Here is a 72,089-nt window from a genome sequence, read left to right as displayed (position 1 = left end):
ACGTACCACCCTGGGCAGAGGGTATGGTTGTCCGCCAAGGATCTTCCGCTTCGATCCTCGGCCAAGAAGCTTAACCCCCGGTTCGTCGGCCCTTTTGAGATCCAGAAGGTGCTCAGTCCCGCGGCGGTGAGTCTTAAGCTTCCTGCGTCCATGCGCATTCACCCCGTTCTCCATGTGTCCCGGGTTAAACCTGTCTCTCTCAGTCCCCTGATGCCTCCTGCTCCAGATCCGCCTCCTCCCGAGATGGTGGACGGACACCCCCAGTGGAAGGTCCGTCAGCTCATGGACGTCCGACGGCGGGAACGGGGGTTCCAGTACCTGGTGGACTGGGAGGGATGCGGTCCGGAGGAACGGAGCTGGGTCTCCCGCCAGCTCATCATGGACCCAGCCCTGGTCACCGACTTCCATCGGTCCCATCCGGGGAAGCCGAGGCCGGGCAGGTCGCCGGGTGGCTCCCGTGGAGGGGGGGGTACTGTGAGGATTGGTCCGATTTCGCACGCTTCAAGGTACCAATTACCTTCGCGCACCTGAAGTGAGTTCTAATCAGCTCGGTGGAGCCCTTATATACTCTGGTGTTCCTAACGTTCTGTGTCGGGTCGTTTTGGATTACCACTGGCTGCTGCTTGTTTCCTCCCGTGTTGTACCTCGTCTGTTTTTCTCCAGGACGTCTATGGAAGCGCCGCTGTTGCTTTTCCCTGCCATCCGTTGGATCTCTGCCTCATAGACCGCTTTGCGCAATTGCGCCTTGGTGAGTTTTGGAACGTAATTTTTTTTGGATACTCTGTTTTTCTCGCATTTTCCTGGACTCGGGACCTTTCTGTTTTTTGTGTGTTTGGGTAACACTGAAGAGGAGCCGCTTGTTGTTGTTACTGACTCAGCTAAACAATACTGGACTGCCTTATTCCATTCGCTCGTCTTGTTGACATTATCTCTCTCTCTGTTTTCCCGAGTGGATCGTCAAGTAGCTGCAGAGCCGCAGAGTCAGAGGCGCAACGCCACAGTGCCGTCTCTGCTCTGAAAATGAGCTGCAGAGCCGCAGACAACTCTGCCAAGAACATTTCTCCCCTTGTGCTTTTTGTTGTTTTCGCTCATTTCTGTTTGTAAATAAATACGCCCTGGTTTTTGGCTAACTCTGAACTACCTGTCTGTGCCGTGCTGTTGGGGTTGTTTACAAACCATAACAAGAAGCACGTCCAGTTGAAATTTTTTATCTCGCGCAGATTGCTATCAAACTGTATTTCATCATCTATATAATGCATTTTGAGCTATAAATCACGTTCTGGAGAAAGCTGCAGAAAACGATAAAAACATACTTATACTTTAGACCGTATTTTAGTATGAATATGTGAATGAAAAAGTATAACGTTGCTACACCCTGAACAATAGATATATGACGTTGAATGGGCCATAGTAATGTCAATTTAGCAATACAATTTAAAAAGTTATAGCCCTGCAAAGAAGGGGAACTTCTCCATGTTAAATAGGGCTGGCGAAGGATGGTAAATTATGAATTTAACCCTGGCGATCAAAGTGTTAATAGTATTCCCCAAGCGGACAAGAGTTACATCCAGAAATGTACAACAGATATGAATTGGGAATGTTCTTGGGGTAATGGGAGCAGGTGCACTCCAGTGCTACTACGGACGGAAGACACAGGTCCGTGTCGAGAGAGTGAGCAGGAACTCCTTGGTAAGCTCCAGGGGGTCCAGACAGGGGCACGCTGGCACGGAGGTCCTGGGCACAAGAGAAGGAATGTTAGAACAGGGAATAATCACACAGGGGTGTCTAGCAGGTCTTCGGACTGAGGCGTCGTACCTAGGTAATGATACTAACACCACGATGACTTTTGGTCAGCGTCGTTCTGTAGAAGTAGGGTCTTCATCATCAGGGGATGAGGTGCAGCTGAGTTGAGTGACAGGGGGTGAAGGGGTGCTGACCATATATGGGCTTGAGGCTTCCGTGGTGGATGGAAGGGAGGATGAAGAGGAGTGAGGAGGGTGTGTGGTGAATGTGAGGGGGGAATGAGGAGGAGTGAAGAACGCTCTTGCTGTGATTATGACACTGATGAGCCGATGTTTGCGCTCAAACCTTCCAACCACTGAGAAACGGCTGCGACCAGAACTTGCCTGTCGCAGTGCAGTTCTAGGCAGACGAGAACTGTGCCAAAAACGACAAAGGCAATACTATGACAGAAATGCCAAACCACAGCCTGCACTGCCAGTAGGAGCCACGGTCCGCTTCCAGCAATCAACAGGGACGTGGAAACCCGCCACAGTCGTCGGATCAGCAGGGACCCAGCGATCCTACAACATCATCACAGATGAGGGCCACATGCTCCGGCGCAATCGGCGTCACCTCCTACAGACCACCGAGGGAGATGCAGGTCACGGAGTTGCAACGGATGGTCAACAGGTCGAGCCTCAGGCCACTGAGACTTTACAGCAGACTGTTGCAAATTCCCCAACTGTGCCACCACAATGCACTACTACCAGGTCAGGCCGCTTAGTTAAGCCGAGAGCCATTCTAGATGTAGACACGTGAATGTGTCTGACTGTCATTCTAACTGTTGTGTAATTATTGTGACCCGTTTTGCTCTGGGACTCAGTCGTTTTGCTCTGGGACTCAGTGAGACCTGTTGGAGGACTATCGCCAGGGGGAGCTGGTGGGCGTTGGTCTGGCAACAGGTAGAGGTGACGAAGAGGCTGGGATCAAGGAGGAGTCTCACAGGCGGAGCTGTCTCTTCGCCGTTTTTCCCAGATGAGAGAGGACGTGTCACCGGAGAGCCATCTACCTGCAGAACACCCGGAATGCCCGTTGTGCATCGGAGCGAGTGAAAGTAGCGTCGTGCGCCGCAAGCTTAGTTCCCAAGTCTAGTGAGTAGGGGCGAAAGACGAAGAGGACGTTCGACAGATGGGCGGGGACGACGACCATCGAAGCGTTGCGTGGTAGAATGTATAGTCGGAGTGTTAGCCTAGCCGCCCCGGCTAGTAGTTAGCTGAAGTATAGGAAATTAGCCTTTAGCTCAGCCCGCCACCTCGCCGCTGCTGCAGCTTTCCCAGACGTCCAAGGCATCACCACCTCTACCTACTCCCCGCCAGACCAGTCCCCTGCCTTTGAGTCCCACAGGTGACGGTATCTCAGGACCTTCACGGCCGAACTATCACCCGTTAAGTTCTATTCATTTCGATTGTGTTATGTGACCAGTGTTTTCCGTATGGGGAGTGTGTGCAGCGGGTGTTTATCTGTACTGTAGCACAGCTGTGCACTGGAACATTACCGTGTCGCCTCAGGGCGAAGGTCTATCCATAATATACAGTGCTCTGCGTGGTGCTGTGGCCTCAGGGCGAAGGTCTATCCATAATATACAGTGCTCTGCGTGGTGCTGTGGCCGGGACGCCTTTAAAGGGAACGCCCACCGTGCAGGTACTTTGGTGACGTGTGTTATTTTCTTGCAGCAAGAAAGAGGCTGTGTATTGTGGAGCAGTATTGTGCTAAAGTGTTTATGTGATCATCCTGTGGCAAATAACAGTAAAAGGAGAGGCGGATAATTGTATTCACTGTGTGTATTATCGTCTAACCTCTTTTGATCCACGGTATACGTTTAATTGGGGAAGGTGCTCCTTACAGGTCTCCAACAGTCAGCACGGTACGGTACTGCTTTGGGGAAGAATTATACCATCCACCACTACTGCCACCGGGTGTGAGGGGGTGTGGGACGTACAAGGGGAAGTGTGGGTGCGCATCGCCCTGGAGGGTGAGAAGGACCAGCACACACCACCTAGGTTAGTAAATCCTAGGCCCCATCCGCCCCATTTGTTAACCTCGAATCTAGTACCCTTACACTGCAGTCGGGGGCCCAGCCGGACTCAGCTCTGCCGCGTTCCCACTACCTGGTGACAGTATAAATTCACCCTCACTAAGTAGGGATATTCCACCCTATTACATAGACATGTGACTGTTATTACACTGATGTTGTTAAAAAAAATATTTTAAAGGAGGAAAAGAAGATTGAGTGACACATTTTTCATTGACATTGATTGATGTTATGGTGTTATAATTGAATGCACTTATTTTGTTGCCTAACCAATATTAGTTCTTCCCCAGTGAGTACACGAGACTGTCTGAAAAGTTGATACGTTTTTGTGCTTTGATTTTCAGCTATGTGTCATGCTTCTCCTTTAAAAGAAGGGGGATGTGGAATAATGGTTTCACCCATATGTTGGTTTAGCCCAGACTCATGTTAATGACGTCCGATACGGTGCCCGCCAGTTGTATGTATGCAACCCAAAGTGTGGACGTAAACAAGAGAACCTTCAGCTATATATTGTCATCGTGTGGACATTCAATTCTTTCTGCTAGACACTAAGAGTGACAGCCAGAACAGAAACATTACAGTGGGGAGGGTGCTGCGTGTGGTGGCACAGGGTTTGAGCATCTGGTCCGGCTCCTCAGTGCTGGCTCCAGGGTATTGCACAGGTCTCGGTAGGTACTCACAGGGGCGTAGCTGGGGGGGGTAGCTTAGGATGATTCCAAGGGCCCAGCTCTCGGGGGGGGGGGGGGGGGGGGGCCAAAAAAAAAAAAAAAAAAATTTTTTTACTAGACATCACTCAGGTGTATTATTGATGCTCTCATTGATACTATGTTTGTTTCTGAAGTGTGTGTGTGTGTGTGTGTGTGTGTGTGTGTGTGTGTGTGTGTGTGTGTGTGTGTGTGTGTGTGTGTGTGTGTGTGTGTGTGTGTGTGTGTGTGTGTGTGTGTGTGTGTGTGTGTGTGTGTGTGTGTGTGTGTGTGAGATATATAGAGAGAGAGGGGGGGCTTTGGTAGACTATTGCATTGGTCCATTCATTGAAGATGAACGCAATGCGACATCCTTTACTAGGCTCACCCACCAACAGTGCAGGTGCTGAACTGCTGATCCGAATGTATAGGTAAAAACCATATTATGCGTTTTCATCAATAAAAAAATGGCCAAAGAAATTTCCGCTGACACGCGCTCGCATTCACTGGGGGCCTACAAATACATTCTTTCATGGGGCCCAGAATCTGGAGCTACACCCCTGCGTGCGTGCGTGCGTGCGTAACCGGTCTTATCTGACATGCCTCGAGTGGGAGTTGAACCCCGGTCTCCCGGTCTCTCACAGACCACTAGACCAAGAGGTGAATTCACTTCTTGTTAACGGGTCTGGACTGGATGCCTCTGGGGAGTGAGTTTACTTGCAGTACCGCTTAACGTCCACAGCCACTTCACTACACACAGTCCATTGTGACTGTGGATAGACACGCGGTACTTCCGTTACACGTGCGTGCGTGCGTGTGTACCGGGAATGCCAGGCGGCTGGATAAGCTGGTCAGGAAGGCTGGCTCAGTGGTGGGGAGGAGACTGGACCCACCGCGGGCCGTGGTGGAGAGCCGCACGCAGAGCAAGCTGCTGGCCATCATGGGCAACCACCCTCTCCACAGAGCAGCAGCCTACCTCTCCACCGCCCCCTGCTGGGGCAGAGCAGCAGCCTCCCTCTCCACAGCCCCCTGCTGGGGCAGAGCAGCAGCCTCCCTCTCCACCGCCCCCTGCTGGGGCAGAGAAGCAGCCTCCCTCTCCACCACACCCTGCTGGGGCAGAGCAGCAGCCACCCTCTCCACCGCCCCCTGCTGGGGCAGAGCAGCAGCCTCCCTCTCCACCACCCCCTGCTGGGGCAGAGCAGCAGCCTCCCTCTCCACCGCCCCCTGCTGGGGCAGCGCAGCAGCCTCCCTCTCCACCGCCCCCTGCTGGGGCAGAGCAGCAGCCTCCCTCTCCACCGCCCCCTGCTGGGGCAGCGCAGCAGCCTCCCTCTCCACCGCCCCCTGCTGGGGCAGCGCAGCAGCCACACACCCTCTCCACCGCCCCCTGCTGGGGCAGAGCAGCAGCCTCCCTCTCCACCGCCCCCTGCTGGGGCAGCGCAGCAGCCACACACCCTCTCCACCGCCCCCTGCTGGGGCAAAGCAGCAGCCACCCTCTCCACCGCCTCCTGCTGGGGCAGAGCAGCAGCCACACTCTCCACCGCCCCCTGCTGGGGCAGAGCAGCAGCCACCCTCTCCACCGCACCCTGCTGGGGCAGAGCAGCAGCCACCCTCTCCACCGCCCCCTGCTGGGGCAGAACAGCAGCCACCCTCTCCACCGCCCCCTGCTGGGGCAGAGCAGCCACCCAGAGTTGCCTCCAGCTGCAGCCTCGGAGATAATCCCCAGATTGGGCAACTTCCGCCCAGCCACAAGATTATTACTCCCGTGACAGGGCAATGCGCTGATTGGCGGAAAGTACGGAAGTATCTCGAAGTACGTCTGACGTATCTCGAATTACGTCTGACGTTTCTCTACGTTAGCGAACGTTAAACGTTGTATTAATAAAATAAGATAAATTCAGCAGCATGGGGAGGGCCGGGGGGAGGGGAGGTACAGGTAGTAGAAGACATAGAGGTACAGGTCACATAATTATAGTACAGTGGAGAAGTAAAAATAGAATAAAAAGGCAGTGTAAACAATATACAATATTATTAACTCTAATAATAACACGCCTCGCGGGCTCATTATAATACGAGAGCCGTGGGTCTGCATTGTATAGAGCGGATCCCCCGGCCGTATTCAAGCGCTTGAGCGCTTTGCGATGGATCAAACTGTATTAATATAGTAGTAATAATAGTAGTTGGCTAGTTGCGCGCTTCTGGCCACCTCCCGCAGTGCGCGCATACACACATACTGTAGCCCAGTGGTTCTCAAATTGTGGTACGCGTACCACTAGTGGTACTTGGTGGTACTGCTGGTGGTACTTGAAAACATTTCCAAAAAAAGCTAAAAAAAAAAAAAAAAAAAAAAAATTTTGCAGTCAGGCCACTGAATTTAGAAGTAGGCCAGGCCAGTGTTTCTGGTTGCGGCAGCGCGATAGTTAGATAATCTAAGTGGGGAACAACCAGGAGATCACTGTGACAGAGAGTAATGCAGTCTAAACAGTCATACATCTTTAATTCAACTTCAGCCCTGATCATAACCATTTATTTTTAGATTTCTTGTAATGTCAGATAAAAAATGAAATACTCCCACTTTTCTGAAAAGACTTGGTGTTAAATCTGACATTACAAAAAATCCATCAAAATATGTGTTGCTGCTAATCATTGACACATGCCTAGCCTGTAATAACCCCCCCCCAGAAAAATGTACTTTGCATTTGATATATTGTAAATATTTTACTTTTTGTGTGTTTTTTTTAACAATAATTTGTGATGCCATCACACAAACTGGCATTTAAAGGGTAAACATTCAAAAATGTACCTTGCGGAAAAAAATCTAATCTACGAATTCCAATCTGGCTTCAGAACATCCCACTCCACTGACACATGCCTTCTCTATTTAAACGACCACATCAAACAAGAGGTGGACGCGGGCAAATACTGCGGCATGGTCATGCTGGACCTACAAAAGGCCTTCGACACTGTCAATCACACCATTCTGATTGACAAGCTAAAAGCAATTGGTTTTGATAGTCTATCAGTGAGCTGGATGCAATCCTACCTGGAGGGGAGAGAGCAGATGGTGGAGGTAAACGGTACCCTATCCCCCCCCCTCACAGTAAACTGTGGTGTTCCACAAGGAAGCATACTAGGTCCGCTACTGTTCCTAATTTATGCAAATGACATGTCGTCAGCTTGTGACTGCAACTTGTTCCTGTTTGCGGACGACTCAGCCCTGCTGGTCTCTGACAAGAACAAATTACAGGTTGAAAAAACCCTCAGCTCAGAACTAAGCAAAATCTGCATATGGCTCGCTGATAACAAACTATCATTACACATGGGCAAAACAGAGTCCATTCTCTTCGGTTCAAATAACAAACTCAGCAAGACCGACGGCTTCTCAGTTACAGTGGGTGACAATATTGTCACAAGGAAAGAAGATATTACCTACCTGGGTTCCATCCTAGAGGCAAATCTTTCCTGTGACAAAATGGCATCCAATGTAATAAAAAAAGTCAACCAACGAACTCGTTTCTTGTACCGGATCTCCTCACTGGTAAACAAGAATACCCTGAAGACTCTAGCAGGAGCACTCATTCAAGGGTACTACGACTATGCTTGCACCTCATGGTACCAAAGCACCTCAAAGGCGCTAAAAACAAAATTACAAACATCTCAAAACAAACTGGTCAGACTACTGCTTGACCTTACTCCTAGAACCCACCTCACCCCTGCCCACTTTGACAACCTAGGATGGCTTAGAGTAGACGACAGAGTACAGCAACTTGCAATGGGCCTGGTCTACAAGATACACTACACGACCAAGGTACCCATGTACATGACTAAATACTTCCCAAAGGTCAGTGAATACCACGATCACAACACCAGAGGGAGCTCCACAAATCATGTTAAACCCAGATTCGGCTCAAACAAGGGACTAAACACGTTTCGCAATTATGCCACATCAATGTGGAACGCCCTACCCAAAGCTGTAAAGGAATGTGAATCACTACCCACTTTCAAAAACACTCTCAAAAAACACCTAAGGGAGACTGCAACTCGAAACTGGCCCCTGTAAATGTCCGAACACAACCCCCGCCAATGTACAGTAAATTACCAAGTATGGTCTTGTCAATAATCCAATGTACAGTGTTGTTTGTACAGTTGTACAGTGTCCCCCACCCACCCCTCCTACCCACCCCCCCCCCCACCCACCCAACCACCTCCAATGTACAGTCCAATGTACAGTCCCATAATCCAATGTACAGTGTTGTTTGTACAGTTATACAGTGTCCCCCACCCACCCCTCCTACCCAACCCCCCCCCCCCCACTCCTACCCAACACCCCCCCCCCCACTCCTACCCCCCCCCCCCCCAACCACCTCCAATGTACAGTCCCACCCCCACCTACCCAATCCAATGTACAGTTTCTACGCCTAATGTATATACTCTTTTCTTTCTGGACTCTTTTTGTATCACAAATACAGTACTGTAATTGCAAATCTGGTATGTCATAAATGTATAGTTGTAGCAGTACTGTCTATCTGTATGTCATGTATGTCATATATGTTACGATGAATTGGAAATGGGGGACCCTGGTGTAAACAAGACGAAAGTCTTTCTCTGGTCTGCATCCCCTTAACAATTGTATGTATTGAGCTGTACTGCACTGTACCCATTCTGCAATCTGTTAATAAAGTTTTCATTCATTCATTCATTCATTCATTCATTCATTCATTCATTCATTCATTCATTCATTCATTCTTTTCTTTTTTACAATAATTTGTGATGCCCATCACAAACACTGGCATTTAAAGGGTACAAATTCAAAAATGCCTGCACCAGAATGCAAGAAATTAAGTTTTTGTAACAAAATAATTGTGTGTGTGTGTGTGTGTGTGTGTGTGTGTGTGTGTGTGTGTGTGTGTGTGTGTGTGTGTGTGTGTGTGTGTGTGTGTGTGTGTGTGTGTGTGTGTGTGTGTGTGTGTGTGTGTGTGTGTGTGTGTGTGTGTGTGAGAGAGAATGACGGACAATTGCTTGCTGTGTGAGAGAGAGAGAGAATGACGGACAATTGCTTGCTGTGTGAGAGAGAGAGAGAGAGAGAGAGAGAGAGAGAGAGAGAGAGAGAGAGAGAGAGAGAGAGAGAGAGAGAGAGAGAGAGAGAGAGAGAGAGAGAGAGAGAGAGAGAGAGAGAGAGAGAGAGAGAGAGAGAGAGAGAGAGAGAGAGAATTAAGTACATTTGCTGAAATACAGTTGTTCTTCATTTTCTCACTTGCTATGTGAGAATGTTAGTTATTATGTTCTCAATGCCCCTTGCATTGTATGAGTTGTGTGGAAGCGTTTGCTAGTTCTAGTGCTATCCCTTTGTACATTGTGGCTGTGTCTGACAAAAGTTAACAATAAATAATGGTATTAGGAATAGATTTGCCTCCTGCATGAACTGTGCATAGCTGAATAGACTGTATTTTAACGCCGGTCATATGGTGGTACTTGGAGAGCCAGCTACGTTCTCAGGTGGTACTTGGTGTAAAAAGTTTGAGAACCACTGCTGTAGCCTATACAGTACGTGCAAAATTAGTTGTCAAGAGCCAATCGCACAGGTTGCCTCATCTCATCTGGCTCTGCAAATAGATCTAGAGTCTGAATATCATATATAGCCTGCTGATGATCTCTCTCGAGTCAAATCCATTCTGAGAACGGAATGCAGTGCCCGCGACGCGGGTCTTGATTGATTGATTGAAAATTGTATTAACAGATCATGCTGGACCGTTAGCGAACGTGTTAATTGAACGTCAAAATCAAAAGCAAGTACGTCTGCGCTGACTAGAGGGGGGGGGGGGCTTGTATTGATCAGGTTAGTAGATATTGTACCGATCAGGTATTACAGATCATATCCGCATGAAATAAACTAAAATGTTAAAACCCATTTAGACTGTTTCTCATTCCTGTACTGTTGTTTATACTCTGCTCCTGTGTTGTAACCCAACCCCTTCCAATGTACAGTAAATTACCAAGTATGGTTTTGTCAATATTCCAATGTACAGTTTTGCTTGTACAGTTGTACAGTGTCCCCCACCCGACCCACCCCTCCTACCCGACCCCCGCCCCAACCACCTCCAATGTACAGTCCCCCCCCCCCCCCACCTACCCAACCTCCTCCAATGTACAGTTTCTACGTCAAATGTATATACTCTCTTTTCTGGACTCTTTTTGTATCACAAACAATACTGTATTTGCAAATCTGGTATGTCATAAATGTATAGATGTAGCAGTACTGTCTATCTGTATGTCGTCCCAGATAGCAAAAGGTGTTAATTCAATGTTGATTTATGGTCAAAATGCTTGATTTTTGGTTAAGGTCGACGATTGATGGTGAATCACCCATTAACCGCTGAAGCAATTGACTAATGTTGAAAACATGTCATTGAATCAATATTGTTTTGTGGTTGCATTTTAATGATTGAAATGCCAATATCTAATAAATGTTGAATCAACGAATGCTGTTCAACGTATGCTGTTTGTCGTCATTGTCTCATCACCCAGACTGCACTGCGCTTGTGCCCCGCCTCCCAGAATGCACATGTGCGGCAGCTTCCTGGCAGCTACGTACCTCATGTCTCTCTCTGCATCGTTAAGACTGGTGAGTACTGCATGGCAATAATGTCGATTATGTTGTATGTATGCTTTCGATTGCAAACGCCAGCGGAGTAGTGGTGTGTTTGTTTTTTCATGGTAGAGAATGTTATATTAACCGCTATGCGTGCCTCTTAGCTGAAGCTAATAGCTAATAGCTAATAGCTATAGCTGTTAGCTATAATGAATATGTCTTGATCTTGGTGTTACTGTTTAGTGATATCCACCTATGACATATATACATTTTATGTAGGCTAACGTCAGTAACGTTTCAAAATGTTGTCAGAAGGCTTATATGCTGTATTCGAATGAGAGCGAAAAATGTATACTTTTAACAGGATACACTGGCACATTCAGTTAGCATAGCATTGCTGCATGGCTGCTACCATGCTTGCTTGCTTTAATGCATGACGCTTCCTGATGACTTGTTGTACAGAACTTGTAAGTCGCTTTGGATAAAAGTGTCAGCTAAATGACTAAATGTAAATGTACTGCTTCCAGTCCTTGTGCTAAGCTAGGTAGGCTAGCTGGTCCCTACTGCTTCCAGCCCTTGTGCTAAGCTAGGCTAGCTGCTTCCTACTGCTTCCAGTCCTTGTGCTAAGCTAGCTGCTCCCTACTGATGTTTTATATATTTACGTGCCGAGTATGTGTCCGGCGTGAATTCTGAGGCCACGTTCATAGTAGTGTGTGGTATACAGTGGACGTCGTTTCAATATATTGTGGCGGAAGAGAGTATTTTAGTATCATATTGAGCACATTGTCATGGAATACACCGCTTAGGAACAACAGGCTGGCTAGGCTAACTAGCTTGCACGGCGATGTTTTATATATTTACGTGCAGAGTATGTGTGCGGGGTGAATTCTGAGGCCACGTTCATAGTAGTGTGTGGTATACAGTGGACGTCATTTCAATATATTGTGGCGGAAGAGAGTATTTTAGTGTCATATTTATTACATTGCCATGAGATATTCCGCTTGTCGGCTAACTTCTAACGTGCGCGGACTGATGACGACATCAACTCGACTCGAGACATTCGCAGCAGCATAATAAAACAGGCTGGCTAGGCTAACTAGCTTGCACGGCGATGTTTTATATATTTACGTGCAGAGTATGTGTGCGGGGTGAATTCTGAGGCCACGTTCATAGTAGTGTGTGGTATACTGTGGACGTCGTTTCAATATATTGTGGCGGAAGAGAGTATTTTAGTGTCATATTTATTACATTGCCATGAGATATTCCGCTTGTCGGCTAACTTCTAACGTGCGCGGACTGATGACGACATCAACTCGACTCGAGACATTCGCAGCAGCATAATAAGTTAATTAAACTTGACATACATTATATCGACGATAATTATCGATATCGAATTATATGAAAATAATTTTATAATTTTATCGCGATAACGTTTTTGGTCATATCGCCCAGCCCTAATGCAGGGCCTGTCTCTCTCCCTCCCTTCCTTATGTGTTCGTGCTTAAAACAGTGAATGATCTTGTCAGAGCATTTTCAGAGCACTGTTAAATGGTCATTTTAAAACTAATATAAGAAATGAATGTATATAGTGGTATATTTATGAGGGGAAAAAATATTTGCAACAACCTTTATACAGGTAGGTTATTGATAACTAATTCTGTTATACAGTGACATTCATACAGTATCCTTTTTAATTTCACATAATTTAATTATTATTTCACAATAAAATACTGCAATCAAAATCCCCTGTAATATCACATCAGATTTTGTAATCTCACAATAACATAGCAATATTTCACATAATTTAATTATTATTTCACAATAAAATACTGTAATCAAAATCAAAAGGTTCATTTGCATATTCTTGGTATCTAGGGACATCTATGGACCTCAGGGAATGTATTCACAGTGTCAGAAATATTGTGTCTATTACTAGGCTTGCTTAAATTGTGATGAAACAAAGGAGAATATGAATTATGATTTTTCTTTGCATCTTTGACAGTGAATAACACCATGCTAATAATGACCAAACATTAAAAACTGCCACTGATCTCGTTCAGTCCCCTCTTGAGATCATGTGTAAAAAAAAAATTCATTTTGAAAGTGAGTTTAGTAGGAGAAAATACAATTTTAAACATCAGTTTGCACGTACCACACTTAAACAGATGTGTCCTTCAGTTATTGGTGTAAAGTTATGGAATTATCTCCATAGCGAGCTTAAGGGATGTAACAGTGTTTATCAATTCAAAAAAATTTATAAAAAAAAAATATTTAGTCAGTATGAAAATCAAAATGTGATCTGAATAGTGAGATTTTTTTTTTTTTTTTTTTTTTTTTTTTTCTCTTTCTTTTCTTCTTTATTCTTTATCATTATTATTATTATTATTTAAATGTTTCTTGTTTAACTATGGATTGTGTTTCTTTTATAATGGTATAAATTATTATTTGTGTAAATAAGGTTATACGCCGACCATTAAGAAAATACATGTTAGTTTAGGAATAAGGGGCAGGTAACTATAAGATTTATTCTTCTTCCTGCTCCTTTTGTCCATGGAATGGCTATTTATGATTTTTTTTAATGAAGAAACTATGATTGTATTATTCCATGTGGCAAATAAAAACTCTGAACTGAACTGAACTGAACTGAAAATCGAAGGAAATTAATAAAGGGAAGATGATTAAACCGAAGGTTCTGTAGATACAGTACTGAATTCTCCCATCCGTACCAATGCAATTTGAAATATTATTATAGAATATGATGCTTATAAATTACCTTATTATAGCTAATTTATAAGCATCATATTCTATAATAATATTTCAAATATTTCATATTTCATATTTCAAATCTTTCAAATGCCTGAGTTCAATTTGGATTTAGTATCACCAGGCATGCATAATAACAGATAATAATCTACTGTAATCTACTGTACTTTTAAATTTTCCCCACAGTGCAACCGTTTTGAAACTAATTTCAGATCTAATTGTTCCTACATGTTAACAATAGTATAGGGAAGAGAAACTATACTGCGTTTTAAAATTTGTCAAACGTTACCTTTTGTGGCTTATTATCCCGAATAATAACAGTTATTGAAATAATTCATACAGAACTCTGAACCTTGAATCCCATTATAATCTTCCAGGAAGTGTAGTTCAGAAAAATTCCCACGGTTCAAAAGTTCCAAAATGGTCGCCCTCTCGGAATATACTTCAGCCAATCGAAAAGTTAAATCTATCTAATGGCACTTTTAACCTATTGCTAAACTAACGTATTGATGATAATATACATTCTACATGCTTTTGTGACATGTTAGTGATGTTAATACTTGAATACGTTTGATATTAAAAACGCAAATTTTATGCAACACTCGGGTGGAACAGGTTAACCTGCTGGTTGTGTGTCCCATTCACAGCTCTGTAAAAGAGAAGTGCTCCATCCATCTCGACTCCCGTGTCCGTTATTCACACAGGACAGAAACACAGTGGTCACATTTGCTTCACTGATTCTAATTTTCTTTTCTTTTCTTTAATAGGTTGAAGGTTCATCATCCTTACACAGCTTGCACAGGGAGAGATCTTATGTCCCATATGTGATGAACAGAAGTAAGCTCAACACTGCAGTGATGAGTGAAATTATTGGTTCTGTGTTTCAGGTTCATGGTAGAGGGGTCTACAGTCAAATTGTGAACTTATCATTTAACAGCATCATACATTTTTTTTGCTGTTTAGTGTTAGTCTCCTTGTATTTAAAGAAGGCTAGACGCCGCAGAGAGGGAAGACGACACACTGGAGTGGCAGGAGAGTCCAGGCTGATGAGAAGTCCTGTCAACCAATACGGGTATGTGTACGGGTGGCAAAACAGCGCCAGTGTCCTCTCCATTCACACTCCATTGGGAGCAATTAGGGGTTACAGGGGCACTGCCATGCTAGACTAACTTAGGTTATTTGGATTGAATGTTTAAATTATGTATCCGATTTGTAAAATATAATTTAATAATAATTTCCCCCAATAGTATTGAGTTAACCTATGATTCCTTCCTATCCCTAGGTGTGTGAGGTGGGGCCCAGCAGACATACCGGACGGGGAGACAGGAAGCCGTGGGGGCTTTGAAAAGGGATCTGCGGAACATCTACTCAGGCATGCAATCTACTTTACTTTTGGTCAATTGACACATGAATAAACATCCCACATTAAGCAAAAAGGCCACCTTAATATTCAGAATGAGTAATGATGAGATAGCATGAAATTAAAGGTTTGCCACTCAATTTCCCAGAGGTGGCGACATCAAATTTAATTGTTGTTACTTGGGTACTCATTACATGTATTTGTATGTCTGTACACAGAGGAAGGGATGGGTGGGGCAGAGAGCAGAACTTCTGATGGAGAGGACCTACGTCATCCTGCAGCGGTACTTGAACAAAATGCCTGCACCAACGATGGTGGAGCTCAAAGAGGAATGGCCTTTTCTCTTCGCTCAGACGGGGCTTTTCTCCCACTTTGGCCTCCTGACAGACACCGATGCCCTTCAAAAGATCCAAGATGCCCTGGGTCAGAGAGGACGGACCATCCTGCAGTTCTGCCAGAAACTGGACAACCCGGAGATCAGGGAAGTTCTGGCCAGATATGATCCAGAGGCTTCGGAGAAGACTCCTTATGGTGTACTTCAAGGAGCCTACGGAGAAACTGCTGATGTAAGTTTTATTTATTTAAATATTAAAATATTTGAAATGCTAAACGAGTGATTACAAACCCTACAAACACTGTGATAGACCCTCTAAACCAGTGTTGCCCAACCAGTCGATTGCGATCGACGGGTAGATCGCGGGCTGATTTCAAGTAGATCTTGATTAATAAAATTTGATTATAATTTCTTTTTTTTTATTTCTTTTTTTTTGCAAAATCAACTCTGCCTCTCCTTGTTAACTACAACAAGCAATGCTGTTTGTTATTTAAGATGAGGTCGGACTCGGCACTGACAGATTTGTATTCATTATGCTGCTTTATAAAGCCTTAAATGACGGCTTACAATATACAATTTTGGCTGGTAGCTCTCGGCTAGGTGGTAAATTAAAAAGTAGATCTTGGTTCAAAAATGGTTGGGCACCCCTGCTCTAAACACTGACAGACCCTCTAAATAGATCTATCACAGTGTTTAGAGGGTCTATCACAGTGTTTAGAGGGTCTATCAGTGTTTAGAGGGTCTATCACAGTGGTTGTAGGGTCTATCACAGTGTTTGTAGGGTCTATCACAGTGTTTAGAGGGTCTATTACAGTGTTTAGAGGGTCTATCACACCCTCTAAACACTGATAGACCCTCTATACACTGTGACAGACCCTCTAAACACTGTGACAGACCCTCTAAACACTGTTATAGACCCTCTAAACACTGTGACAGACCCCCTAAACACTGTGACAGACCCTCTAAACACTGTGATAGACCCGACAAACACTGTGATAGACCCTCTAAACACTGTGATAGACCCGACAAACACTGTGATGGACCCTCTAAACACTGTGATAGACCCTCTAAACACTGTGATAGATCTATCACAGTGTTTAGAGGGTCTATCACAGTGTTTGGAGGGTCTATCACAGTGTTTAGAGGGTCTATCACACCCTCTAAACACTGATAGACCCTCTAAACACTGTGACAGACCCTCTAAACACTGTGACAGACCCTCTAAACACTGACAGACCCTCTAAACACTGTTATAGACCCTCTAAACATTGTGACAGACCCTCTAAACACTGTGACAGACCCTCTAAACACTGACAGACCCTCTAAACACTGTGATAGACCCTCTAAACACTGTGATAGACCCTCTAAACACTGATAGATCTATCACAGTGTTTAGACGGTCTATCACAGTGTTTAGAGGGTCTATCATAGTGTTTAGAGGGTCTATCAGTGTTTAGAGGGTCTATCACAGTGTTTAGAGGGTCTATCACAGTGTTTAGAGGGTCTATCACAGTGTTTAGAGGGTCTATTACAGTGTTTAGAGGGTCTATCACACCCTCTAAACACTGATAGACCCTCTATACACTGTGACAGACACTCTAAACACTGTGACAGACCCTCTAAACACTGACAGACCCTCTAAACACTGTTATAGACCCTCTAAACACTGTGACAGACCCTCTAAACACTGTGACAGACCCTCTAAACACTGACAGACCCTCTAAACACTGTGATAGACCCTCTAAACACTGTGATAGACCCTCTAAACACTGATAGATCTATCACAGTGTTTAGACGGTCTATCACAGTGTTTAGAGGGTCTATCATAGTGTTTAGATGGTCTATCAGTGTTTAGAGGGTCTATCACAGTGTTTAGAGGGTCTATCACAGTGTTTCCTTATGGTGTACTTCAAGGAGCCTACGGAGAAACTGCTGCTCGGAGTTGATGTACGTTTTATTTATTTAAATATTAAAATATTTGAAATGCTAAACGAGTGATTACAAACCCTACAAACACCATACTTCCTGCAATGCAATATTCAACTTCCGTTTCGCGACTATAGCAACTCCAAACTCCCTGCAAACTACTTCATAGGTTAAGTTTAGGTAGTGAGGCATGACTGTCTGCTGGTGATTCAGAATATAATTATGCTGTTGCAAAAACTTTAAAAAAGTGTTATGTTGGAATAAAGTGATGAAAGTGCAACCTATAAGAAATGGACAACGTAATTGGTGAGCTTTAGAGGTGCATGGATACACATTGTATTGCCTAGATGGTGTCAGGCTAGGCGATTGCTTAATTCTCTTTCCTGTCCAGTCTAACTGGATGCTGACTGTAGCTTGTTACTGTAGACCTACAGAGTGAGTAATTGAGTGATTAAAAAAAATCGAACTCGTGTGAAGTGAGGGGTGCTCTTATCATCGTACATCATCTCACCTCTCTTCCTCACTTTTTTATTTTTGTGTCTATCAGCTGCTGCTCGACAGTTTGACCCCAAGCTGACCGACCAGGACTACAGCGAAACTGTCAAGAAGTGGCTTCGTTATGCGCCAGACCGGGAGGGAGGCATCTCAAGGAACCGAACTTAAGTCAAGCGAACCAGAGTCAAACTTAGGGTACCCCAGCACAGCACACACTGTTTCCCTGGTTCATACAGTACAAGGAATTACCCTCATGGACACTGTTCTTCCGTGGACGGCATCTACTTGAATGACTTGCTGCTTCAGCCTGTTCTTGCAACCGAAGTGACCCAAACTTAATTGTCAAGCGAACCAGAGTCAAACTTGGGGTACCCCAGCACACTGTTTCCCTGGTTCATACAGTACAAGGAATTACCCTCATGGACACTGTTCTTCCATGGACGGCATCTACTTGAATGACTTGCTGCTTCAGCCTGTTCTTGCAGTGTTTATTTTTTTAATTTTTAATTTTAACCTTTATTTACCCAGGGTAGGTTCGCTGAGCACGGATGCTCTTTTTCAGCTACGCCCTGCTTCACATTCACAGAGTTCCATTCACACCTGGGAGCTGCCCAGGCCTAACAAAATTAATAGTTGGTTTCAGGTTGCCGACCGACCCTGCCGATTTAGGTGCGACCCAATATATTTTATGAGTTTTTAGAAAAAATTATAAAAAAAAATCATTTTTTTTTTTTTTTTTTTTAATAAAGTTTAATAGAAATCTTAGTCAAACATTTAGTATTATGGATATTAAACATGCTGGCAGAGTATATGCATCCATGTTGTTGTGAACATTTTAATTAAATAAAGAAATTCCCTATCCATAGTCGCCGTGGGAAAGAATAAAATAAAAAAATTAAATAAAATAAATTCCCTACCTACCCATGGCCAAACTGACAACCAACCTGAAACCAACTATTAATTTTGTTAGGCCCCAGTACAACCACAGTCTGACACTGTTGGCCACTGAGCAACTCCACTGGAGCAGTTGGGGGTTTAGTGCCTTGCTCAAGGGCACTTCAGCGGTTGGTGTTAAGGGTATGGGAGAGAGTTATATGGGAGAGAGTTATAGAAACATTAGGGGTGTAACGGTACACAAAATCCACGGTTCGGTACGTACCTCGGTTTTGAAGACACGGTTCGGTATTATTTTCGGTACAGTGGGGGGGGGGGGGGGGGGGGGTGGAATCCAAAAAAAATTGCTTTTCATTTATCTATTTATTTAACTGTATTAAACAATATAAAACGAATTGGCCATAATTGACTGAGCAAACTAATGCTTACTGCTGTAACCTACTAATAACACTTAAGTAAATCTGAAGATTATTATATAGCAGATGCCTTGGAGGATAAGTCGTGGACAACTGTAGATCATCTAAGCTCCACTGTGTTTAAATTCAAATCCTCTGCCATTGTTATTTAACCCTTGTGTCTGAAAACTAAAGTATTATACTCTTATTAGGGGACTAAATTGAAAAACTCCATAAAAAGATTATGTTGAAATAATTTCCCACTTTCTTTTCCATAAATATTTTATTCAACTTCAGCCCTGATCATAACCATTTTTTATATTATTTTTGTAATGAAATACTCCCACTTTTCTGAAAAGAGTTGTTAAATATGACAAAAAAAAGAATATGTGGTGGTTATGATCGGGCTGAAGTGGAATAAACAATTTATGAAGAGTAAAAAAAAAATACAAGATAATTAAAAGATTATGCCACATATTATGTTGGCTACAAACATAATCACTGCAAAGTTATCAAACAAATACGAATCTGATCAGACACAAGGGTTAAGTTGTTGTTCCCTTTCTAATTTCCTCAAAAACATCTAGTCTAGTTAATGTGATCAATATTATTTGACAATTGATGCTTTTTGTTGGACATTTCAGTCAGTGAGCTCATACTTTGAGCTCATAAATTTATAGTTAAAATGATTGAGACAACGCAATCTTGTCTTCGTTGTGCATGAATGCGTGTGCTCACCACACACAATATGTGTGTCACTATTCTGGCAGTGGCTATATATGTATTGTTAATGAAAGCCTGTTATAAGGTCTGTTATTTTTTTTTGTGTAAAAGGTATGGTCACTGGAAGTATGATATGAGACCCTAGAAAAAAATTAATTTTCATATTAAAGCCATGTTGTCATTTTTGTTCACACATTTTTGGAAATATGGTCATATAAGAATTTTATTATTATTTATTTAACAATAGTGTGTTTAACAGCAGGAAAAAAACATGTAATGTTATGATGTATACATATCAGCAGCAATATTTTAATGTAAAATGTACATTAATCAGTATTGATTCCTTAACTTTACAAGTTACAAGTAGATGTACAAGTTACAAATGTACAAGTAGAGTACCATTTAGATTATGGTTGAATAAACATTGATGTCTAACATTGATTCAATATAAAATCAACTAAAATGTGCATGTAGATTACCATTTAGATTATGGTTGAATAAACATTGATGTCTAACATTGATTCAATATAAAATCAACTAAAATGTGCATGTAGATTACCATTTAGATGATGGTTGAATCAACATTGATATAGTATCAGTTATGGTTGACACCTAACGTTGATTCAACATGTAAGTCATAGACAACGATCTGTATAATTTCGATGTCAGGCTTCAACATAGTTTCAATATTTCTGCCGAACCCTATTTCAACGTTGATTCACTCATTTTTTGCTATCTGGGGTGTATGTCATATGTTATGATGAATTGAAAATGGGGGACCCTGATGTAAACAAGACGAAAGTCTTTCTCTGGTCTGCATCCCCTTAACAATTGTGTGTATTGAGCTGTACTGTACTGTACCTGTTACAAAGGGTCAGATTAAACCGAATATATATATTTATTACTTGAGATATATTGTATAGTATTTGTATATCGTCTGATATCCCTTGTATATTATTTGCACATATACACGGAATATCCCTTTACCTAGTACAGGCCAGACCATAATATTCGTTCTCCTATTGGACAGCGACCCCCTAGGCGCCACGGCCATACCCCCCAATGTCTAGTTCAAAGTCACCGCTAAGACATGCCTGAACATGCCCGGCTTTGCGCAGGAATATGAGACAGAAATAAGGCTGGTACTAGATTATTCACCTTACGTATAAATACGGCGCAGGTGGATACAGCAGTAGTCTAATCTTAGTAACAAGTTGGAGCCTTCACCACGATACAACGTGCTGTGAAGTGGGCCCGTTTTGCCCCGAAATAGAGCCTTGAGACCGCGTGCGAATTGATAGCTGAAGTGTCCGAGTTTAACGCTGTATCGTCGAGTTCGACCTATTCTATTATTAAGTAATAGTCTATTATGTATAGTGTATCGTGCGGCTACCGTTCTACAGTGACCAGCATTACCAACGTTTCATCGTACCGAGCTAGTGTGCTTATCCAGGCTGGGCGGCCTAACCTTGTGCCGTCATCCGAGGAGCCCTAGACGAGAACCGTGTGGATATGTACACTGGATAACCTACACCGACGACTACAGAGCCCTTTTCGGCTGGATTATAATGCTTTGGTCCTGTGGCTGTTGGAGCAGAGAATCGTCTACACCCACTACCGTGTGGGATTTACCCTGTGAGGAGCACCGTCGAGCCCGCCTCTAGGACTCTGAGGCTGGCTAGCTTTCCTCCATGCGGCACTGCACACCGGAGAATAGCTGTTGCTTTGTCTACGGATCAAGAGATTATTGCACTGTCTCCTGTACCTGGAGTCTCCTTATTCCTCGTTGATCCAGACTTTGCTACCGACAAATCCTCCCCCCTGCTGGCTTACAACCGGAGGGAACCCCCTTAGGCTATGGTTAGACTAGTGTATTCCTGGCGTTTTTTATACGTTTTTGACGACGTTTGATGTCCTATCTACACAGAAATGCGTTTTTTGGCGTTTTTTTGTGGATACGGCTGAAACGCAAAATTGTGTTTGCGTTTGGAGATACGCAAAAAAAACGCTTCGACAACAGCGTGTAGTCAGCACGGAGCAGTTGTTGCGAAAACGCCCATGCGCAGTAGATACCATCTGCGTGCCCTTCCGGTGACAACAGTGTGTGTGTTTGGGACAGAGCTCCGTGTCCCAAATAGCTTCAGCTACCATGTGTTGTCAAGTTATTGTTATAAGGACCCCAGTCCAAGCTACAACAGTCTGCATTCCCTTAACAATTGTTTGTATTGAGCCGTATTGTATTGTACCCATATGCAATATGTTAAATAAAGTTTACATCCATTCATTCTGCTAGCATTACCGATTGCATGAGCAGCTGGCTAACGTGAGCTATCAGGATTCAGACCCTGTTAGCTCAGAGTTCCTCTTTCAACTTAACAAGCATTAAACAAAATGGCCCAGTCATCTATTCACCTTTGTTTAATACACACAGCGTTGTCTCTAATGTTATCTAACTACTGATAGCTCGCGATATCATCAGTTTTGGTGCTGGAAGTAGCGTGAGGCCGTGAGCTAACGTTAGCTTCTAGCCACAATGCTATATTGTTATAATGGCATACTCCATTGACGTTAGCATGCAGCTAACAATGCTACCGATCGTTTTCTAGACTAAACTATCCGCTCTTGGTGATCACTTGTGTTGATGTTAGTTTTTGTTTCATCAACAAATGACAGGCAGAACACACAGTGAATGTATCCGTTTTGTTTATTGCACTTTTATTAGGCTTTGCTGAAAAATTATTGCTGCATTGAGTAAATAGGCAAGATGGTGGCGCGGCATAGGCGCCTGCCTTATTGACATTTTCTTTGCTGGAGCTTCCACCAGGAAGTGTATTGGCACATTCGTTCTGATTGGTTGAAATTGCCTTCATGTTTGCCACCTACTGCCACCTACTGCTTTGGCAGTGTACTACATCAGTGTGCTCGGCTGACAAAAATGAAAAAAAAACGAAAGTGTGACTCGAGGCGCATGACGTCGCGGCAATACGCGGCGATACGTATAAGAAAACAATACGAAATGATACGAAAGGTGTAACCGCAGCCTTAGTATCTCCAGCTGACCTACTAGTGTACCATATATAATTCTTATGCTACGGGTGGTATTAATTATCCCCTGCGTAATATGCTCATGGACTTACGCTCTTGACCTATTCATGCACATTCTTCGCCTTACAAGCGCAACTCTCAATCTTAATAAATAATGTAAGATAATCTTGGTGCTCTTCTAATAAATATTATTATAAACAGTACTTTCTTGTTAAGCCGTGTTATTGTGTGGGTGTTCATCTCATATACATGTGTACTGTATGGCCAGTAGTAATGTACATAACTCAGTAGTGGTTTAATGATACCATACTTATTCAATACAGTCAGGGAATTGTACCCCTCAGTTACAATTGGTCCTTCGAGCCGGATGGTAATTAGCGTAATATTAATATAATATTAATATTGACATGGCCAACGATGAACACTCCACAAACGGTTCTCCTAAGCTAGATCGCCCGCAGCGCAGACGGCAGCCACCTTCTTACCTAGAGGACTACGCTGCCAGTCTACTACCTAGCTTTATACAGACGTTAAACGCGGAAAAAGCGGATAGTAAAAGTATGTCAAACCCTACCGACCAGGCGACCCTGCCAGTAGAGACCCTAGTGGGTTCTAACGCAACTGACCAAGCTCACGGGGGGGACCAGGAGGGACATGACATGACTTTACCCCCCGCCAACGTCAACGGGATAGTCCCCGGAGAGCTCCAGGATAAAGAAAGCCCTCCAGGGACGGAACCCGACCCACCACCAGAAGAGACGCGCACCCAGGAGATGGACCTCCTCGGAGCGCGACAGGAGAACGGATCTCCAACGAGCACTGCCAGAAGCCGATCACCTCCATCAGTGTCTTCCCCCAGCGAGGCGGACAAGATGCTGGCGCAGGCATTTATCGCCACCCTGGCAGCCTCCACTGAACGCGATCGACTCCAAGCACAGACGCTTAGCGAGCGCGAACATTCTTCCATGGAACAAGAGCGCCTCCGCGCGCAACACCAAAGTGAGCGCGAACACTCTACCATGGAAAGAGACCACCTGCAGGCTCAACAACTAAGTGAGCGGGAACAATCTGCAGACCAAAGAGAACGCTTCCACGCGCAACTCCAAGCGCAAGCCCTTAGTGAACGCGAACACTCTGCGACCGAGCGAGAGCGCTTCCAGGCGCAGCAAAGGAGTGAAGACGACCGCATACGCCTGGAGACCAGACGCCTCCAGACGGAAGAGAATATGGAAAGAGACCGCGCCGAAGCCCAGCGCGCCACCGCCGATGCACAGCGCGAAGCCGCCAATGCACAGCGCGACGCAGCCCAAGCCCAGCGCGAAGCAGAGCGCGACCTTGCTCACATCAAGCGCGAAGCCGAGCGCGACCGATTACAAGCGCAGATAATGGAGCAACTGATTGCCAGGGCAACCCCCCCTCCCTCCGCACGGAGCTCCAGGGCCTCGTCAAGACAAGGGTCTAGGGCACCCTCCCCTACCCGATCAAGCGACCCGGAGCCCGGCCAACAGAAAGAGCCTATACACGTCTCCGAACCCCCTCCCCGACCGGTCCATGCGAGACCCAGCAACAGGGAAGAACCGGCCTACGCCGCTGAGAGACTAAATAGACGATTACAGGATCTAGAAGACCTGGCAGAGGAAGAAGAAGAGGAAGAGGAGGAAAGTCAAGCCCAACAGCAGCATCGTACTCCACAGGACCAGGAGGTCCAGTACAGCCCAGACTTTACCCCCGAGGCCCTGCGTTACAGACCCCCGACTCAACTCACGGGTGAGCTTGACGTACGACCAGCCCCGAGGAACAGCACCTGGGTACCCGGGCCTTGGTACCCACCAGGTACCAGCCCACCACGACACGTAATAGGAGACTCGCCTAGGAGGCCTCTCCCCCAACGCTCACCGATGTGCCAGCCATCCATGGCATCGTACTTTGGCACACCGACGTTCCCGGACTTCACACACGAGAACAGAGCACAGTACACAGAGCTACGAATGTGCTTAGAGACAATGATGTCCGATGTCCCCGATGAGACGTACAAGTATGCTATCCTACTCAAGCACCTGAAGGTGCCCAGAGCGCATAATATAGCGCTGGCATATTCCAACTCAAGTACCCCATACACCGCGGCTCTAGTAGCCCTCGACCAACGTTATGGACGCAGATGGGACTACGTAATACAAGAGATAAGGAATATTGACCGTCTACCCCCAGCCACAGACAATCGCTCATTAGATGACCTCTCTATCAAGGTACAATCCCTGGTAGGGATGCTGGGGGCACAAAAGGAAAAGGGTAGGCACGAACTGTACGCAAACTCTAATGTTGAGAGAATATTAGAGAAGCTTCCGCCCGCCCGACAAGAGCACTTCAGGCGGCAAAAAGACCACCGTGATTCCAACGGTCCCGAGCCATCCCTCCTAGACCTGGCCGACTTCCTGGCGAGAGAAGTCAGCAGCCTACGACTGGATACGTTTGTGCGGAGCGTACCAAGCTCCAGAGAGGGACCTAGGAGATCAAACGATAACCGCAGGCTGGTGACCGTCATGCACCAAGCCGAATCAGTACCGCGCAACAAGAACCACAGCACCCCCTCGACGAAAGAGAAGTGGAAGATTGTATGCCAGTACTGCGAAAAGGAACACTGGCTGTCACACTGTGACACATTCAAGAAGATGACCGCCGAAGAGGTGAGTCAATGGATAAAGTCCAACCGCCGCTGTTACCGCTGTGCGCGCAGTCACATGGCAGCCGAGTGCCGCTTAAAGAAGAGGTGTAGTCGGTGTGACGGAGCCCACTTGGACGTTTTACATGACAGTAACAGAAGAAAGCCCGCACCCTCAAGCAGCACAAAGGCAAGTGTTATGTACATTGACCCCGCCAGCAGCGGGGGCGCCCGGGTGCTCTTGAAGGTGGTCTGCGTAACACTGAGCTACGAGGACAAGGTCATGGACACCTACGCCGTCCTTGACGACGGGTCAGAAAAGACCCTTCTCCTCGCGTCCGCTGCGGCCCAGCTGGGGCTGCGGGGGAGCGAAGAAACGATGACGATTCGGACTATAAGAAGAGACCTGAAGACGATCAAGGGTGAGAACGTCTCCTTCACTATCGCAGCAAGCGGGCAGCCAGAGAGACGGTATAGGATCACTAACGCTTTCACCAGCCAAGACATAGGCCTGTCGCAGTACACCTACCCCATCGCCAAGCTGATGGACAAATACGTGCACCTGCGTCAACTACCTATACCGCTCATAGACGGCGCCACCCCGACCCTGCTGATAGGATCCGACCACGCACACCTCATCGTCCCGATGGACCGGGTCCACACTGGGCCCAGAGGCTGTCCAGCAGCAGTCGAGACCCGCCTAGGATGGACACTACAAGGCCCCCTCTCCAGGTCTCCCAACCGAACAGCAGCCACTCGCTGCCTCCACTCCAGAGTGACAGAAGAAGACACCGCCCTCTTACAGCACGTCGAGAGGCTATGGACACTAGAGACAATGCCCTTTAAGAACGAAAAGAAACACATTCGTTCCAAGGAAGACATTTATGCCATAGCCCTCCTCGAGCAGGGGACAAAGAGAGTCAAAGTCAACGGAGTAATGAGATACGCAACTCCACTCCTGAGGCGAGAGGGTATGCCTACCTTCCACGCCCCAAAAGAAGCGACGGAGCGGTATCTATCGAACACAGAGCGGCACCTAGCCAGAGACCCCGCTCAAGCTACTGTGTACCGCGCTGAGATTGACAAGCTAATCACAGCGGGACACATAAAGAGAATTGACATTAAAGAGGCCGATCAGACGACCGAATCATGGTACGTGCCGCACCACAAAGTCCACCACAACGGCAAGGATCGTATTGTGTTTAACTGCAGCTACCAGATCGGATCACAAAATCTGAATAAAGAGCTCTTGCCCGGCCCAACACTCGGCCCCTCTCTACTAGGCGTGTTGCTACGTTTCCGCCAGAACAAGGTGGCCATCAGCAGCGACATCAAAGGGATGTTCCTGCAGGTGCGACTAGTGGAAGAGGACAAGCCCCTGCTGCGGTTCTTATGGAGAGAGAGGATCAGGGATGAGCAACCATCCATCTATCAATGGGAAGTCCTCCCTTTCGGAACCACATGCAGCCTATGCTGTGCTACGTTCGCACTGCAAAAACACGTCACAGAGGACCCAACAGCTGATAAAGAGGTCCGACAAAGTGTAGGAAATAGTTTCTACGTGGACAACTGTCTGCAAAGCGTCTCGACGCCAGAAGAAGCCGAGGCCCTCCTACTCAAGCTCTGCGCCTCTCTGATCAAAGGCGGCTTTGATCTCCGGCAGTGGGCCAGCAGCGACCCTCAAGTATTACGCAGCCTCTCCCCAGAGGACAAGGCAGCAAGCAGCGAGACCTGGATGGCGACCATCCCAGGAGAAGCCCAAGAAATGACATTAGGACTAGTCTGGCGCTTCAAAACAGACTCGCTCCATTATAGACACACACCCCTGATCAAGGAGCAGGGAAGGTCGATTTCACTACCGACCACAAGACGGAGTGTATACAGAACACTCGCTAGACAATATGACCCGTTGGGATGTATTCTACCTTACACCACCAGGGCAAAGATGATTGTACGAGCGCTATGGGACAAGGACCAGGGCTGGGACGATCCCATACCCGACCACCTTGCTTCCACATGGAGAGAGTGGGAGACAGAACTCAGCTCGCTCCCAGGTGTCAACATACGCCGCAGCTACTTCCCACCCACAGTGAGGCCGGAGACGTGTCAGATGGACCTGCACGTCTTCAGCGACGCCTCCGAAGTAGCCTACGGTTCGGTGGCCTACTTGCGGGCCCGAGAGGAGGGAGGAGAAATACATACTGCCTTCATCCTGGCTCGCTCAAGAATAGCCCCCCGCAAGCAACAATCTATCCCGCGTCTAGAGCTCTGCGCAGCCCTAGTAGGAGCGCAACTCGCCACGTTAATCCAACGTGAACTCACCATCCCGGTGCAAAGAACAATCCTGTGGTCAGACTCCATGACCGTACTCACATGGATCCAGTCCGATTCGTGTAGATACAAGGTATTCGTGGGAGTCAGAATCACAGAGATCCAAGATTTAACAGAAGCAGCATGCTGGAGGTATGTGGACACAAAGCAGAACCCAGCCGACGTCATCACACAGGGAATGTCCCTGGATGACCTCACACGTCACAATCTCTATAGTGACGGTCCTGAGTTCCTCAAGCTCCCGGAAGAAGAGTGGCCTACACCCACCCCACGGGAGGCTAGTAAAGAGGAGGCAGAGATGAAGAAATCTATGTTCTGTGGGTTGACACACACACCAGTCCCCACATATCCCAACATAGACGACTGCCCCACCCTTGAGAGTGCGCAGTTAAAGACATTCCTGTGGCACCACCCTGAGGTTCCCTCCACTACTGACATTAATGCAGCTAACTACGAAGAAGCAGAACTCCTTCTGCTACAGCGAGCCCAAAGAGACTCGTTCCCCGATGAGCTAGACTGTCTGCAGGGATCAAAGCCAGTCCCGTCAGACAGCAGACTGCTCCACTTGGCCCCTGAGAGCGACGCCCATAATCTCATCAGAGTGGGTGGTCGTCTGAGGAGGGCCCCAGACTTAACGGATGACGTCAAGTTCCCGTCAAGTCTTAAACAGCCGACACAAGGTCACAGAGCTCATCATAAAGAAATACGACGAGGACGTGCACCACGCCGGGGCAGAGAGAGTCTTCGCTGAGATCAGACGTCGCTATTGGATACTGCAAGGAAGAGAAGCAGTACGACGCTTCCAGCGAACCTGTCTAGACTGTCGCAAGTGGCGAGCACAGCCCAGTATACCCCGGATGGCTGACCTACCCCCCTGTCGCCTCCGACTCGGCGACAAGCCCTTTCACTCCACCGGTATGGACTGTTTCGGCCCGCTGTATGTAAAGAAAGGAAGAGGGACGGAGAAACGGTGGGGTATTGTATTCAAATGCATGACCACCCGAGCGATACACATAGAACTCCTTCCAACCATGAGTACGGACTCATTCCTTATGGCCTTCCGGAGATTCACATCGCGGAAAGGAAAACCGTCTATATTATTGTCTGATCACGGGACAAACTTCAAAGGCGGAGAAAGAGAGCTGAGAGAGAGCTTCCAAGCTATGGGCCCAGAACTTAAGACCCACCTCGCTCCCTCTCAGATTGATTTCCAGTTTAACCCCCCGAATGCACCTCACTTCGGTGGAACTTGGGAACGAGAAGTACGTTCAATAAAGACAGCCCTGTACACCGTGCTTGGGGCCCAGACCGTGGCAGAAGAAGTCCTCACGACAGTCCTCACTCGAGGGAGTATTGAACTCAAAGCCCCTCGGTTACGTCTCAAGTGATGTAGCAGATGTCGACCCACCCCCAACACTCTCTTGATGGAGCGGCAGTGTACAGACCTGAAGAAGCGAACGGCCGAAGAATGTGGAGGTACAGTCAAGTATTGGCTGACAAGTTTTGGAACAGTTTCCTCCTCCACTATCTACCGTCTCTACAGACCCGCCAGAAGTGGGTAAAAGAAAGAGACAATTTGACGGAAGGCACAGTCGTCATGATTATCGACCAGTCACTACCCCGAGCTATGTGGCCGGCCGGCCGCGTAAGCAAAGTGATCACTGGTACCGACGGAAAGGTCAGAGCGGCAGAAGTGCTCGTCCAAGGGCGGACATACACCCGACCCGTGGCGAGGCTGATAGAGTTGCCAAGGCTCCCCGACTCTCTTAATGACGACCATGACCCCCTGACATTGTGAATTGCTCTACTCCTCACAACGGACATTGAGTAGTGGACAGTGCGGTTAATCTGTCTATGCTTATCTAATTAGGTGCGGACTAATTAGGAGGCGGCTGTTACAAAGGGTCAGATTAAACCGAATATATATATTTATTACTTGAGATATATTGTATAGTATTTGTATATCGTCTGATATCCCTTGTATATTCTTTGCACATATACACGGAATATCCCTTTACCTAGTACAGGCCAGACCATAATATTCGTTCTCCTATTGGACAGCGACCCCCTAGGCGCCACGGCCATACCCCCCAATGTCTAGTTCAAAGTCACCGCTAAGACATGCCTGAACATGCCCGGCTTTGCGCAGGAATATGAGACAGAAATAAGGCTGGTACTAGATTATTCACCTTACGTATAAATACGGCGCAGGTGGATACAGCAGTAGTCTAATCTTAGTAACAAGTTGGAGCCTTCACCACGATACAACGTGCTGTGAAGTGGGCCCGTTTTGCCCCGAAATAGAGCCTTGAGACCGCGTGCGAATTGATAGCTGAAGTGTCCGAGTTTAACGCTGTATCGTCGAGTTCGACCTATTCTATTATTAAGTAATAGTCTATTATGTATAGTGTATCGTGCGGCTACCGTTCTACAGTGACCAGCATTACCAACGTTTCATCGTACCTAGAGCTAGTGTGCTTATCCAGGCTGGGCGGCCTAACCTTGTGCCGTCATCCGAGGAGCCCTAGACGAGAACCGTGTGGATATGTACACTGGATAACCTACACCGACGACTACAGAGCCCTTTTCGGCTGGATTATAATGCTTTGGTCCTGTGGCTGTTGGAGCAGAGAATCGTCTACACCCACTACCGTGTGGGATTTACCCTGTGAGGAGCACCGTCGAGCCCGCCTCTAGGACTCTGAGGCTGGCTAGCTTTCCTCCATGCGGCACTGCACACCGGAGAATAGCTGTTGCTTTGTCTACGGATCAAGAGATTATTGCACTGTCTCCTGTACCTGGAGTCTCCTTATTCCTCGTTGATCCAGACTTTGCTACCGACAAATCCTCCCCCCTGCTGGCTTACAACCGGAGGGAACCCCCTTAGTATCTCCAGCTGACCTACTAGTGTACCATATATAATTCTTATGCTACGGGTGGTATTAATTATCCCCTGCGTAATATGCTCATGGACTTACGCTCTTGACCTATTCATGCACATTCTTCGCCTTACAAGCGCAACTCTCAATCTTAATAAATAATGTAAGATAATCTTGGTGCTCTTCTAATAAATATTATTATAAACAGTACTTTCTTGTTAAGCCGTGTTATTGTGTGGGTGTTCATCTCATATACATGTGTACTGTATGGCCAGTAGTAATGTACATAACTCAGTAGTGGTTTAATGATACCATACTTATTCAATACAGTCAGGGAATTGTACCCCTCAGTTACAGTACCCATTCTGCAATCTGTTAATAAAATGTTCAATCAAGAATGGAGTGATTGACAGTGTCAAAGGCCAATTTTCAATCAATCAATCAATCAATCAATCAACCACCCCTGATACCAATACCCAAACTAAAGTCCAATGGCAGCGAGACATGGGTATATCCATATCTGAAACACAATGGGAAGCAGCACTTAGGAATAGTACAAAAATATCAAAATGTGTTAGATATAAAATTATACAATTAAAGATACTACACAGGGCCTATATAACACCCTGTACATTGAATAAAATGAATCACACCCTACCCAAATTGGCAAATCGCACTGCGGGAGGTGGCCAGAAGCGCGCAACTAGCCAACTACTATTATTACTACTATATTAATACAGTTTGATCCATCGCAAAGCGCTCCAGCGCTTGAATACGGCCGGGGGATCCGCTCTATACAATGCAGACCCACGGCTCTCGTATTATAATGAGCCCGCGAGGCGTGTTATTATTAGAGTTAATAATATTGTATATTGTTTACACTGCCTTTTTATTCTATTTTTACTTCTCCACTGTACTATAATTATGTGACCTGTACCTCTATGTCTTCTACTACCTGTACCTCCCCTCCCCCCGGCCCTCCCCATGCTGCTGAATTTATCTTATTTTATTAATACAACGTTTAACGTTCGCTAACGTAGAGATACGTCAGACGTACTTCGAGATACTTCCGTACTTTCCGCCAATCAGCGCATTGCCCTGTCACGGGAGTAATAATCTTGTGGCAGGGAGGAAGTTGCCCAATCTGGACCGAGGCTCCGAGGCTGCAGCTGGACCCTATTGGCCACCCACCCTCTCCACCGCCCCCTGCTGGGGCAGAGCAGCAGCCTCCCTCTCCACCACACCCTGCTGGGGCAGAGCAGCGGCCACCCTCTCCACCGCCCCCTGCTGGGGCAGAGCAGCAGCCACCCTCTCCACCGCCCCCTGCTGGGGCAGAGCAGCAGCCACCCTCTCCACCGCCCCCTGCTGGGGCAGAGCAGCAGCCACCCTCTCCACCGCCCCCTGCTGGGGCAGAGCAGCCACACACCCTCTCCACCGCCCCCTGCTGGTGCAGAGCAGCAGCCTCCCTCTCCACCGCCCCCTGCTGGGGCAGAGCAGCAGCCTCCCTCTCCACCGCCTCCTGCTGGGGCAGAGCAGCAGCCACCCACCCTCTCCACCGCCCCCTGCTGGGGCAGAGCAGCAGCCTCCCTCTCCACCGCCCCCTGCTGGGGCAGAGCAGCAGTCGCAGCAGGACGGCTCGTCTCCCTGCGCTCACGTCACGGACTGAGCGGCACGGGAGGTCCTTTGTCCCCACAGCCATCAGACTGTTTAACAGCTCAGTCTAGTGCGGGGGGGGGACCTTGACCTTTGACCTGTGGCTGTTGGTTGCTTGTTTCCTGTTCCCCACACCTGTTTTTATACACCTGTTTTTATTTTATCACATTTTTATTATTAATACTGGTAGATGTGATGTACTTGAATTTTTATCATGCGCTTACTTTATTTTTTATTTTTTTTATGATACGGACATACACAATTGTGAATGGCTGAGAAACGGTCATTGTCTGTATATGTCTATTGTGTGAGCTATGAGGTGCCCTGAATTTCCCCAAGGGGGTGAATAAAGTATCTATCTATCTATCCATCTATCCATCTATCTATCTATCTATCTATCTATCTATCTATCTATCTATCTATCTATCTATCTATCTATCTATCTATCTATCTATCTATCTATCTATCTATCTATCTATCTATCTATCTATCGATCTATCTCTCTCTCTCTCTCTATCTCTCTATCTCTGTCTCTCTCTCTCTCTCTCTATCTATCTATCTATCTAGAGTGGCGGCTCGTCGGCCCAATTAGACTCACCTGGGCTGTGAGAGCTGCCTGTATAGATGTGTCCCTGGTTAACCTTCTCTGTCTGCTTCTCCATCTCCTCTGAGCAGGTTCTCCACCACCCATGGAACTATAATCGTTGTGACGGATACGTCTGTGCACCGCACCCGCACATGTTAACCATATTGTTTGTACACGTTTACATTCACATACACAATTTCTATTTCACATAATGACACACGAGACATAGACTTGCGTACTGATATCATATCCATTCTTTATTATTTGACTTACATGGTTAAGTGCATGCATGTTGTTCATTGTTTGTTTTCTCCAACTCTGCAGCCAGCCATCCCCACTCTGGGCAAACAGAGCAGCTGTGACTTATCGGTCCTAAATGGCCGGATGGGGGGGGTGGACCAAACCATGTTGCGGGAGATGCCGGGGGGGGTTTATTGTATTGTAATTTAGTTTCCTTATATGTATTTCCTTATTAATTAAGATTATTAGTTGTGCAGTTTGGTAGTTGTGTTGTGTGTTGTGTGTTTATTGTTTGTTAGATTAATTAGAAGTGTAAGATATTATTTAGTAAAATATTAATTATCAATTAGCCCACTTAGATTAGATGTATCTGGCCAGGGCCTATATATAGTTTTGAGTTCTTAGTTGTCATGGTCTTCCGTTCTGTTCAGGTCTGGTTTTGTCCTGCTGTATTATTTGGACCATTTATGTTATATTTAAATTATGTTTTTGCATGGGTAAATAAAACCCTTATTCTTTGGCTGTTTTTGAAATGGGTAAAATAAAACCCTTATTTTTTGGCAAAACCACTGTGTCCTCCTTGTCTGGCTGCTTGGTCCCTTACAAATGGTGACAGCGGTGGGATCAGCACCGCTTTGGAATTACTATTTTTATTTTTTTCTCCCTTGCTTCTCTGAAGAAAATGCCACGAGGAAGGGGAAGGGGGAACCCCGGGCAGCAGTCGGCTGTACCAGAAGTACCAGAAGACTATGTGGAAAACGACGATGGGGAAGAACCTGGAGCAACTGGAGGGGCCGGTGAGCCACCTGGAGGTGTCAGTGGAGAACCCACCCTAACAGACCTATCCAACATCCTCCGAGCCTTTATGGGCCAGCAACAGGTCAGGGAGACCCGAATGGAGGAAGAAGCGGCAAGGCAAGGGCAGTGGGTTAAAGACATCCAGCACCAGTTCTCTCTACTTCAGTTGGAAGTCACAGCACGTACCTTCCCAGCCACGTTACCACCCCCAGAGGACTCACCTACAGGCGTGGAACCACAGCGTGACTCCTCACAGGCAGAGTTACTGTTTGGAGCCAGCCAACACACGGGCAGCCTCTCTGGTCAGTATCGAGTTCCCCAGGAACCCAGACTGGAAAAATTGACTGATTCAGATGATATTGAAAATTTTCTAGTAACTTTAGAGCGCATTGCAGGTGCCTGTAGGTGGCATAAAGCAGATTGGACCTTTCGACTGGTTCCTCTACTCACTGGTAAGGCCAGGAGTGCCTATGTAAACATGGATGCTGATGACTCACTTGATTATGACCAAGTCAAAACAGCCATTCTCCAGAAGTATGATATTAACCCAGAAACATACAGACAGAGGTTTCGATCATGGGAGGTGCAGTCCAACGAGACCCCTAAAGAGCTTTATGTAAGGCTAAAAGAACTGTATGACAAATGGGTCCAGCCTAAAGGCAAGACTGTGAAGGACATTGGAGAAACCATGATATTGGAACAGTTTCTGAGAATGTTGTCCCCTGAGCTACAGGTGTGGATCCGGGAACATGACCCTGGCACGGCAGCAGAAGCAGCTCGTCTGGCTGACATATTTGTGGCCGCCAGACGGAATAACCAACCGTGGACCAATGCTGCATGGAAGGTAGCCAAGGAGCCGTGGCGACCGGGTTCATTCCCGCAGGCCACTCGCCAAGCATCCACCGATGTGGGTAAGTTTCCCCAAAGGGGAAACCCGCCAATGACTGTCAGATACTCCAGCCCAAAAGTGCCTGTTTGTTATCTGTGTGGGCAGGAGGGGCATACCAAGCCCATGTGCCCTAAAAACCCTGTCAAGCTGACCCAGTTATGCTATGCTCCACGACACAGGACTGAGCCCGAGTGGAAGTATGAGCAGCCCACAAGGGAGATCACAGTGGAAATCAATGGCCAGGAGCTCAGGGCATTGATTGACACGGGTAGTGCACAAACTCTGGTTCATCACCAGTATGTACCACTCCATCAAGTGCGCACCTCAGAAACAGTTCCCATATGTTGTGTGCACAGGGATGAAAAGGCATACCCCACTGCTGATCTGTATATTAAGGTACAGGGACAAGCTTACCTGCTCACTGTTGGCATTTCCAATCCTGTCATATTAGGAAACGACTTGCCGGTGCTGTTTGATTTGCTGCAGTCCCGTCAGACCTGCAATGCTGCCCTCACCCGAGCTCAGGCTAAGCAGACGACCGAACCTGATCAGACACTTGCTGTGCTGCCATTCTATGATGTAGAGGTGGGGGCAGAACCAGGTAAACCACGGAAACCCCACAAGCAAAGGAGAGGAGAGAAGTTTCAAGGTACTGTTGTCCATCCCCAAGGTGAACCAAACCCAGAGCTTCCCCTAGGCTTTAGAATACCGACCAACATTATTGACATGCAACAAGCAGACCCCAGCCTAGTTGGCTGTTTATCCAAGGCTAAAGGGAGAGGGAAAGTTGAGGCTGGACTTGAGAGTGGCCCTGATAACTACTTTTTACAGCGATGTATCGTTTATCGCCAGACTAAGTCCACTGAGCAGATGGTGGTTCCAAAAGCGACCCGGGAAGTAATACTTGATCTGGGACATTCCATTCCCTGGGCTGGCCACCTAGGAAAGCATAGAACCACTGCCCGCATACAGAGACATTTTTTTTGGCCTAGCCTACGTAGAGATGTCGCTGCCTACTGTCGGAGCTGCCCTCAATGCCAGTTGACCGCAAAGCGGGACTATGCCAAAGCACCTCTCCAGCCATTACCAGTTATAGGCACTCCATTCGAACGACTAGGTATGGATGTGGTCGGTCCACTAGAAAAGAGCAAGTCTGGTAACCGGTTTCTGCTAGTCATTACAGATTATGCCACAAAATATCCTGAAGTGTTCCCCCTCAAGTCAGTCAAAGCCAAGACTGTTGCATTCTGTCTGGTGCAGTTCTTCTCCAGGGTAGGGTTCCCCCGTGAAATACTTACGGACCAGGGCACAAATTTCATGTCCAAGCTCCTGAAGGATGTATACCAGCTGTTGGGCATCAGAGGCTTAAGAACAACACCATATCATCCACAGACCGATGGTCTAACCGAGCGTTTCAATCAGACCTTAAAACAGATGCTCCACAAGTTTGTCAGTGACTCTGGTTCTGATTGGGACCAGTGGCTCCCATATCTGATGTTTGCTTACAGATAAGTACCACAGGCCTCTACCAGCTATTCACCTTTTGAGTTGATGTATGGACATGAGGGACCAGGAGGTAAACGAACCCTGTGATGTTGTCTCTTATGTGATTCAGATGCGGGAGAAGCTGACAAGGATGTCTGCTCTAGCCCAGGAGAGTATGGTGGTGGCCCAGCGATGGCAAAATACCTTGTATGATCGGTCTGCCGGGGAGAGGAGCTTTGAAACAGGCCAGGAAGTGCTGGTCATGCTACCTACTGAGGAAAGCAAGCTGCTGGCAAAATGGCAAGGGCCCTTCAAGGTAATCAAGAAACTTGGTTCCACCACTTACCAAATCTCCACCCCAGGTCGTGGCCGTTCTACCAAGAACCTACATGTCAACCTACTGAGAGAGTGGGTCCCCCGACCAAAGCCACCAGACAGTCTACCAGTGCTGCTGATCCGGAGGGTAGAGGAGGATGATGCTGGAGAGCAGTACTTACCGGAGCCTACCTCGCCTGTCCTGGATCTACACCATCTGTCGCCAGAACGACAGGCTCAGGTACAAGCTGTATGTGATCCAGCGGTGGTCCAGGAGAACCCTGGCCGTACACAGGTAGTAGAACATGAGATTGTGCTGAAGGACAATGCTGCTGTTAAACGCATGAGTTATCGCATTCCTGAACGCTTGCTAGAGTCCCTCAAGAAGGAGATTGACCTCATGCTGTCCCTTGGCATCATCGAGCAGTCCCGAAGTGAGTGGTGCAATCCCATTGTTCTTGTTCCAAAGAAGGATGCATCGATCAGGTTCTGTATTGACTTTCGTTATTTGAATTCAGTGTCAAAATTTGATTCCTACCCAACACCCCGTATCGATGACCTGATTGACCGTCTGGGTCAAGCCAAATATTTGACTACCATTGATCTATGTAAAGGATATTGGCAGGTTCCCCTTTCCCACAAGTCCCGTGAGCTTACTGCTTTCCGGACACAGTGGGGTCTGTTCCACTTTACAGTGATGCCCTTTGGATTGCATGGTGCGCCGGCCACCTTCCAGCGGCTCATGGATGGGGTCATCAGTGGATTGTCAGAGTTTGCCTCAGCCTATCTGGATGACATTGTTGTTTATAGCAACACCTGGACAGATCACATGGGACACCTGAAGAGGGTCTTTCAGTGTCTCAAGGAGGCTGGCCTCACCATCAACCCCTCCAAATGTGCATTCGCCAGAGTCGAGACCGAGTACCTGGGATATGTCATCGGGAACGGGGTCTGCCGGCCTCAGGTCCACAAGGTCCAAGCCATTCAGCAGTGTCCCCTGCCACAAACCAGGAAGCAGTTGAGGTCGTTTTTGGGCATGTCAGGTTGGTACCATAGATTTGTGCCCAACTACTCTGCCAGGGCTGCCCTTCTCACTGACATGCTCAGCCAGAACTGTCCCAACCCGTTGAGGTGGACAGAAGAGGCTGTTTTGGCCTTTAAAGACCTTCAGCAAGCTCTAAGGAGTGACCCTGTGTTGTGTTGCCCAGATTTCACTAAGACTTTCTTTCTACAGACTGATGCCTCAGATCGGGGTGTAGGGGCCGTCCTTCTGCAGGGCCCGCCTGATGACCGACACCCCATGGTTTTCATCAGTAGGAAGCTGTTTCCTTGAGAGACGAGGTAATCCACCATCGAGAAGGAGTGTCTGGCAGTCAAATGGGCCATTTCCTCTCTGAAGTACTATCTTCTGGGATGCGAGTTCATTCTGGAGACTGACCACAAGGCGCTGACATGGATGGAGAGGATGAGAGATTCCAACAGCCAGATCACTCGCTGGTATCTCGACCTGCAGCCCTACAGATTCCGTGTCCTCCACATCCCGGGCAAGGACAATGTGACTGCTGACTACCTGTCCCGCTGTGCCAGCGGGCTTCCAGAGGAGGGGGAGTATGTGACGGATACGTCTGTGCACCGCACCCGCACATGTTAACCGTATTGTTTGTACACGTTTACATTCATGATACACATACACAATTTCTATTTCACATAATGACACACGACACATAGACTTGCGTACTGATATCATATCCATTCTTTATTATTTGACTTACATGGTTAAGTGCATGCATGTTGTTCATTGTTTGTTTTCTCCAACTCTGCAGCCAGCCATCCCCACTCTGGGCAAACAGAGCAGCTGTGACTGATCGGTCCTAAATGGCCGGATGGGGGGGGTGGACCAAACCATGTTGCGGGAGATGCCGGGGGGGGGGGGGGTTTATTGTATTGTAATTTAGTTTCCTTATATGTATTTCCTTATTAATTAAGATTATTAGTTGTGCAGTTTGGTAGTTGTGTTGTGTGTTGTGTTTATTGTTTGTTAGATTAATTAGAAGTGTAAGATATTATTTAGTAAAATATTAATGATCAATTAGCCCACTTAGATTAGATGTATCTGGCCAGGGCCTATATATAGTTTTGAGTTCTTAGTTGTCATGGTCTTCTGTTCTGTTCAGGTCTGGTTTTGTCCTGCTGTATTATTTGGACCATTTATGTTATATTTAAATTATGTTTTTGCATGGGTAAATAAAACCCTTATTCTTTGGCTGTTTTTGAAATGGGTAAAATAAAACCCTTATTTTTTGGCAAAACCACTGTGTCCTCCTTGTCTGGCTGCTTGGTCCCTTACAATCGTCCTACTTACACCGCACCACACTTCACTTTTCACTCATCCACACACTGCATTCATCACTGATTCTGTCACATACATATTCATTGTTTATGCAAATTATTGTTTGTTATATAGGTTTAAATCAATTATATTGTTACATTTCTTTCACAGGTGGACTCCCTTTTTGTCACAATTGACCCGTTTGGTAAATATATAGCCTACATGAAATTAATTAGATGTGCTGAGATGTGCAGAATGTAGATGTGTCCATTCTATTCCACTATAGCAATTTATTATAGCTAGTTTGTGTAGTGCTTTTAATGTATTTTTGGGCATCACAATACCTCATTGAGTCATGACTATGAATGTAAAACCTAATTGTTAATGATACAAATTGTCGAATTTATTATAATTATAATAATTTTAATTCGAGGATGTCTGTAGAATCGACGTGAACGCAATCACCAATGTTTTCTCCTAATGAAGCCCTTAACTCTTTCTCGGCCATACCCGAGATTTCAACGCTGGCGCCATTTAGTAAAGATGGCGATAGCTTATGGCAGTCAATGAGATAAGAACAGGGCGCACAGCAGTCTGTCCTATCTACGACTGTTTTTCTGTGCTCGTAAATCCTGCTCTTAGCTAAGAAGTCTTTATAAGAAGTCTTTATTTGTCATGCAGATTAACACACATGTGAGATGGGCGACACACAGGAACACACACACACATGCACTGAGTCGCCGATGAAATGTCTCTCTGCACTATACCCATCCCGTCGTCCTTCCCCCCACCAAGGACGTGGGCCGCGCCCGGGGACTAATCTAAGTGCTCGTGTCCATCTTCATCAGTTCCGCATGTTCTTCCATTGGGTTTCTCTTATCAGGAGGGGAAACCCTTGCGAGCACGGGGAGAGAACATGCAAACTCCACAGAGAAAGGCCCGGGAGATACCCCACCCGGGTACCTGGCAACCTGGTCCCCAAGCGGGAATCTAACCCAGGACCTTCTAGCTGTGAGGCGACAGTGTTAACCACTACACCACCGTGCCACTAGGGGGAGACAGTGTTAACCACTACACCACCGTGATGTGAGGAGACAGTGTTAACCACTACACCACCGTGCTGTGAGGAGACAGTGTTAACCACTACACCACCCTGCTGTGAGGAGACAGTGTTAACCACTACACCACCGTGCTGTGAGGAGACGGTGTTAACCACTACACCACCGCACTGTGAGGAGACAGTGTTAACCACTACACCACCGTGCTGTGAGGAGACAGTGTTAACCACTACACCACCGTGCTGTGAGGAGACGGTGTTAACCACTACACCACCGTGCTGTGAGGAGACAGTGTTAACCACTACACCACCGTGCTGTGAGGAGACAGTGTTAACCACTACACCACCGTGCTGTGTGGAGACAGTGTTAACCACTACACCACCGTGCTGTGAGGAGACAGTGTTAACCACTACACCACCGTGCTGTGAGGAGACAGTGTTAACCACTACACCACTGTGCTGTGAGGAGACAGTGTTAACCACTACACCACCGTGCTGTGAGGAGACAGTGTTAACCACTACACCACCGTGCTGTGTGGAGACAGTGTTAACCACTACACCACCGTGCTGTGATGAGACAGTGTTAACCACTACACCACTGTGCTGTGAGGAGACAGTGTTAACCACTACACCACCGTGCTGTGTGGAGACAGTGTTAACCACTACACCACCGTGCTGTGAGGAGACAGTGTTAACCACTACACCACCGTGCTGTGAGGCGACAGTGTTAACCACTACACCACCCCACTGTGAGGAGACAGTGTTAACCACTACACCACCGTGCTGTGAGGAGACAGTGTTAACCACTACACCACCATGCTGTGAGGAGACAGTGTTAACCACTACACCATCGTGCCGTGAGGAGACAGTGTTAACCACTACACCACCGTGCTGTGAGGAGACAGTGTTAACCACTACACCACCGTGCTGTGAGGAGACAGTGTTAACCACTACACCACTGTGCTGTGAGGAGACAGTGTTAACCACTACACCATCGTGCCGTGAGGAGACAGTGTTAACCACTACACCACCGTGCTGTGAGGAGACAGTGTTAACCACTACACCACGTGCTGTGAGGAGACAGTGTTAACCACTACACCACCATGCTGTGAGGAGACAGTGTTAACCACTACACCACGTGCTGTGAGGAGACAGTGTTAACCACTACACCACCATGCTGTGAGGAGACAGTGTTAACCACTACACCACCGTGCTGTGAGGAGACAGTGTTAACCACTACACCACTGTGCTGTGAGGAGACAGTGTTAACCACTACACCATCGTGCCGTGAGGAGACAGTGTTAACCACTACACCACCGTACTGTGAGGAGACAATGTTAACCACTACACCACCGTGCTGTGAGGAGACAGTGTTAACCACTACACCACCGTGCTTTGATGAGACAGTGTTAACCACTACACCACTGTGCTGTGAGGAGACAGTGTTAACCACTACACCACCGTGCTGTGATGAGACAGTGTTAACCACTACACCACTGTGCTGTGAGGGGACAGTGTTAACCACTACACCACCGTGCTGTGAGGAGACAGTGTTAACCACTACACCACCGTGCTGTGAGGAGACAGTGTTAACCACTACACCACCGTGCTGTGAGGAGACAGTGTTAACCACTACACCACCGTGCTGTGAGGAGACAGTGTTAACCACTACACCACCGTGATGTGAGGATACAGTGTTAACCACTACACCACCGTGCTGTGAGGAGACAGTGTTAACCACTACACCACCGTGCTGTGAGGAGACAGTGTTAACCACTACACCACCGTGCTGTGAGGAGACAGTGTTAACCACTACACCACCGTGCTGTGAGGCGACAGTGTTAACCACTACACTACCGTGCTGTGAGGAGACAGTGTTAACCACTACACCACCGTGCTGTGAGGCGACAGTGTTAACCACTACACCACCCCACTGTGAGGAGACAGTGTTAACCACTACACCACCGTGCTGTGAGGAGACAGTGTTAACCACTACACCACCGTGCTGTGAGGAGACAGTGTTAACCACTACACCACCGTACTGTGAGGAGACAGTGTTAACCACTACACCACCGTGCTGTGAGGAGACAGTGTTAACCACTACACCACCGTGCTGTGAGGAGACAGTGTTAACCACTACACCACCGTGCTGTGAGGAGACAGTGTTAACCACTACACCACCGTGCTGTGAGGAGACAGTGTTAACCACTACACCACCGTGCTGTGAGGAGACAGTGTTAACCACTACACCACCGTGCTGTGAGGAGACAGTGTTAACCACTACACCACCGTGCTGTGAGACAGTGTTAACCACTACACCACCGTGCTGTGAGACAGTGTTAACCACTACACCACCATGCTGTGAGGAGACAGTGTTAACCACTACACCACCGTGCTGTGAGGAGACAGTGTTAACCACTACACCACCGTGCTGTGAGGAGACAGTGTTAACCACTACACCACCGTGCTGTGAGGAGACAGTGTTAACCACTACACCACCGTGCTGTGAGGAGACAGTGTTAACCACTACACCACCGTGCTGTGAGGAGACAGTGTTAACCACTACACCACCGTGCTGTGAGGAGACAGTGTTAACCACTACACCACCGTGCTGTGAGGAGACAGTGTTAACCACTACACCACCGTGCTGTGAGGAGAAAGTGTTAACCACTACACCACCGTGCTGTGAGGAGACAGTGTTAACCACTACACCACCGTGCTGTGAGGAGACAGTGTTAACCACTACACCACCGTGCTGTGAGGAGACAGTGTTAACCACTACACCACCGTGCTGTGAGGAGACAGTGTTAACCACTACACCACCGTGCTGTGAGGAGACAGTGTTAACCACTACACCACCATGCTGTGAGGAGACAGTGTTAACCACTACACCACCGTGCTGTGAGACAGTGTTAACCACTACACCACCGTGCTGTGAGGAGACAGTTGTAACCACTACACCACCGTGCTGTGAGGAGACAGTGTTAACCACTACACCACTGTGCTGTGAGGAGACTGTTGTGGAAAATGTGTATGGGGTGGACTAGTTTAATATAGGTCAACTAGTAGTGCTGAAAGACGGTCTGGCTGACGTTCTTAAAACAACTTGGACAGATGGACATTTCAGTACGGCACGTTGTGTGCTTGTAATCTCGTACATCGTATCGCTTTCATATCTTGTTCTTTTCTCTCTTTCATACATACACAGCACACACACACAGACACAGCACACACACACAGACACACGGACACACACATACACAGCACACACACACAGACACAGCACACACACACAGACACACGGACACACACATACATAGCACACACACACAGACACAGCACACACACACAGACACACAGACACACACAGTCACACAGACACACACACACACACACACAGACACACACAGTCGCACAGACATACACACCGACACACACACACACACACACATTCCCTGTGACACAATACACACATACAATACACATACGTCTGTACGCAGACGCACACACACACAGACACACACACACATACACACACACACACACACACACATCTCACTCTCTCTTCAATGTTCTTAATGTTTTACATCATATCGTGTGTGTACATCATATCTTGTTTATCTCTCTTCATGTTCTTAATGTTCTTATCTCTCTCCGATGTTAAATCTACGTATCATCTTAATGTACGTCATGTCAGATCTGACATGATATGATACGTCATCATATCTGTCATGGGGGGGCAGGACTGAGAGGGGATTTAGGGGACAAGCAGAGGGATTGAGAGTTAGAGTGTTTTTTGTTCAAGCTGTGGTGATCCTCTGCTCGATCCATAGCTTTTGCTGTTAAGAACTTCTTTTTCCTAAATAAATTACCTACTTGTTACAATTGGAAATATCGTCTCCTGCTGTGTTAAACAACCTTCAGCCACAACAAGACAGTGTTAACCACTACACCACCATGCTGTGAGGAGACAGTGTTAACCACTACACCACCGTGCTGTGAGGAGACAGTGTTAACCACTACACCACCGTGCTGTGAGGCGACAGTGTTAACCACTACACCACCGTGCTGTGAGGAGACAGTGTTAACCACTACACCACCGTGCTGTGAGGAGACAGTGTTAACCACTACACCACCGTGCTGTGAGGAGACAGTGTTAACCACTACACCACCGTGCTGTGAGGAGACAGTGTTAACCACTACACCACCGTGATGTGAGGAGACAGTGTTAACCACTACACCACCGTGCTGTGAGGAGACAGTGTTAACCACTACACCACTGTGCTGTGAGGAGACAGTGTTAACCACTACACCACCGTGCTGTGAGGAGACAGTGTTAACCACTACACCACCATGCCACCCTACTCAGAGTGAATCCCCGAAAAGGAACAGTTCGTAAGTGGAGTTACGATGAAATTTGCTCGTAACCTTTCTCGCAAGTCCGTTCGACAATGAGAACCAGTGAGTCCATGTTTTAGTAATTATGTCATGTGGAGACACATACTGTAGGTAGGTTCAGTGTGTGTGTGTGTGTGTGTGTGTGTGTGTGTGTGTGTGTGTGTGTGTGTGTGTGTGTGTGTGTGTGTGTGTGTGTGTGTGTGTGTGTGTGTGTGTGTGTGTGTGTGCGTGTGTGCGTGTGTGTGCGTGTGTGTGTGTGTGTGTGTGTGTTAAAATGTAACTGTCATGGCCAGAATGAGCACTTGGATCACTAAAGAACAGGAGAGGAGAGGAGAGGAGAGGAGAGGAGAGGAGAGGAGAGGAGAGGAGAGGAGAGGAGAGGAGGGGAGGGGAGAGGAGAGGAGAGGAGAAGAGGAGATGAGATGAGAGGAGAGGAGAGAGGAGAGGAGAGGAGAGGAGGAGCGGAGAGGAGAGGAGAGGAGAGGAGAGGAGAGGAGAGGAGAGGAGAGGAGAGGAGAGGAGAGGAGAGGAGAAGAGGAGAGGAGAAGAGGGGAGAGGAGATGAGAGGAGGAGAGGAGGTGAGAAGAGGAGAGGAGAGGAGAGAGGAAACAGAAGAACTAAGGAGAGGGGGAGAATAACAATGGAGAGGGGGAGAGGAGAAGACAGTGGGAGATGAGAGGAGAGAGGAGATAAGAACAAAGGAGAGGGGAGAGGAGAGGAGAGGAGAGAGGAAAGAGAAGAACAAATGAGAGGGGGAGAACAACAAAATGGAGAGGGGGAGAGGAGAAGAGAGTAGGTGATGAGAGGAGAGAGGAGAGAAGAACACAGGAGAGCGGAGAGGAGAGGAGAGAGGGAGAGAAGAACAATGGAGAGGGGGAGAGGAGAGTAGGAGAGGAGAGAGGAGAGAAGAATAAAGGAGAGGGGGAGAGGAGAGGAGAGTAGGAGGAGAGAGGAGAGAAGAACAAAGGAGAGGGGGAGAGGAGAAGATGGGAGGAGAGGGGAAGAGATGAGAGGAGATGAGATGAGAAGGAGGGGAGCAGAGGATGAGTCAGACAGGGGGGGGAGGAGGGTCTGAAAGTCTTCTGGGATGTGGGCGTGTTCCATCACACACTGCTCAGCCCTGATGCATGAGATGACTTCCCAGCAGGCCCTTCACCTAACAGCAACTGTGCAGCGGAGAGAGAGAAAGATGCACACACACACACACACACACACACACACACACACACACACACACACACACACACACTCACATATACACAAACACACATACACACACACTGTTACGACCCTGGCTCAAAGGCACGCAACCTATGTGCAAAACCGACACCAAAACCCGTGTTTAACCCAAAAAGACTACTTTAACAATGAAATACTGATACAAACTAAAGAACCAAGAATAGAAGAACGTGATAACTCTCTGTTAACCCACACTCCTCTAACCATAGACCCTGCATGTGTGACTCAAGGGCTGGTTTTAAGCTGCCAGCAGGTAACCAATCAGCAGCAATTAGCTAATTAGCAGCCCTCACCTGTATGCCCAGTGACACAGGAGTGATCAGGCTCATGGTACATAACACCTCCCCCACCAAACTGGTTGCCCAAGAGGCAACCACTACACATCAACCCATAAACAAAAAACAAAAAACAACTGTGACCCATTAGTTGTCAGGGCCACTACTACAACAGCGATAACGGGCACCACAATCACCGGTACTATGACCGTGAGTGGGCGTCTGCCAGCACGTTGTCCCTCCCACGAATGTGGCGAATATCCAAGTTATACGCTTGGAGGAACAAACTCCATCGCATCAAACGATGGTTCGAGTTCACCATGCTGCGAAGAAAAACCAAAGGATTATGGTCTGTATACACAACAAGGGGTAAACTGGACGATCCAACGTAAACATCAAAATGGTTCAAGGCAAGAACCAAAGCGAGCGCCTCCTTCTCTATAGTAGAGTAGTGCAGTTGATGCCTGTCAAACTTTTTAGAAAAGTAGCACACTGGGTGCTCCACCTCTAATGCATCCTCCTGCAGGAGGACGGCTCCAGCACCGAGGTCACTAGCATCCACTGCCAACTTGAATGGCAGTTGAAAATCAGGAGCTGACAGAACGGGAGCACTAATCAGAATACCCCTGATGCGCTCAAAAGACTGTTGACAAGTCTCAGTCCACACGAAAGGTACCTTAGGACTGAGCAGATTAGTCAGAGGGGCAGCAACAGAAGCAAAGTTCCTACAGAAACTCCTATAGTACCCTGCCATACCTAGGAAGCGCTTCAACTCCCGCCTGGTGACGGGAGCAGGGAAGCCCACTATAGCCTCCACCTTAGCTGCAATGGGGCACACATGCCCACGTCCAACCACCTTACCCAGGTAGGTAACCGTGGCCTGTCCAAATTCACATTTTGCAAGGTTAACTGTCAAGTTAGCATCACCCAACCGCTTGAACACTTCCGCCAGATGCTCCACATGTTGTGACCAAGAGGAACTGTGGATAACCAGGTCATCCAGATATGCCTCACAGAACGCTACCCCGGCAAGGACCTTGTTCACTAGCCGCTGAAACGTCGCTGGGGCATTTCGCATGCCAAAGGCCATCACTGTATACTGGCAGAAACTCTCTGGTGTGACAAAAGCGGATATCTCACGTGCTCGCGGAGTAAGCGGAACCTGCCAGTATCCCTTTAGCAAATCCAATTTACTTACAAAGGCTGCTGAACCCACCCGATCGATACAGTCATCCATCCGAGGAAGAGGGTACGAGTCCGGCTTGGTTACTGCATCAACTTTACGGAAGTCAGTACAGAACCGATGAGTGCAGTCTGGCTTATCAACAAGCAGGCAGGGGGAGCTCCATGCACTAGAACTGGGCTCCGCAATGCCATGTCTCACCATATAGTCTACTTCCTTACTCAAGATCCGTCGTTTTTCCGGATTCACCCTGTAGGCATGTTGCTTAATTGGCCCTGCACTACCAACATCAATGTCATGCTCGAGTACATTAGTACGACTAGGGACATCACAAACGTATATGCTGTCTAAGTAGGCGCACAACATCCGTACGCTCAGGAAGTGGCAAGTACGACAGGTGTGAGTCCAAGTCACCTAGTATCTGGGTGTTTGGCAACCTGCCCTGAGAAATCTCCTTCGACACAGAACAGTCGGCTACAATAGGAGATGCAGAAATCATTAGAACAGCCACAGGCTTGACCTCTGACTGGTCAATCTGAGCCCTATCATTGTATGCCTTCAACATATTGACGTGACATAATATACTCATGCGCCTGCGGTCGGGAGTCTTAATCAAGTAGTCGACCTCACCAACTTTGCGCTCAATGGAGTATGGCCCACTGTATTTAGCCTATAATGCAGAACCAAGAATAGGCGAGAGAACCAACACCTTGTCTCCCGGTGAGAACACCCTATGTCGGGCCCGCTTATCATACCACACCTTCATTTTTCCTTGGGCTACCTTTAGGTTCTCTTTCGCTAGTTCACATGCTCTACTAAGCTTAAGCCTGAAATTACACACATAGTCCAGCAAATTAGTAGAGGAAGGAGTCTGGTCAGCCAACCACTTTTCCTTCAGCAGTTTCAAAGGACCCCTCACTGTGTGGCCGAACACCAGCTCAGCCGGGCTGAATCCAAGAGACTCCTGGGTTACCTCCCTAGCAGCAAACAGAAGCAAAGGGATCCCATCATCCCAGTCTTTTTCAAACTCCGTACAATATGCCCGCAGCATTGTTTTGATAGTCTGGTGGAATCTCTCCAGCGCCCCCTGGGACTCTGGATGGTAGGCAGAGGAAGGGCAATGCTGGATAGACAACTGTTGGAGGACCTGAGCAAAGAGACGGGACATGAAATTAGACCCTTGATCTGACTGAATAACTTTTGGTAGGCCAAAAGTCGAAAAAAAACCTAACCAGAGCTTTGGATATAGCTGGGGCGGTGATCTGGCGTAGAGGAATGGCTTCAGGGAAACGGGTCGCTGCACACATAATAGTCAGAAGGTACTGGTTCCCTGTCTTAGTTCTAGGGAGGGGACCAACACAGTCAATGAGGATCCGCTCAAAAGGTTCCCCAACAGCAGGAATAGGCTGCAGAGGAGCCTGAGGATTCTTCTGGTTCGGTTTACCAACAACCTGACACACATGGCACGAGCGGCAATATTGTGCCACATCTGACTTTAAACCAGGCCAACAAAAATGTCTTAGCACACGATCATAAGTCTTCCTGACTCCCATGTGACCAGCAAGATCATGATCATGTGCTAGATACAGTATATCAGGATGATACACGGCTGGAACAACAATCTGAAACACACTGCCCCAGTCATCCAGACTGGACAGGTTAGGTGGTGTCCACTTTCTCATGAGCACGTCATTGCTAACAAAGTATCCTTGAGACGTATCCATCATTGCATCCTCTAAAACCGCCTCTTCAAAGAGGGACGACAAGGAGACATCCTTGTTTTGCTCTAGTACCAACTGCTCATGAGATGGTATCACCTTACCAAAACCCTCATCAGGGCCACTTTTTTAGGCCAACTCAACAAAGAACGTGTCACTAAGTGTCATATCACAATCTGAGTTAACAACATCATGGTTGTCACGTTTGACCTTTGACATTGCGCGTGTTACAGCACACACAGGAAACACTCCTGGATGTTTCTGTGCCAGCTCATCAGGAACCTCAGAAACTACAGGGATGGGAATTACAACTGGAGTAGCCAGCACTTTGCCACCGGCCAAATCGTTCCCTAGAATGAAGGACACACCCTTTATGGGGATGTGAGAACACACTCCTACAACAACATTGCCCGATACTAAGGGAGAGTTTAGCGAGACCTCATGCAAAGGGGTATTCACAAAGCCTCCTCCAAAGCCCTGAACAATGGCACCGGAATGCAATGAAGAATCTTCCGAAAATGGCAAAATCCCATCCAGAATGAGAGACTGAAAAGCTCCTGTATCTCTCCATATTGTAATAGCCTGCTTTGACCCTAATGCACCAACCAGGGAAACAAATCCATCCATCATAAACGTTGAGAAGCCCTCTAGCTCCCTGTCTGCACCTTTGATACTACGCACCCCACCCTCTAATGTCGGCATAGGTGTCCTGCCCATGATTTCTACCAGAGCCACAGTTTTTACATTCTTCTGCTTAAGCACAGGGCACCCAGCAACGATATGACCAGGCTCCTTACAGTAAAAACAGATAACCCCCTCTGGGAATGCACTAGCAGAGCCACCTTGCCTAGGAGTCGAAGTAAACCGACCAGCAGACACGGGTGCCGGGAACCGGCTCCCCTGAAAAGGACGCCTACCCCTCGACTCAACACGGCCCTCCTCTACAAAGACAGATTTGTGTGTCAACACAAACTCATCAGCCAAGACAGCAGCGTCGCCTATCTGCAATACCTTACGCTCATTTAGATGTGTGGAAACGGTATCAGGAACACATCTTTTAAATTCCTCTAGGAGGATCAACTGTCTAAGCTGCTCTCTTGACTCTGCTCTCTGAGAGGTGCACCACCTGTCAAACAGGTTTTCCTTCTCTTTTCCGAATTCAACATACGACTGTCCTTCCGACCTGCGATAGGCTCTAAAACGCTGACGATAGGCCTCGGGGACCAACTCATAAGCCCTCAATATGGAAGCTTTAACAAGCTCATAGTCAGCACTTTGTTCAAGGGACAGAGCAGTATAGGCTTCTTGCGCCTTACAAACAAGAACACACTGCAGCAGCAGCGTCCAGGCCGTATCAGGCCACTCCAACGTGGTTGCCACCCGTTCAAAAAGGGGAAAATACTTTTCCACATCCCTCTCAACGAAAGGAGGCACCATCCTAATATTTTTGCTGACATCAAAACCGGAACGCGACTCTGAATGCAGAGCACCCGCCTGCAAGACAGCGTGCTTATAATCAAGCTCCTTCTGCGCACGTTCGTGCTCGAAGTCCTTCAAGTAACGCTCTTGTTGTAGCTGCCTCTCCTTAAGCTCACGCTCCTCTCTCCTCTCTCTCTCCTTAAGCTCACGCTCCTCTCTCCTCTCCTTACGCTCTTGCTGTAGCTGTCTTTCCTTAAATTCTAACTCTCTAAGCCTCCACTCACCCTCCGCCACCGCAGATAGCAGAGGAGACACGTCAGACAAAGGAGGCTCCTCCACCCCCGCCGCAAGCACCTGCTCCCTAACGAGCAAAGCCCTCAAAGCAGTCAAGGCAGTCGGTTTCAAACGCTTCTCACCGGCAGTAAACTCCACCTTGTAGTGCACAGCAAGCTCCAGAAGCTGTTCCTTGGAAAACCTTTCCAACAACTCATCAGAAGGGTGATCAACAAAATCCTTCACGGAAGCCATCTTTACTGCACCAGTGCCACAACCTGCTCACTTTAGAGTCACCAAAAAGCTGCCAAAAGCACCCTAGCATACACACAATCTACCTAAAGAACCACTAAAGAACCACTAAAGAGCCACTAAAGAAACACTAAAGAACCACTGAAGAACCACTGAAGAACCACGAAGAACCACTGAAGAACCACTAAAGAGCCACTAAAAAACCACTGAAGACACACTACAGAACCACTGAAGAACCATAAAGAATGCTAATGCCAATACTAATAACCACAAGGAGACGCGGTGGAAATGTGTGCTCTACTGAGCGCACCTTTCTAATTTGCAAAAATAAATTAAAAAAACAACCACCCTGAAATAAATAGATGTGCCATACGTGCAGGAGGTCAGGTGCTAACAGGTAGGCTATCCAAACACTCAAAACAAACAAAATAAATACAACAAACAAATTCAAACAGGTGCCCCTTCTAACCTGATATGACTACTTACGCTTCTACATCTAAACTGCAGTCAAAACGGCCCACCACATGTCTACCCTAAAAAACACTAAATCAGGCCCTACCACACTACCTGTGTTTTCTGGCCCCCTATCCTACCTACCCTTAAACTAATGCCCTGTAGACCTAACCCTCTTCAACCACACCTGCTACCAGCCAGAGATTATATTTGACCATCCACCCATCAAGTACATGGTATGGTACAAGACAAGTAGATGGTACTAATCACTTCTCTGACTGCCCCAGGAGTATGTGGTGCACAGGAAGCTAACCAACAACCAGAAAATAATGTCCCTATCTACATGTGGTGTGCACTAAACTATATATTTTAACAGCATTAAGTAGTCACATCAAATCACAAACAAATAAGGGCATACTCACCTGTTTGATGAACGGCTCCAGCCCCCACGTTACACAATATGTAACGAACACCACCCACACCATAGCACCATGACACACCATGCAAAACAAAAACAAAAAAACCACCAAACAATTTCTAGGGGTAAATATCCTGGACGAGCGCCCAACTGTTACGACCCTGGCTCAAAGGCACGCAACCTATGTGCAAAACCGACACCAAAACCCACGTTTAACCCAAAAAGACTACTTTAACAATGAAATACTGATACAAACTAAAGAACCAATAATAGAAGAACGTGATAACTCTGTTAACCCACACTCCTCTAACCACAGACCCTGCATGTGTGACTCAAGGGCTGGTTTTAAGCTGCCAGCAGGTAACCAATCAGCAGCAATTAGCTAATTAGCAGCCCTCACCTGTATGCCCAGTGACACAGGAGTGATTAGGCTCATGGTACATAACACACACACACACATACACAGACTCACATATACACATACACACACACACACACACATACACACACATACACATACACACATGCACATACACACACACACACACATACACACACTCACATATACACAGACACACATACATACACACACACACACACATATATTGAGATGTATATAGACACACACACACATACACACACATACACATACACACATGCACATACACACACACACACACACATACACACACTCACATATACACAGACACACATACATACACACACACACACACACACATATATTGAGATGTATATAGACACACACACACACACACACACAGACACATAAACATAGAACAAAAAGTTAGAACATTTGTGTTTGGTAGATTATTTCTCTGTTGTAACAACGCTTCTTGGCAATACATTTCATACCGTTGGAACGCCTGTTTATTTACCCTTTAAATATTGCCCCATTTGTAAGGAACATGCATCTGTGGGATGAGCAGCACAGCTCAGCATGTGGGTTGTGTCCCTGAAAAATTTGCCAAATCTTATTCAAACAGCTTAATCTGCAGTTGCTATTGACTCTTGCTTTGTACTGTGCAATGACAATGAAGTGAATCTAATGTCATCTAATCTAGTAACTAAGTACTGTACAATTTCAAGCTACTTGTACTTTACGTGAGTATTTTCATTTTAGGGAACTTTGTACTTCTACTCCATTACATTTCAAATTAAATATTGTACTTTTTACTCCCCTACATTTATCTGAACCCATCAGTTGCTATTTACTTTGAAGAAAAATATTTTGCATAGAAAACATGAACGTGATCAGAGCAGCATAACTGGACCACATACCACTTTAACATCACCTTTAATCAGAGCAGCATAACTGGATATGCTCTGCCCTATAGTAGTAGTAAGTCATACTGTAGAACATGACATCTTAGCGCAACGTCTTATTTAGTAATATCAATACGGAACGACTCTCAAGGCCACCTCCACTTCCTTATGACCACCTGCTATCAGAAGGTCTCGTTGAGTCATGGTGTCTCTACTCAAACAACCCTGCTATCAGAAGGTCTCGTTGAGTCATGGTGTCTCTACTCAAACAACCCTGCTATCAGAAGGTCTCGTTGGGTCATGGTGTCTCTACTCAAACAACCCTGCTATCAGAAGGTCTCGTTGGGTCATGGTGTCTCTACTCAATCAACCCTGCTATCAGAAGGTCTCGTTGAGTCATGGTGTCCTACTCAATCAACCCTGCTACTCCGGTAGCGCTTGCCTGAGTTCAAAGAGGCAGTTGTTTGGGAGACTAGAGTCTTTGGTTATTCTCTTAGCCTTGGCTCTGCAACGCCTGGTGTAAATGTCCTGGAGAGTGGGAAGCTCACGTCCAATAGACCTGTCGCTAAACCACGCCCCAAATAGAATTTGTCCAATCATATCACAGCGAAAATCCCAGCTGGCAGAAAACTCGGACATCACCAGAAAAGCCATTTGTGGGGCGCATCAAACCAAACGTCTGTGATCGAAACCACTGTGAAGAGTTCAGTTTATATGTTATTATCTCCCTAATATCTGATGGTGAAACGCTGTGCGTGGGGTACCTGTAATTCGGACACCAGGTACCCTGAAAGACTGGATGGAGGAGTATATTTTGTACCTTTTCCGAAGCCCAAAAGAAAACTCGAGAAATGCAAGCGGTGGATTCTGCTGTGTCGTCGACCACATACACAACTGAATGTGAAGACCATTACCAAGGACACTTATGTTTGCTCAAAGGTAAGGTCAATTCATAAAGACATAATATTTGACGGCATGTATTAGAAACGTAGACCAAACTATTAGTTTGCTAACGTTTGACTTTGACTGCCAACTAGCTAGCGTATATCCAGCCCAGCTAGCTAACGTTAGCTGCCAGTCAGCCAGGTGCATAACAGTGGAAATGATGACCAACAAGGACAGTTTTAGTTATAGATTTAATGTAGTGACCACCATTGATAGTATAAAGAACTGGCTAACAGACAACAGGTTGTCACTGCATCTAGGCAACAAGACAGAATCCATATTAATGGGTTCAAAAATAAGGCTAAGCAGGGAGGACACACTTGTTATAACCACCGGAGGAACCTCTGGTGAACGATGAGTAATGTCTCTATGCAATTTGTTGATGAAAATAATTGTTTTTAATGCAACAATGAGCATGAATGATGCTTTTTTTATAATAAAAAAAAACGGAAACATGAATACTACTACATGCACTTTAGATTATGCACTAAGAATGCTCGATGCACTTCAGATGCCATAGTGCCACTTGAAACCAGTAACAACAGGGACAACGATGAAAATAAGTCCTGGGCCCTCATTTATCAACAGTTCTTAGAAAGTCTTCTACTTTCGTTCGTAAGCACAGAATTTAGAATGTGTGCACGCACAAAAAAATACGGGATTTATCACACGTGCGTACACAGGTCCTACGCACACCTGTCTTGATAAATATCTATTTGATCCTACGCTGGAGCTCGTGCACGCTTTTAAGTATTTGCATACCAGAACCGCCCTGATTATCCATATATGGTAATGAAACACCCCCATGGGATGTGAAATAATGGACTGACCCGAGGGAATCGTGTTATGGAGAAATACGAGACAGGCTGACAGACATGTACACGTACAGTGATGTCGGATATGATATGATACCATATTAACTTTTAAAGACAGTGCTGGAATATGACTGCTTTTTTCCGTTTTGTTCGATTAATACCCAGTGTTAGATCCTGATCAAACTGGCCAGTATCACGTCTTCGTCTGTTTGGCTCTCCATCCAATTCCTCTGCGTTGTGTAATTTTAATGGTCCTGACGTCTCCGATACCGGTTGATTAAATCCTTATCTCACCCCGTTAGTACAATCCGCAAACCATAATAATTCTCCACCTCCGTAAGAATTCGACACTTCGACAACGTGAAATACCTTATGAGGAAAAGCGTTGTTTATTGCTATAAACAGGAACCTCAGCTCAGATGTTAACAGATTGTATTGTCCTTGCAAAGTCTATTCTAATGACCTTTCGGTGTGTTCAGTCTATCTAATGATCTTTCAGTCCAGTCTATTGTCCCTCTGTCTCTCAGTCCAACAGTGCTCAGGCCTGTTCGTTAGCCAAGACCATCCTCGTGGTAGCCGAAGCTAATGATGATGTGGCATTCTCCCCCCCCCCCCCCTCTGTGATAAGAGGAGAGAGTCTCTTGGTCCCTTCCCTCCTGTGGGATTAATTTCTTTGGTCTGCCTCTCACCCGCTCCCAATAATTCTATCCTGTTGTTTTACTGTTTTCCCTCTTATCTACCTTCTATATATATATCCTTCTATACATATATCTTCTATATGAATCCTCCATTTATATCTCATACTCCTAATCAATGAACACAGGACTTCTCGCTGTTGTCTCGTCTCTCGATCTCCTGATTGACTCTGAAAGGAAGTCCCTGCTTGTCCATGATTCACCGCCCATGCTCTGTTGTTTCAAAACGCTCTCTAAACAGCGTCTCCGCAGGGAAGCCCCCTCCGATGTCCGCCTCGTTCTCCCCTGGGCAACACCGCCTGCGACCGTTGGACTCCGCACCGTCGGCCGTCTCCGCCCCGTTGGCCGTCTCCGCCCCGTCGGCCGTCTCCGCCCCATCGGTCATCTTGGTTGAGGCTCATCTCCACCGCCGTCGGCCCTCTCCAGACTCTGAAAGCAGAAACACCATGCCAGCAGTTTTTCTGTACACTCGACCCGGTGCTTTCTATTAGTCTACCGTGGCTTTGGGCCTGCAGCTCGTTCCATGGAGTTATCTCCAGTTCTCTATATATTTTTTCCTCTGCAAGCCCCTGCCATGGCCACGCCCTTTCAGACTGTTGGACGGTGTGAGTGTCCTACAGCCCATGGCGCTATTTGTTCTCTATTAGTCCCCCACCTTCTCAACACCCATATCTAATCCTACAGGGCTGTTCCCTGTTTTGTTGTCTTCCGGCGTGACACCAGCAGCTAAACGATACCCACTCCGCGCTCTATCTGTTCGTCCCACGGGTGACCCCCAGCGCGCGCCAGTTATTTCTGGTGACGTGTCTTCAAGACTCTGCCTATTTATTAGGTGTGAGAAGGCCCCACTGGAGATCGAACTCCCTCTTATTTCATAATTAAACTTATTTAATTAAACCGCATTTCATCTCTCTGTGCAATTCTTATTTAACCCATTCAATAATTAAACTATTTAATTAACCTGTATATCGATATTATTATTATGATAATAACATACAACAGAGCATCGCTCTAACATACAACAGAGCAGGTTGGTTCCCTGCCCCTAACTCACATACACGTACTCGTACTATTATCTAACATACAACAGAGCTGTCCGTTGCTCTACCCTAAACGGGGCTGTCTCCGTCGCCCTGGAGCTGTACGTTGCTCTATACCCTACGGGGCTGTTTCCGTCGCCCTGGAGCTGTCACGTCGCTCTATATACCCTACGGGGCTGTTTCCGTCGCCCTGGAGCTGTCACGTCGCTCTATACCCTACGGGGCTGTTTCCGTCGCCCTGGAGCTGTCACGTCGCTCTATACCCTACGGGGCTGTTTCCGTCGCCCTGGAGCTGTCACGTCGCTCTATACCCTACGGGGCTGTTTCCGTCGCCCTGGAGCTGTCACGTCGCTCTATACCCTACGGGGCTGTTTCCGTCACCCTGGAGCTGTCACGTCACTCTATACCACACACAGGGCTGTCTACGTCGCCCTGGAGCTGTCCCGTCGCTCTATACCACACACGGGGCTGTCTACGTCGCCCTGGAGCTGTCCCGTCGCTCTATACCACACGGGGCTGTCTACGTCGCCCTGGAGCTGTCCCGTCGCTCTATTCTACACGGAGCAGTCCGTTGCTCTGGAGCGGTCCGTTGCTCTGGAGCGGTCCGTTGCTCTATTCTACACTTTGAGTTCCTTTACAAAGTTCTCACATACACCACCGTGTATACACACAAGCAGTTGGTAATTTGAACAAATTAAACTCCTTAATTAAATTAAACTCTAAATATTCCCCTATGGGTAATGGAAACTCCCCAGCACTACCCCCCCTCCGCAATTAAACTCCTTAATTAAATTAAACTCTAAATATTCCCCTATGGGTAATGGAAACTCCCCAGCACTACCCCCCCCTCCGCCACTAGGTGGCGACCTACTCCTCCTCCATTTGCCTGTATTATCCCACTGGCCCCCCTAGATGGCGGCCAAACTCAGTCTAGAGGATTGTAGCTGACGTGTCACTTCCCGGTTCTAATCTCCTCGTGGCTCTGCGGCCAATTTTTTTCCTTTTTTTTCACCGTCCCTTTAATGTCTCAAACATTCTCTCGCTACCGACCACACCCGTAACGTTTGTTCACTGCTCCCTTCACGTCACAGTCCCGCTTCCCGCTTTCTGCGTTTTGAACAGTAATCAAACTAAATACGATGTTGCCCCTTTAATTGAATGAAACATCTCCCCTTTGCCTCCCTTCCCATCTCCTATACAGTGGCTTCTGTGCTCTGTAGATAAGACTCGATTTTCAAAACAAAAACCGGTGCCGCTCTGCTGTTATTCAAACACACTATTACAGCTGGCATTCTCTCTGTGTCAAACTAATTACGTTTACGTTTACGGATACACTATTGTTCGTTTTCTTATTGGCTTGTGAAGTTGTTGAGACTCACTTTATCTTTTCACCGTCAGTTGTTCTGGTCCATGGCGCTGTTTATCTCTCCGGCCTTGCTCGGCTCGCTCGCTGGGTCCATGGCGCTGGCCTTGCTTGGCTCGCTCGCTGGCTTGGCTCGCGTCCATGGCTACCCCTTCACGCCTCGGCACTGTACATAGTCTCTTCCTTTCAAGCAACTTCAAAACAAGCAATAATCCGGGTCCAAACGGCAACAACTGTTAGATCCTGATCAAACTGGCCAGTATCACGTCTTCGTCTGTTTGGCTCTCCATCCAATTCCTCTGCGTTGTGTAATTTTAATGGTCCTGACGTCTCCGATACCGGTTGATTAAATCCTTATCTCACCTCGTTAGTACAATCCGCAAACCATAATAATTCTCCACCTCCGTAAGAATTCGACAACGTGAAATACATTATGAGGAAAAGCGTTGTTTATTGCTATAAACAGGAACCTCAGCTCAGATGTTAACAGATTGTATTGTCCTTGCAAAGTCTATTCTAATGACCTTTCGGTGTGTTCAGTCTATCTAATGATCTTTCAGTCCAGTCTATTGTCCCTCTGTCTCTCAGTCCAACAGTGCTCAGGCCTGTTCGTTAGCCAAGACCATCCTCGTGGTAGCCGAAGCTAATGATGATGTGGCATTCTCCCCCCCCCCCCCCCGTCTGTGATAAGAGGAGAGAGTCTCTTGGTCCCTTCCCTCCTGTGGGATTCGTTTCTTTGGTCTGCCTCACACCCGGAAACACTGTTCGACTTATAGATCTTCGTCGTAGCAACGACGGCCCACCCCTTTCTGGTTGTCATGTGCCGCGCTGTCATGACAACTGCTAAATAACCTTTACACACATCAAAACGCAGTTACTGTCAAAACCTCCATCGCGCTCTGCCTCTGCGGCCCCTTATCTTTGTTTTGTCTTCCAATCGGAATTCAAAACAAACACCCTCGCTGGCAGTGTGCTTGTGAAACCTCTTCTTCTCCACCGTCAATATCATCCCGTGATGATAATGATATTACCCTCTTAAAGCGTCTCTTTATATCAGTTTTATAAACCAAATATACATTGAAAAAACCACCATTTTCTCTCACCAGGGATTAAAGTTCTCCTCAATTTTATTCCAAATCGTGACGGATTTTCCGTAAAATGTTCTACCTGCTGCATATGATTTCTAGAGGCATACAATCTATTTTGATGTCAGTATTGGGTAGCCTATATAAACAATAATACGAGAGCATATACAAGAACAATGAATCTCACTGCCATGTATGATGTGTAGCCTATACGCCATGTGTAGCCTGCCTATGTGATCAATACAAACAAGAACTTGAATCCCATCATTATATTTACATAGTCTGTCCACTATGTTTATTACTTTGTTATTTCCCTCTCCTATCTATGTAAAGCGACCTTGCATGGGTCTCTTGAAAGGCGCTATATAAAATGAAGCTATTATTATTATTGTTATTATTATTATTATTATCACGTCTGTGCGCGGAGCTCACAAAAAAAATACTGTCTTTTACTGTTAGTCTCAGTGAAGTTTCAACGGAGCGAGGTAATCTATTCTAACCAACAAATTGAAGTAGAAAGCATTTAGTTGTGGCCAATCTTATTTGGAAACATGACACAAAATAATAGTATGTCGCTTTTTATTTGAAACAATATTTATTTGCTGCAAAGGGACATTTCACCTCAAGCAAGGCTGTTTGACCATTGTCACATATTATTGCATCTGGTGTTGCCCCAAGAAAGGGGAGATCTCGTTGCAGGAGGAGGCCAGAGCTATGAACATGCCTATCTGGAAATGTCTCCTGGTACAGCTGCTTGGCCTTTGACTCATTGGCAGAGCCATAGGTTGTTGCAGTAGCCGTGAAGGGCTTGGGGTAATACTGTATGTGGACTGTATGAAGGCATCTGAAATTGTCTTTCTCTTTAGTATCTTGCCAAATTCTGATGCAGTCAGCCTGCCCTCTCGCTCCGTGTGCCACAGTGGACATGCAGCCTGTCCCGTGGTTTGCAGTTGTAGTTGTCTTGCTTCCTCCAGATCAAAGCTCTGGATGTGCTGTGGTGTTGGTATGGCTATGTATGGAGAGAGGGCAGGGGTGTCCATTTGGTATGGCAAGGTATGGCATACCTTGGCAAATAAAAATGTAAAAAAAAAATTATTTATTTTTATTTTTTTAAATTTTGTTATGTTGATTTAGAATTCGAATGTCAACATTATGAACGAAGCTTCGAACTATTCGGTACAGCCCTAGCATGTTTTGATATTGTCAATTATCTCACTTTTACTAGGTGACTTTTACTGTGACTAACTGAAATATGCCCAAAAAAAAGGAAAATGGACATAGGGACGTTTTTTAATCAAAGGGCAGCAGAGACAAGTGATACAAGGACACAGGTAAGGTCTGGCTTAGTGATTATAACAGTGCAGTTCAGCATTCAGTAACCCATACTTTTTGTGAATGTGTTTTTGATACTACATTCTGTTGAACACACACCTCAAAACCGTACATAAGGAAAATTGGCTCAATTGCAAGAAAAGTAATAGACAGATATGTCTAATTCGTATGCAAAATATTGTGGTTCCCTGCTTTAGTCTGTTGACACATTTCTATACTAAAAATGCTTGTGTAGTCCTGTGTCATACCTAAATGTCATATAACTGAATTGTATAGAAACAACTCACCAAAAGTGACTTGCACAACTGATTTGACAAAAAAAATCCACCTCCTCGCCATACCTTGCCTTTTAGTGAAAGGACGCCACTGAGAGAGGGGCATGGGGATGGTCTTGGTACAGTGAGAGGATACAGGCAGGGATGTTGCTGGGTTGGTCTGTGGTCGCTGCAACAGTGGGAGCTGCAGCGAGAGAAAAAATTAGAAACATCAAGGAGTAATTTGTCTCCTCTTATCCCTCTCTCCTCTCATTTCTTTCTCCCCTCATTCACCTCTCCCCCTCATCCCTCTCTCCTCATTCACCTCTCCCCCTCATCCCTCTCCCCTTATCCATCACCCCTTTCTCCTCCCCTTTCTCCTCCCCTCTTACTCCTCTCTCTTCTCTAAGAAGGTCAGGGTGTGGAGGAGCCTCCAGATGAGGAGCGCCGGCCTGTGGAGCAGCCTCCCCCAATGGAAGGTGGACCAGAGGAGCGAGATGAAAGATTGAGAAATCAACAAGCACAAATCGAATCACTGACGAGTATAAATACTGTTCTGAGACAGAATCAAGTACCAAATAGATTAACACCAGAGGTCTTGCAGCACAGCCGTGTACCAGCCTATTTCAAATATGCCACTGGATTCACTTATGATCAATTCAACAATCTATGTACTGTGTTTAGTATACCTAGCAGTGAAACAGCACTGCAAACTTCAGTCCCGTTGACATGTAGCAGAAGTGATTGGCAAATTAACACAATGCCCCTGCGTGTGCAGCTCTTGCTTGTTCTTATGAAAATCATGATTTAAAAGATTTGGCATTTAGATTTATGATTGATGAACGTAGTGTTGGTACTTTGTTCAACGCATGGATGGACTACATGTTCACAGTTCTAGGGGAACTACCCGCATGGCCTCATAGAGACATAATAATGGCACAAATGCCAGGAAAGTACAGAGAGGAATTTCCTACAACGATGGCAATATTAGACTGTACAGAGTTAAAAATTCAAACCCCAACTTCACTTGTATTGCAGAGTCAAAGTTACTCAACCTACAAGTCTGCAAACACATTGAAATCCCTCATAGCATGTGATCCATGAGGTTCTGTAATATTTTGTACAACTCTTTTCACTGGATCTATGTCTGACAAAGAAATAGTTAGGCAGAGCAACTTTATTAAGCTAATGAAAAATCTGCTTAAACAGGAAGGGGATGGGCTTATGGTAGATAAAGGATTTTTAATTGAAAATGACCTACAAGAAATTGGACTTGAAATAAACATCCCACCCTTCGTCAGAGGAAAAAGGCAGATGCCCTCTACAGCAGTGGTTCTCGAACTGTGGTACGCATACCACTAGTGGTACTTGGTGGTATTGCTGGTGGTACTTGAAAACATTCTATAAAAAAAATAATAATAATTAAAAAAAATTATTTTATTTAAATGTTTTTGTGCAGTCAGGCCACTGAACTTAGAAGCAGGCCAGGCCAGTGTTTCTAGTTGTGGTGGCGCGATAGTTAGATAACCTAAGTGAGGAACAACCAGGAGATCAATGTGACAGAGAGTAATGCAGTCTAAACAGTCATACATCTTTTATTCAACTTCAGCCCTGATCATAACCATTTAAATGTTTAGATTTTTTTGTAATGTCAGATAAAAAATGAAATACTCCCACTTTTCTGAAAAGAGTTGTTGTTAAATCTGTCATTACAAAAAATCCATCAAAATCTGTGTTGTGTAATCATTGACACATGCCTAGCCTGTAATAATCCCCCCCAGAAAAATTTACTTTGCATTTGATATATTGAAAATATTTAACATTTTGTTGTTTTTTTGTTTTTTTTTTACAATAATTTGTGATGCCATCACACAAACTGGCATTTAAATGGTTACAATTCGAAAATGTATTGAATGTGTTTTTTATTATTATTAATTTCTTTTTTTAAATTAAGTCTTTGTAACAAAATAATTCCTGGTGGGGGACCCCCCACTTAGAAAGTGGCCTGACTGGGGCTATATTTCACACTATATTTCCCAGCCTGAATTATTTCCCCAGTCCGGCCCTGCTTATGTGAGTGTGAGAGAATGAAGGACAATTGCTTGCTGTGTGTGAGAGAGAGAGAATTAAGTACATTTGCTGAAATACAGTTGTTCAACTCATACAATGCCCCTTGCATTGTATGAGTTGTGTGGAAGAGTTTGCTAGTTCTAGTGCTACCCCTTTGTACATTGTGGCTGTGTCTGACAAAAGTTAACAATAAATAATGGTATTAGGAATACATTTGCCTCCTGCGTGAACTGTGCATAGCTGAATAGACTGTATTTTAACGTCGGCCATATGGTGGTACTTGGAGAGCCAGCTACGTTCTCAGGTGGTACTTGGTGTAAAACGTTTGAGAACCACTGCTCTACAGATGTCTGCCTGACAAAAAAAAGTGGCTGCACACAGGATACATGTTGAACATGCTATCAAAGATAAAGCAATTGTGTCAGAGAGGGTCCCTAACATAAGGTTGACAAACATCAACCAGATCTGGTATGTTGTGACTGTGAGCATGCTGTTTAACTTCCAGCCAAGAATACCATTACCTGATAGCTCAAGCCACAACCAATGGGGTAGTCCTTTCCACCTACTGCTACCTATAGGGGTCTGGTTAACGATGTAGCTTATAGGTGTGCCTCTCATTCCTCTGTGTCTTATATATTTCCTCACTGATTCCTGACTCTTTCCTAAAGGCAGAAAGATACATGTTACGGTTAACTGTGTTATGCATAGTATTAACTATTCACTGTAGAAATGTATCGGATGTTGTGCCTAGGCTATTATTCTTTCACATCAAACTGCATGACGGTGCAAACATTTTCTTTCAATAAACTGTGAGTGAGCACCATTTTGCCTTTATTACCAAATGTATCTGTGTTTTTATTGTGCTTTGAAACTACCTGTTAGGAGTGTAGGTGGGGATCACTGGTCTCCGTTTGTGGTTCAGTTTGGCTTTTGCCACCACTGCAGAGGCTGGCCTGCTACCTTCTTCCCTCTGGGTTTATGCCACTGCTGTGGCCGACTTGTACAGGAGGCAGTGTCTTCATTTTATGCACGAGAAATATCTAAACTGTACATGAGCCCAATGATGTGTGCACAGTACCCTGGTGCCCTATGGTTTCAACAGAAATGAGAAGGGGAGAAAAGACATAGGCTACTGTTTGAGAACACTGCTCGTCCTAGCTGCTACTTGAATATAGCTCCCCTCTCCACCCAAATGTATCAGCAATAGTAGTAGTTGTTTACACTTGTTTAAGTACTTGACTTTCTATTTTATACTTATTATACTTTTTATAATTATCTATTTTTACCTAGCACACTCTCAGGAGCAAAACAGAAAGAAGCATATCATACAAAAGTATCCTGTATTTCTTTATGACAACTAATAAAGAAACTTGAAACTTGATTAACAAAAACAACGATAGGTTATAACTATAACCTAGTTCTGTGAGTAATGGTGACGCTCGGCGTCACTCCTGCACTATGCCTTGCTCGTGCACGCGCACTGAATAAAAAGTTCCACAATGTACCTTTATATCCCAACATTCGTCTGACCACACCCCTATCAGCTTACCTTCATAAGCAGGTGTGTGGCCACCTACTCGCCTCCTTCCCAAGCTTTCACCACAAGGTGAGATCAAGGGCAGCAGCGGCGTCTGACGCCGAGCGTCACCATTACTCACAGAACTAGGTTATAGTTATAACTAGGGATGTCCGATATTATCGGCCGACCGATATTATCGGCCGATATCGGCAGTAAAATGTGATATCGGAAAATATCGGTATCGGTTTAAAAAAAGAAAAAAACAATAACAATATTTGTTATATATATATCCAGTGAAATGATTAGTTACCTGAAATTATTCCGTTTTTTGGGGTGGGAAACCCTGCATATATCGGTATCGGTTGATATCGGTTGATATCGGTATCGGAAATTAAGAGTTGGACAATATCGGAATATCGGTATCGGTAAAAAAGCCAATATCGAGCATCCCTAGTTATAACCTATCGTTCTGTATCGTATGGCTCTCGCTCGGCGTCACTCCTGCACAAGGGAGGCCGAGCGAGAGCCATCGGCCGACAAATGTACCCCGCTGAGGCCCCCCACAACCATCAGACCAGGGCGGACCGAGCCCCCCTGACCCCCCCTAATGGAGGGCACCCCCCCTATTGGAGGATCACGGGAGGGCGACGGATCCAACCGTGCGAAGAGGCACTCAAGCAACTCAACGCACAGGGTGAGCAGACCGTGGCCTGACCCCACGACTACACACACGCACAACCCGCATGCCACCCGGGAACGAATGGAAGGAACAACCTCGTTACTGCCCCCAGAAATCACGGGGCCAAGAGCAAACCCAACCCCGTGGCAAGGCCGTAGCAGCGGAGCGCGAAGGAAGACCCAGACCCACTGAAGGGACTGGATCCCCTGGAAAACGGGGGCCCGGAGAGGTCAATGACGCCAGGCATCAAGACCCCACCAGGTGGTCACTTAGTGACACCGCCCCCCACATCGCCAGCGTATTCGGATAAGGCCCCTCTCAAGAGCGGGCCCTTACCCCCCAATAGCACACCGCCTGGCACACTGACCCTGCAGAACAGGCAATCAGCATGGCCGTAAGCACACAAAAAAGGTTAACCAACAGAAGCAGGCAGCGCACCGGGGAAACCAGGCAACAGGCTGTAACCCGAGCCTGGAGCATTGCGGACGAGACAGGCGCCAAAGGAGTCAGCTGAAAACAGCCCCCCCGGCGGAAGGGGTGTATGCTGGCGTTGTTGATCACCATGACAAAGCCTCCATTAAAAAAAACCCACCCAGAGGGGTTGAGGCAGAGAAGGCTGACATGATTGGTGGTTGTTCCTATAACCCCTCATGAAAAAACTCCAAAACACACCTGCGGGTACACACTGGCTATACCGCAGTACAAGTGTTTCAGTTTTCAAAAAAAGGTTATTCCAGGCCTACGGGTCGACGAACATTACTACGGACCGGGCCCGGCGGCACGGGAAGCACAGGGTTACCAGAGGAGGTCCAAGACCACCCCAACAGGCCCCTCTTCGCCACGCGTAAGAGACGAGCGAAATAATGGAGAACCAGCCCTAAGCACACCGCACTTGGTATTCCCAGGCGGTCTCCCAACCAAGTACTAACCAGGACCGAACCTGCGTAGCGGCCGAGATCTGTATAGACATATGTACAATGTTCTGAGTTACCATATAATATACAATACTATGCAGTGTACTAATGTACAGTACTATATAGTGCAAAGCAGAAATGGGATGAGGTACAATTTAGGTACAATTTACAGTAAGGTGTACGAGTTGTAGTGCAATCCTTCATCAATAAATATAAAGTGTGGGGAGTGGGTGCTACAGTGTGTTTGTTTAAAGTGGGTGTGTGCTATAAAGTGTGTGGAGTGGGTGCTACAGTGTGTTTGTTTAAAGTGAGTGTGTGCGTGTGGATGTGTTTGCTATGTGCGTTTGGTGGTTGTTGTTGTGTAGTGTTCATTGTTCGTTTAGCAGCCTGATGGCCTGGGGATAGAAGCTTCTTCTGAGTCTTTCTGTGCTCGCCTTGAGACTCCGGTATCGCTTGCCTGACCGCAGCAGTTCAAAGAGGCAGTTGTTCGGGTGACTGGAGTCTTTAATGATTCTCTTAGCCTTGCCCTTGCAACGCTTGTTGTAAATGTTCTGGAGGGTGGGGAGCCCCCCTCCAATTGTGCGTTCGGCTGAACGTGTCACTCTTTGTAGTCTGCTTCGGTCTTGTGCAGTGCTATTCCCAAACCAGGAGGTGATGTTGCCGGTCAAGATGCTCTCTATTGTACATGAGTAGAAGTTCTTAAGGATCTTCTGACTGACTTGGAACTTCCTTAGGCGCCTGAGGAAGTAGAGGCGTTGTCGTGCCTTCTTCACAACACTGTCAATGTGTGTGGTCCATGTCAAGTCCTCGGATATGTAGGCTCCGAGGTACTTAAAGCTGTTGACTCTCTCAACCGGTGCCCCGTCGATGCTGAGGGGGCTGTAGTCCTTGACCCCCGACCACCTGAAGTCCACAATCATCTCCTTTGTTTTGCTGACGTTCAGGGAGAGGCTGTTTTCCTGGCACCATCCCGCCAGGACCTTGACCTCTTCCAGGTAGGCCCTCTCGTCGTTGGCAGAGATCAGGCCCACCACCACTGTGTCGTCAGCAAATTTGATGATTGTATTGCTACTCCGCTGAGCCACACAGTCGTGTGTGTACAGGGAGTAGAGGAGGGAACTCAGAACACAGCCCTGGGGGGCCCCTATGTTGAGGGTGATGGATGAGGAGGTGCAGTTGCCTGCTCTCACCACCTGGGGTCTGCCAGTCAGGAAGTCCAAGACCCACTGGCAGAGGTCATAGTTCAAGCCCAGGTCCCTGAGCTTGGCTATGAGTATGGAGGGGACTATGGTATTGAATGCCGAGCTGTAGTCGATGAATAGCATTCTCACATAGTTCCCCTGCCTCTTGTCCAGGTGTGATGCTGCTGTGTGCAGCACATGGGCTATGGCGTCCTCCGTGGACCTGTTGGGGCGGTATGCAAATTGCAGGGGGTCCATGTTGATGGGGAGGGAGGAGCAGATGTAGCCCTTTACTAGCTTCTCAAAGCACTTCATGGCTATGGAGGTGAGAGCTACAGGGCGGTAGTCGTTGAGGCAAGCAGGCTTGGATTTTTTGGGTACAGGGATAATAGTGGACTTCTTCAGGCAGGTGGGGATGACAGCCTGTTCTAAGGACAGGTTAAATATGTCAGTGAATACTGGGGCCATTGGTCGGCACAGACTTTTAGGACGCGGCCGGGGATGCCGTCCGGACCTGCTGCCTTCCTGATATTCACTTTTTTAAAGGTCCGCCTCACCTCATGCTCTGTTACCCTGAACACTGCGCCTCCATCAGCAGCCGCCCCCCCCCCCCCCCCCCCATTGCCGTGGCTTGTGAGCTGGTGTTGTTATTACCATCATCAAACCTCGCATAGAAGGTATTGAGGTCATTTGCTAAGGAGATGTCACTGTTCAGTTTGAGGGAGGCGCCTTTGTAGTCTGTCATCGTTTTGAGCCCCTGCCACATAGCTCTAGAGTCAGCTTGTTCAAACTGGAGTTAAATTTTATCCCTGTAGCGCCGTTTGGCCTCTGACACTGTCCTCCTTACGTTGTATCGCGCCACCTTGTGGTCATTCATGTTGCCTGCCACTAGGCCGTCGTTGTATGCTTTGGTGCGCTCTCTCAGAGCTTCACGGACGGATTTGTCTACCCAGGGTTTTTGATTTGGGTAAACTCTCATTTTGGTAGTGGGGATTGTTTCTTCCACCAAAGTACAAACATAGTCCAGCACTGTCTCCGTGTAGACATGAATGTTATCTGTGTCGCGGAACACATTCCAGTCTGTGCAGTCAAACGCAGACTGGAGCGTCTCCTCTGACGTCAAATCCCATTTCTGCACCTCTCGCGAGACTACAGGAGTACTTTTGATTCTCTGTTTGTACTTTGGTGAAAGAAAAATGGACGCGTGATCTGATTTACCAAAGCCACTATCAGAATGAGCCTTGTAGCCACCTTTAAATTGCGTGTAACAGTGATCTAGGATGTTACCGCCTCTGGTGTTGCAAGTCACATGCTGATAGAAGTCAGGTAATACCTTTCTCAGATTGGCGCTATTGAAATCACCCAGCACTAAAATGGCGGCGTTAACGTTCGCCGCTTGTTTTCTATTTACCTCGTTGTGGAGTCTGGAGAGCGCAACGTTGTTACTGGCTTGCGGTGGAATATACACTCCGACCAGGATGATCGCCGTTAACTCCCTCGGGAGGAAGAAAGGACGACACTTGATGGTTATATATTCCAGGTCTGGGCAGCAGTGGTTGGATAATTCCTTCACGTTAGTTGGATCGCTCCAATTGTTGTTAAACATGAAGGCAATACCTCCTCCACGTTGTTTACCGGACTCTGCTGTACGATCCTTGCGGTGGATAAAGAAGTGTTCGGCCGGTTGGATAGCGTGGTCTGGAACGTCCGGCGCCAGCCACGTCTCGGTGAAGCAGAGAACGTTGCAGTCTCTGACGTCTCTTTGGTATTGAATCCTTGCTCGGATATCATCCAGTTTATTGTCAATTGATTGTACATTGGCTAGCAATATACTGGGTAATGGCGTTCGGTGGCGTCTGGATCTCAGCCTGTTACGGATCCCAGCTCTCTTCCCACGCCGTCTGGTTCCTTTGTTCCCGGGATCAGGATCTGGTCCCATTCTCCGGAGAATCTCCTCAGGCCATTGTTGCGGTTCGGAAAGCTGATTCAGGGAGTAATCCAATCGGTAAGTTTCCCGTAATCCGATGTCTATAAGTGACTGACGGTCATACACATTAAATGCACCTACTGTTGGTACAGACAAAACTCTTAAAACTATAAATATTAACAAAAGTAAGCACAGTCTCGACGGAGCGAACAGAAAGGCAGCCGGTCGTTGCAGCGCCATTCTACTACATCGTATCCCTACAACACAGTGATACAATATATAGTAAACAACATGTCTGATAGGAGGGGGCGAAGCCCAGGGAACCGGGGGGGAAAACACCCCTTCTACCCTACCCTTGATACGGCTAGTTGAACAGGTAAACCTGTTAATATGTGAACACACTGTTCATTGTCATTACAGGCTGAGAAAAATAATTCATTCTCCACTCATATGTCACTAAGCATAGCTTTATAGGTTAATTAACCCCCTTAGTTGTGAGTACACGGTACATGAACACACATGATGTTTCTCAACACAACAAACCAGATCATTTTTACATATGTAACAAAAACCCGATTTGCATGGAGAAGCTAATACCTAGTGACAAGACAATACACCTTTCCGCGGTGACGGGAAGTCCCGCCCCCCCGTGTTACTGTTGCTATGGTCTCCCAAGCTCTCCCAAATGTTCTCACAGGCACACTGAAACAACCACATGTCAATCGAACAACATGGATTCTCTCTTAAAGATTCCTGAAACTATTGCTATCAGTTATTTGCCCAATGCCGCTACTCTATCGAAGAGAGTTCTCCAGAAAGGCCTGAATTATTTTACTCAAGGATATATCCATGAAATTAGGATTTCGGACGGAGAAGGAGATGACAACGTCAAAGTTGATGCCAAGTGTTGGCGGTCTATGCGGAAGACACAAACGCCTCACAAACTCCACATTGTAATTCGTCAGGATACAATTGTGGAGTCCTACTGCACATGTAAAGCAGGGTGAGTATGTTAGTGGTCCCTTATTATAAAATTGTTAGAGTGAATGAAGATTTAAGCCTAGTATCTGCTAACTGCTAGCTACAATGGGCTAATCATCTAACGTTATGCTAATCACACAAATGTCGCGGTATGTAGGTGACAAATAAACCTTTGAATTTTAACTACTGTAATTAGCTAGCTTACCTTTAGTGTTGGCGCAGCTGTATATTGATGTGTGGAGTAGCTATCAACCATTTGATTGTTGCATGTGTATTTTCAGGATAAATGGACACTGTTCCCATGTCGTTGGCATTGTCAAGTCTCTTCAAGGATTCAAATGGCACAACTTTACCCACATACCAGAACAACAAAGTTGCACCAGCATACCACAGCAATGGCATGTCCCCAGAGGTGATAAAATACAGCCAGTACCTATTAACCATGTCGTGGTTGCAAAACCCTCTGAGAAGAGAAAGAGACGGCCAGTGGTGTGCCATGTTGACACTGCTTACAGGTAAAGTGGTAGTAATACACCCAACAGATATAATAAAGTGAACAAAGTCCATGAGTTACAATATCAAAAATGAATTTTATTAGTAATACTTTATAAGTTGATGTACATATAAAATTAGCTCATGAGACATCAATGTCAATGAAGAGAACACAATCTTAGAAGAATTCAGGATTCAGAAAATAGCATAGCACTGAAACTGCCCTCACCAAAATAATCAGTGACCTCAGACTAAACTCTGATGAGAATAAGGTCTCCATCCTTATAGTGGTATTCATAAAAAAAAGAATTGGAACGAAATATTACAAATTAAGTTTTTTATGACCTTGAACGTGATGCAATCTTTTCATGCACTGATGTGCCAACTCTGTCAGTTACCTAATAAGGCAGAAGGGTTAAAACATATATCAGAGGGAGGAAATTCTATGTTAAACTAGGAGGCCACATGTCTGAGATATATGACAACAACTATGGAGTTGCACAAGGGAGTTGCTTAGGTCCTTTACATGTTACTGCTGGGTGATATCATCAGAGGACATAATGTAGGTTTTCTATCTATAATTCTAATTATCGGCCCCAAAACAAAAAAATAAACGTTAATAAAGAACCTGGGAGGACTAACCCCTTGGATCAAATCTGAGGTCACAAGTCTCTGGGTTATCATAGATTCAGAACTGAACTTCAATTTTCATATTAACAAAGTGACCAAAACATCGTTCTTCCATCTCAGAAATATAGCAAAAGTATGACCAAGTTATTATTAATATATGCAATACATTTAATACAATATTTTAAATATTTACAGACTTCCAGCTGTAACAGAGGAAGATATTGCCCATCTACAACGGATGACTGGAACACCTTTGGCAACTATCCTGTCTACCAGTGTGCCAAAGATCACAACCCCTTTTGGAGAAGTCCAGATTGGTTCTGTACTTTCTTATCAGGTAATGCAGGTCTACAATTTCATTTATCAGTCACAAACACATCCTGTTGTAGGGTCATAAAACAACAAACTGACCATATCTGGTTTATCGTTTTGAAAAGGGTTGTTGGTATGCGATCTGAAAGGATTTTGTACGTCTTAACTTTACATATAAGACGCTCAATATGAACCCTGTGACGAGCAATTTTGTTAGTCAATGCCACATTTGACTGAGACATCTGAATGAATGAATGAATGAAAACTTTATTTAACAGATTGCAGAATGGGTACAATACAGTACGGCTCAATACATACAATTGTTAAGGGGATGCAGACCTGAGAAAGACGTTTGTCTTGTTTCCATCAGGGTCCCCCATTTTCAATTCATATAGACATTTATGACATACATAACATACATGACATTTATGGCATAGGGACATATAGGTATTTAGTACTGATACATTTGTGACATAGGCGGTATTCAAATATACAGTACTGTTACCCCTAGATCCTGACAGAGTATATACATATGATGGGGAGGGGACTGTACATTAGGAGGGGGTGGGTGGGTGGGAGGGGAATATACATACGGCGGGGAGGGAATATATACATGCGGTGGGGAGGAGACTGTCTATTAGGAGGTGGGGGGGTCATCTGAGAATGACCAGCAGCAAAAGGAGGGATATTCAAACGTAATCCAA

The sequence above is a fragment of the Notolepis coatsorum genome (genome assembly GCF_963971535.1).
Source record: "Notolepis coatsorum genome assembly, chromosome: 4".
NCBI lineage: Eukaryota > Metazoa > Chordata > Actinopteri > Aulopiformes > Paralepididae > Notolepis > Notolepis coatsorum.
Note: the sequence above shows the minus strand (reverse complement) of the source record.